This window comes from Antechinus flavipes, chromosome 6, assembly GCF_016432865.1.
Source record: "Antechinus flavipes isolate AdamAnt ecotype Samford, QLD, Australia chromosome 6, AdamAnt_v2, whole genome shotgun sequence".
In the NCBI taxonomy this organism is placed as follows: Eukaryota; Metazoa; Chordata; class Mammalia; order Dasyuromorphia; family Dasyuridae; genus Antechinus; species Antechinus flavipes.
In genome coordinates this window covers 38,769,839-38,841,927 of record NC_067403.1, presented here as the reverse complement: position 1 = coordinate 38,841,927, position 72,089 = coordinate 38,769,839, and the positions used below count along the sequence as shown (strand labels likewise).

The 72,089-nt window shown below is 39.8% G+C and overlaps 1 protein-coding gene across 1 annotated transcript; it reads right to left on the bottom strand.

Annotated features, from left to right (window-relative positions):
• Positions 1-24,535: 24,535 nt before the first annotated feature.
• Positions 24,536-69,290, bottom strand: PDGFRA (platelet derived growth factor receptor alpha). Its single transcript, XM_051964275.1, has 23 exons — positions 68,993-69,290; positions 56,811-56,871; positions 54,857-55,174; positions 50,665-50,928; positions 49,514-49,644; positions 49,156-49,327; positions 48,868-49,057; positions 46,329-46,444; positions 45,005-45,131; positions 43,415-43,602; positions 42,118-42,212; positions 41,862-41,994; positions 37,987-38,091; positions 36,896-37,006; positions 36,289-36,442; positions 35,479-35,645; positions 33,984-34,099; positions 33,314-33,436; positions 31,625-31,736; positions 29,357-29,456; positions 29,141-29,246; positions 26,030-26,265; positions 24,536-25,318 (listed from the first exon to the last, which is right to left on the bottom strand). Exons 2-23 carry the CDS (start codon positions 56,857-56,859, stop codon positions 25,171-25,173), a joined length of 3,261 nt encoding a protein of 1,086 aa, XP_051820235.1. The 5' UTR covers positions 56,860-56,871; positions 68,993-69,290; the 3' UTR covers positions 24,536-25,170.
• Between the last annotated feature and the right edge of the window lie 2,799 nt (positions 69,291-72,089).

The following is a 72,089-nucleotide window of genomic DNA, read 5'->3' as shown; positions in this document are numbered from 1 at the left end:
TAATCTATATTGGATTACTTGCCATCTAGGGGAGAAGGTAGGTGGAGAGAAAATTTTGAAACACAAGATTTTTGCAAGGGCAAATGTTTAAACTATCTTTGCATGTATTTAAAAAAAATTAAAAGCTATTATTATTTAAAAAATGGTATTGACTCAAAAAGTAAAATGTTCCTCTGACTATTTGGGCTTCCCCATCTTACTTCAGGTAGGGGAAGGGATATGGGTGACCACAACCCATGTTGGAAGCCCAAGCTTCCAAGAGGGTTTCAAAGAGAAACAAGGAAGGAAGGAAGTAAATCAGCACTTACTAAGCACCTATCCTAACTACTTTATAAAGATTTTTACAATAACTCTGGGAATTCTATGATCATTCCCATTTTACAGTTGTGGAAACTGAGGCAGACTAAGTAAATTGAGTAGGGTCACACAGTAGAGAGAGAGAGAGAAGAGGCAGTGAGATGAACAATAGGAAAAGTAGACTTTTCTTTGTTGACAGTAACCTCTGAATATAAAAAACAGAAAACTAAGAGAGAGAGGATCCTTAAGTCTCTGGTAACCATTGAGAGCTGGCATCTGCTTGCACCTCCACTCATCCCAGCATGAATCAGTTGCCAAGGAAGAAGAAGGAAGTCTCCAGAACTCTCATCTCCACGGCTGACCTGACCACAATCTGGATTGCTGGTGTCCAGACACAATCACAAGATAGTTCAAAAAGCACATACTATCCCCGAATTATTTGTAAAAAAATTAATTTTTTTCAATTCAAAATCCATTTTCTCTCACTCTCCATTCTTCCTATATTGAAAGAGAAAAAAGAAATCCTTATAACAAATAGGTATAGTCAAGCAAAACAGATTTCCTCACTGACATATCCAAAAAATACAGGGCACACTAAAAATCTTAGAGCAGTTTTTAGCTTTAGTAGCTTAAAACTTTGAGGAAGCTAGAGGGGTCAATAAATAGAGTACTGGATTAGCAGTGGCCTCCAACACTTACTTGCTACATACACCTTTAATTTAACCTTTGTCTTAATCCACTGGAGAAAGAATGGCAGAGCTTGGTCAAGAAAATCCCAGAGCCATTGTGGTTAGTCTACAGCATCTCCAAGAGTCCCACATGACTAAAGAACGGTAAGAAGAAGCCTAAAACTTCAGTAAGGCTTTTATGACACCCTATATATGTCTCATTTTGCATCCTGCATCTCTGTCAGGAGATGGGTAGCAGGTTTTATCACTGGTGCTCTGGAATCTCTGTTGATCATCACAACAGTAAGAGTTCTTCAGTCTTTCAAAGTTGTTTATCTTTACAATGGTATTTCCATGGAAAAAATTGTTTTCTTCACCCTCCCCTCTGACAAAAAGGCTTACTCAAGTAGATGCTTTTTATCACTCATTTTTGGTAACTGGCCAGTCTGAAAGGATTGGGAATGATTCCTTTGAGAGAAACCTGGGATTTTGGATGATGTTCTGAAACACTTTATCAGTGATGTTCCCTTAACTATGTGTTTCTGTCTCAATGTACATGCTTAGGAAGGTCCTTTTTACCATCTGCATTTTCTGTGGAATGAAATAAAAACTGATCTGTATCATAATAAGAATAAGAAAATTCTTGTGATGACAAGAATGTTATCCACAAGCAAGCTAGCACTAGTTCCCTCGGAGAATCTGGGTTCATTGTGTGCAATTTTCCCCAGTGAGTGAGCCCCAGAACATCTTGAGACCGCTGTGAAACTGGGAACAGATAAAATTAACTCATGGTTAAATACTCAGTGATCAGCACACTAACATTAACCCAAGCAAACAGTTTAGTCAGCAAGTACATTTAGTTGAAATTGTTTTAAAAGAATTTTTAAAAGAGAAATTTTTGAGGGGGAAAAATTGGAACAAAAGGTTTTGCAGTTGTCGATGCTGAAAAATTACCCATGCATATATCTTGTAAATAAAAAACTATAATAAAATAAGTAAAATTTTTAAAAAGAGAGAAACTTTTCCAGTAACCACACCCCAAATGACTACATTCTTATTGTCCTTGAAAAGTTTTTCATCCTTGCTTCCCCCTTCACTATTTCCCCCAACATGTATCTGAAGGGAGAGGAGCAGCCTCAAGCCCCCGTGTCTCAGAGCATGTCCTCCGCTCTAGCTGATGGTCTGATTGTTCAACCCATAACTAGCTTTGTTCCTGCTTATCCTCATGATTTGAAATCTCTTTCTGTCTCTACATCTCTTTTCCATGATAACATCCCCTGACTAGTTAACAAGTGGGGGGCAGTTAGGTGACACTGTAGTGGATAGAGCGCTCATCTTCCTGAGTTCAAATCTGACCTCAGACATTTACTGGCTATATTACTTTGGGCAAGTCACTTAAACCTGTTTGCTTCTGTTTCCTTTTCTATAAAATTAGTTGAAGAAGGAAATGGCAAACTGCTCCAGTATTTCTGCCAGGAAAACTCCAGATGGAGTCATGGAGAGTTGGACACAACTAAAAAATGACACCAAGGGATCTCTTTGGAAATATAGTTCCTATTGTGATAGAGCAAGCTTTATTTCATAGCACTCTGGAAAGTATAGATTTTTTTATCTGACTCCTGTTACATTTCATATTTGTATTTTAAAAAAGTTATTGGGTTTTTGTTTTGTCTTTTATATCGCTATTATTTATCCCTGGAAGAAAGGAAGAGAGGAAGAAAGAGGAAAATAGTCTGCTTCAGTCTGTATTCAGACAATATCAGTTCTTTCTCTGGAGACAGATAGCTTTTTGATCATTGTATTGTTGAAAATAGCTAACTCATCACAATTCTTCATCATGCAATGTTTCTATTACAGTTCACAACATTCCCTCAGTTCTGCTCACTTCACTTTGCATAAGTTTATATAAGAATTTAGAGGTTTTTCCAAAATCATCCTATTTATCATTTCTTATAGCACAATAGTATTCCATCACAATCACACACCATGATTTGTTCAGCCATTCCCTGATTGATGGGCATCCCCTCGATTTCCAATTCTTAGCCACCACTAAAAGAACTGGTATAGATGTTTTTGTTCAAGTCAATCAATTTTTAAGTCTTATCGATTCTAACTCCTCGATACCTTTCCAATAGCTTTCCTTCTCTATAATTATACCATAACTACTGGAATCCAGATGTATGTCACCTCTTGCTTGAATTATTATGATAATCTTATAATTTGTCTAAACTTTTTTTCCAAATTGATTTATGATTGTTTTAAAGAAAGGTTTGAAAATTAAGGTGGAGATTAGAGGATCATCAATGTGGCAAGAGAAAAAACCTTAACAGCTTACCCAACCTCTTCTCTTTACAGATGGAGAAACTGAAGCCCAGAGAAGGAGAGTAACTCACTTGTGATACACAGCCTAGGTTAGGGGTATCCAATCCATCCTCAACACAGCTGACAAATTCAAACTTTAATTCAAATTTATAAAAACAAGAATCATCCCCTAATAGATATAGGGTCAGATTCAGGTCCCTTGATTCCAAATTCATTGGTCTTTTTTCCTTCAGTCTAGGAAAGCTTAGGGAGAGAAAGTTGAGATAGAGGAAGCCTCTCTAGTTTCATGCTAAGATAACAGCTTTTTGCATGACAGTTGGGTAACTCCTCTTGAATTTTTTTCTTTCTTTCTAATCTATCTATTAATCATGTGTCACCTGAGAAGTACATTCTCATTCATTTGACATTAAACAACAGTACCCTCCAAAGAGAAAAAGGTGGAACTAAAAAAGGAAGAAGGAAGACTAGGTTGATCCCCAAAGAAGCCAAAGAGAGTAACAACATTTCAACGTGTCTTACTCAATCAATGAAAATGTGTCAGTAAGCCATCTTTTAACTGGCAATAATACAAGAGATAGATAATTTAAGTAGCTTCCCTTAGGGAGGTTATTAACAATTTAGTATCTCAACATCATGAGGGAATGTTAATTCTGCTTACTGGAAAGAAACACAGAAATAGCACTTGTTATGATTAAGCTCTTGTCACTATAATTGGATCCTTGTGTGAAGTTTCTACCTTTGCAGACGGGTTAGGATAAAATGCAGGTGTCAGCAGCTAGGTGGGTAGGGTAACTAAGTCTGCTCTTGAGTTCGCCCAAAGATACCACCTTGAAAAGTTAAGCACAGCAGTGGGACTTTCACAAAAGCCTCAAGCTATTCTCAGTTCAGTCTCTGCTCATTTATTCTTCTGTGAAAGGGGCAATATCACAGCAGGAACCAGCTAGCACAAGAGTCTCTCGGGGTGACTAGCTATTTGACTTCCTTTGCTTTCTCCTCAGCTGGAAATCCCTCTTGGTCCACTTGATCTATGGGTTAGGGTAAGTAAATCCCTTTCACTGCCCATCTTGCTCCCAGCAGCCAGCACCAGAGTCATGCAGATTTTCTTGAGTTTTATTTCACCGTGCAGTAGAGGTGGGAACCTTTTTCTAGATTTCCTACAGCCACACACAAATCTCTGCCCTCTTTTCCTCAAACATCCCTTTAAAAAAAAAAAAGTTCCTTACTCTCTGCTTACTGACCCAAACTAATTTTCTTATTCTGAAAATTAACAAAGGATCACTAAAATGGAGGAAATAGGGTGATCTGGGTCTTGTTTGGGGAAAACTACGGGATTAAGTGTCTGGGCAATGACTGAGGCTCTGGATTCAGGGGCCTTGACAATACATATGGAAATTTCTTGGTTGGTTTTTTCCTCCTTTCTCATGCCCCATACTGAGGCTGTTGTTTTAGCAACAAAGGTCCCTTCCCAACCCCATCAGGCTGCCATTTGTGCCTAATTTTTTCCCCTCAAATCTAGTTTAATTCAGATTTTTAACATCTGGGAAAATCTGGGGTGAGGATGGAGAAGAGAAGCATACTATGTAATATATACCTGGGGATGGTGGAAAGAAGAGATGAGACTGGTCTAGTTTATTTATATTCCTATTTTTGAAAGCCACATCTGTCTGGGAACTTAGAATAACTAGGAATATTAGAAGATCCTAAGAAATAGCAAAGAAGATTAAAAGCTCAGAGGGATTGATGCATTTGACTAAAGCCATACTGACGTCTATCTTGTAGAGGAGAAGCTGACTGATTACATAACAAGGTTTTATATGTAGAAAAGTAAACCAAAGAGATGGAGAGAGATTCATTATCCGGCTACAGAAAGGGATTATTCATGGGCATGACAGTGCAGCCAAGAGCAGAAATTTAGCAAAAGTCTTTAGCTTCTGTTGCTCTTTAGCATCCCCTTGTGGAGTAGGAAGCTCAAGGCTAGTCTTGCTCTTAAAATCTCACAAAGACAACTTGGAATTTTGGAAATTTGAACTGCATAATGAACAGGACAAAAACAACAGAGCTTCCAGCCTGGAAACCAGCTCCTAGTTTGCGTGGCTTAGGGAAAAAATATTTAGGAACCGAAAAAAAGGCATTCTAACCAAAGAACCCACAATGGACAGGGAAGGCATTTCCCATATCCTAGTAAAACCCCATTCTTTTGGAGAATAAGTTGAATCATATGAACAAACCAGGCAAATGGAAGCATTTGAGCTAAACCGATTGTTTGGAGTACCATGTAGTTTATTGGTGTGCTTCCAGAAAACGTGACCATCTCTAGCCATGTTTTCTATATAACAATTACAACATCAAGTAAATTCCTTCCCCAGCTGAGAAGTATTCTTCCCCTTCCCCCACCCCATCCTAACCCCTTGAAGCCATCCTGAGTATTGACAGGCCAGCATTATCTTGCTCATTCCAGGCCTCCACTGTATTCCTGAATATTCCCAGCCTCACCATCCATTCCTCTTCCCTCTAAGTCTACTCATGTATTGTCTTTTGCCATTAGAATGCACGCTTTTTGAGAGAGGGACTGTTTTTACTTCTTTTTACTTTTATTTATCACCCTGCTCCAGGTACATACTCAATGCTTAATGAGCGTTTAGTAAATGCTTTTTCTATTTTCTATCTGTCCATCCTAAATGGTAGCTGACAGAGCTTCACAGCAAACCCAGTATCAAACCATCTAGATTGATAAAAGCGATCAATTAGAAAGTACTTTAAGACACAAGAGCTGTAGATTACTTGAAATATCGGTGAATTTTCTGTGGTTCTGTTTATGGACAACTTAAGATAGAATGAGACTTACCTGTATGTCATACATACAAGCTGAAATGTCCAGATGATCTCCCCAAGGCTACCTAAATCACCAACCCTCCTTTTGCTCTGTGGGCCAATAGTGAAATGAGAAGAAAAAATTTTTTCTTTCCAAATCTATTATTGAGAATGGATCTGAAATAAATATTATTCCTGGACCAGGAGTCAGAATTAGACCTGGACAATCATAGACATGGAATATCTTTACCAAAGTGTTTCTGTACTGTCCATGTAAATGCTTTGTGAATGTAGTGGTTGTGTCCAGCATGCCCTAGGTGGGAACTGTCATGTCTCTTTAATAAGGTATGGATTCACCTCTCTCCAATTTTCATTTCTCCCCTTCTTCCCCTCACCCCCCAGCCCCAGGCTTTTAATTTGGCACTAATTTACATTCATAGTTACTTCTTAGTAAATGCATACTTACTCTTGGTCTTTAGTAAAAGAAAGAGTACAATCGAATATAAGAGAGAGAGAGAGAGAGAGAGAGAGAGAGAGAGAGAGAGAGAGAGAGAGAGAGAGAGAGAGTCAGAGAGAGACAAAGAGAGACAGAGAAAAAGAGACAGAGACAGAAAGAGACAGAAATAGAAAGAAATATAGAGACAGAGAGTCAGTCAGAGAAGAAGGAACTTTTCGTTTCCTTTAGAAAGAAGTCTGCACACAAACAGGGTCCTAAAGAAAATGTGTATAAAGGAAATATCAGGAGATAGAAACAGACTATTGGGAAGTTGCCCATTTTGAATGGCCAGGAGGATCATTGCAGCAAAGAACCACTAAAGGAAGGGGCAACTCTAACATTTCCCTTTGCTGGGACTGTGAGTCATGAGAATTGTAGACTATCTGACTCCTTAATAACCCCTAAGTTCTTTCTCTGTAGAGGGTGGGCCCATCTAGGGTATTACTATAAGTCTGGAGGGCTGCACAGCTTCAACAAGCTTAATTTGACAAATATTTATTGAGTATCTACCATAAAAGGTTTCTGGGAATTTTGGTCAGTTCCTGTTGTGTTCCCCTTAAAAAGAAAGCCTCACCCAGATTCATACTGTAAATCTGAAGGACTGGAAACCAGTCCCTGGGAAATGAGGCTCAATAGAAGGATAAATTTTCTTAAGTGTCTCAATTATGGCTCTTTTTTGTGTTCTTGGCTGGCCATGATAAACTTCTAGCGTGGCCCCTGCAAAAGGAACTGAGGACACCTAGAGGAGAGCTAAAAATGTGCTAATTTCAGATGCTCCCAGGGAAGACCATGAATAAGAGCATGAGCCCATCAAGTTATTACTGAGAAGCCTTTAAGACTGAAGCAGAGCCTGTATCCCAAAGAGATCATAAAGAAGGAAAGGGACCCACTTGTGCAAAATGTTTGTGGCAACCTTCTTTGTAGTGGCCAGAAACTGGAAATGAGGGATGACCATCAGCTGGGGAATGACTATGTTATGGTATGTGAATGTTATGGAGTATTATTGCTCTCTAAGAAATGATCAGCAGGATGATTTCAGAGAGGCCCGGGAAGACTTAAATGAATTGATGCTGAGTGAAGTGAATAAAACCAAGAGAAGATTGTACACAGCAACAAGATTATATGATGATCAATTCTGATGGATGTGGCTCTTTTCAACAGCAAAGTGATTCAGGCCAGTTCCAATAATCATGTGATGGAGAGAGCCATCTGCACCCAGAGAGAGGACTGTGGGAACTGAATGTGGATCACAACATAGCATCTTCACTCTTTTTGTTGTTGTTTATTTGCTTTTTGTTTTCTTTCTAATATTTTTCCCTTTTTGATCTGATTTTTCTTGTGCAGCATAATATTTGTGGAATTATGTATAGAGGAATTGTACATGTTTAACCCATATTGGATTATTTGTCATCTAAGAGAGGGGGAAAGAAGAGAATCTGGAATACAAGGTTTTGCAAGGGCAAATGTTGAAAATTACCTGTGCATATGTTTTGAAAATAAAAAAAAAATCATTAATAAAAAATGAAAAAAAAAACTGAACCAGGTTTATGTGAATTCAAGGCTCAAAATAGTCTTCTGGGCATGATACAGGCTATGCATTACATACATATTTCCAACAGGCTCTTAATTCTTGATTTTTTCCCCAAATGCAACAGTTCTGCTATAAAACTGGGATAAACTATGTTTTGAAAAGGAAAAAGAAACAGAATGGAAATAGCTTTTTTAATTGGAGAAATGTAGTCATTCTTTTAAGAGGCAGAAGACAGTTTCAGAGAAAAGTCATTTCAAGACAATAATGAAACAAACATAGTATGGGAGATGCGCAAAATCCCTCCTCCAACATTGATTACAAAGCATCTAGGATTTCGCACTTAAGGGCTAGGGAGCATATAGAGTTTAAATGGCTTGCCCAGTATTATACAGCTATTCGGTGCTGGGTACCATGTTTGAACCCAAGTTTTCCTGTTCTCAAGACCAGCATCCCAGCCATTATTCCTGACTGCCCCTAAGGATGTATGCATATAGACATAGGTATAAATACTCACCTACATTCATAATATATAACTACAAATTAAATAACAGAACAAAAATAGCTACTCTGTTTTAAAGATCTCACTTATTTTTTTTCTCTTTTTTTCTCTTTCTTTTTCCTTTCTATCCACTAAATTAATTGAGTCAAACTCAAATAGAATCAAATCCCTTCGGGCCGCATATCAACTTAGGAAATCACAAATGAACATTATTTATGTTGTGTTGTAGTTTTATTTATTTTGATAACTTTGAAATAGAGTACTACACTGGGGATTTAGTTTGGCATTCCTGTACTATTTCATACCTATAGTCTCCCCATCCAAATGGAGTAGGATGTATACAGCCTTATCTAAATTATTATTGTTATTGTTTCCAAAGGATAAATATTGGGGTTACTTACTGAAAATCAGTTGAGAATTAAATATGGCTACCTCAATTTATTAACAACTCTAGCAATATTGATTAATTTGGAGCCTCTCCCACTGGAATGGAGATCGGCATTCTACAGATGTTTCCAGCTATGAAATGTTTCTAGTTTGGTGAATATATATTATCCATCCTGGCAAAAAAAAAAATAAATTAAGTTCTAGGAAGTTCTAACACTTGTAGATGTGAGATACTCCCCAGGGAGTAAATGTTAATAAATAAATGACCCTAAATGGCCTTCCAATGAACAAACATTCATTATGAAAGGCACTAGGGGATATACTAAAGACAAACCCACCATTTAAGCTACAGCGACCCAACTGAGACACAATAAATACCTTCAGCAGCAGCTGCTAGCCCACTGCCACAGCTGCTCTCACTTGAACTGCATTATGCTTTTATTCTCTTCAGTCTCTCAAGCTACAAGTACTTGGGAGAGAGATGGAGAGGGAGGAAGATCAGCAGGAAATATTATTGGTGATTGTGAAATGACATTCTCTCCTTTGACTCAATATTGAGTCAATCCCACTTTTATTGGACATGGGAGTTGGCTACGAAGCAAAGCTACAACCTCAGAAGCCAAATGATGACAGTGCCATGATCACTTAGGGTTTCATCAGCATTACTGTGGACAGGTCTTACCTTTCATAAGGTAATGTGTTATCTAAGCATTGTAGTGATTAAAGATGTATGTACTTAGTTTGCAAGAGAAAGGGATTTGATCCTGGATCTAGACATATTCCTCCTTAGAAAATTATATCTTTTCCCCAAAGTAAAAGACTGAGGACTGTCATCCCATAAAAAGCAAATATTTATTGCAACTCTTGTTTTGTGGTGACAAAAAACTGGAAACAAAATAGGTACCATTTGAGGCATTTGGACATAATGATATGTTATGGCACCATAAGAAATTATCTATTTGAACAATTTGGCAAGATTTGTATGAATTGGCATAAAGACCAAGAGAACAATATATATAATGACTACACTAATGTAAAAGAAGACAGCATTAAAAAAATTAGAATTCAGATCATCGCAATGATTAGTCTCAATATGAGAAGATTGATGGTGAAAAATGCTTTTCTCTTAATAATAATAGAAAAGAGATGAACTAGACTTTTAAAAAAATTTTTTGCTGAAGCAATTGGGGTTAAGTGATTTGCCCAGGGTCACACAGCTAGGCAGTCTTAAGTGTCTGAGGTGACATTTGAACTCAGTCCTCCTGACTTCAAGGCTGGTACTCTATCCACTGCACCACCTAGCTTCCCCTCAGACTGGACATTCTTGCCCATCCCTACAGTTTCTCAAATATTTCCAAAATAAAAATTATGCACCAAAGATGAAGCAACTTCAGCTGTCTTCCTGGTTCAGGATACACAAAATAATAGGTTTTGTTTTTTTTTTAAGTTTTAAAAATCTCCAGGAACTGAAACTCACTGACTCTGACCTCACTCAGTCCCTCTCTTTCACTTTCCATGTTACCAGCATCAAGCTTGCACAAACAGACCCACGGACACAATACATGCTTATATAAAAACTCACCCCTCCTGAGTCACCCATCCCCCTTTCCCATGTTATACAGGCCTAAGTCCAGGCTTCAGAACTTTTCTGAACTGCTAGTACAAGGAAATCAGGCTCTGAACTGTGGGTGCCAGGCCAGAGAACAGGGAGACAGAGGGACAAAGGTGACCCAAGTCACCAGGAGGGGTATTAAAAAGTCTTTGTCATGGGATGGGTGGGTGCGTTGAGTAGCTGGAAACCCTGCAGGCAAGGGGCACCTGAAGTGGTGAGAGAATATAAACATGGTGAGATTTCCAAGCAAATATAGGGGAAAGGACAATAGGACAGAGTATAGATGAGTGTGATGGGCTGTATAATTAGGGACCTCATCTGGAAGGGGCCCACTGTACTATAGGGCAGAGTCTTCTTTGACACCTTCAATAACTAACAATGTTCTGGAAGTAAGACAAAATGGGGAATCTGTGGAACAAGTTATATAACTCTGTGGTAGAAAGCAGCTTTAGGGGAGAGCTAGAATAAATAGCTTGGAAGTTTGGATTGAAGTTTGGGAACTCTTCAGCCTGAGTTTCCATCTACTACTCAGTTGCATAGAGAATGACCTCTTTGGGTTATAGACATTAGGGATTGTTTCTATTCTATCCTTCTGGATAAGGAGGATATGAAAAGATTTGCCTTTTCAGTGCCCAGTGTTAACTTAGCTGAGCCTTATAAAAGATAGGAATGGACAGTTTTACCACAGGGAAGGAAAAACAGCCCTACTATGTGTCAAATGTATGTTGCTGCTGCTCTTACTCCAGTAAGAAAAGCATTTCCAAAAGTAATTACATTACATGGATGATATATTGGGATGTGCACCTGAGGAACAAATGTTAGAAGCATGTCTACAAATGACCATAGAAACACTAAGGAACTACAAATTCCACATAGCTCCAGAAAAAATTCAAAGACATGCTCCTTTTCAATATTTAGGATATGAAGCATACCCTAAGGTGCTTACAGTAGAAAAATTGTCCTTAAGAACAGAGAAGCTAAACACCTTAAAAGACTTTCAGAAATTGATAGTAGATATCCAATGGATGCATCCAGTGTTAGGCTTGACTACCTATCAATTGCAACCATTATATGACATTTTAAGGGGAGACAGTGCTTTAAATTCACCACGCCAGCTTATAAAAGAAACTCAAGAGGCTTTGAGAGAACTTGAACTGGCTTTATGCAATGTGGTTGAAAGAGTCACTCAAAAACCCCTGGAAATATCAGTTTGTGCTACACAAGAGGCACCCATAGCAGTCCTTCATCAAGGAGACGGTGTGATAGAGTGGATGAACCTCCTAGCATAATCAAACCAAAACTTTACTCCTTACCCAGTGCTTCGGGCTAGAATTTTATTAAAGGCCATTCAGCGAGCAGTACAATTATTTAGGATAAGACCTGACAAGATATACACCTTTTATACTAATACACAAATTAATTTATGCTGCAAGACCATCCCGGAGTGGCAAATTTTATTAGCCATGGCTCCAAATTTTACACCCGGGTCTCCATTAAAGATAACCAGACTATTCCATAATTGGCAATGGATTCTTGAAGAAAAGTTTTTAAAGTTCCTCTTAAAGGACCAACTATCTTTACAGATACATCCAAACATAATATTTTTGCTGTATACTCTCATGACTTAACTATAAAGAGAATAGTCAGAACTCCTTTTCAGTCCACTCAGCAGAATGAATTGTATGCGATCACTCTAGCTCTTACTTATTATCCAGGAGACATAAATATAATATCTGATTCAGCCTATTCAATAGGTGTGGTACAAAAAATTGCCACAACCCAAATAAAATTTGTAGCCTCTAATATATATCAGCTCTTTAAGGAACTTCAAGAGCAAGTGAGAAAGCATCCAGGTAAGATTTATATCTTGCATGTCCACTCTTATAGTGGACTTCCAGGCCCTATTTTTAATGGTAATTCAAAGGCAAATAGCCTTCTAACTATGTTGGCCAATGCTCCTTTATTTCAAGAAGCCCAAGAATCTCATTTTAAATATCATCTAGGTGCTCGAGCTTTACGTTTACAATTTGGAATAACAAACAAGAGAGAAAGCTAGGAGCATAGTAAAAGCCTGTACAGCTTGCATTCCTTTCCAAGCTCCTACCTGCCTCCAGGGAAGAACCCTCATGTTTGAGACTCAATGAAATTTGGCAAATGGATGTGACCCATTATAAATCATTTGGTCATCTGTCTTTTATCCATATTGGGGTAGACACTTTTTCAGAATTCACCTTTGCAATACCAGCAGCAAAAGAGTCTGAGTAGTCACAGAATTTCTTATACAAGCATTTGCAATTATGGGTGTGCCACAAGCAATAAAATCAGATAATGGACCTGCATATACTTCTAAACATTTTGCACACTTTTGTGCACAGCATAAGATTTTACACACCACTGGCATACCCTTTAATCCTCAAGGCCAGGCAATAGTAAAGAGAAGAAACAGAGACATTAAGATGCTCCTCCAAAAGCAAAAGAAAGGGGGAGCCACAGGTAACCCTAGAGAACTTCTAAATCTAGCCCTTTATACTATTAACTTCTTGATTTTTGACAAAGATGCACTGGTTCCGGCAGACAGGTTTTATAACCCACTGGAAGGGCATTGTCCAGTGCGAGCAGCTCCACTATCTTTAGATAATTGTCAGGTGATGTGGAGAGACCCAGAAAGTGGTGAATGGAAGGGACCAGATAGGTTAACTGCTTGGGGGAGAGGGTTTGCTTCTATCTCCACAGATGAAGAAGGAATCAGATGGGTGCCAATGAGCCATATTTGCCTTGTCCATTGGAGAGAGACAGAGCAGACCCTTGAAACAAAGGAGAAGACCCAAGAAACATTGGATGGTTCCATCACTGACTGTGCCAACCAATGAATGAGCATGGCAATTATGGCATTTCACTCATGGACATCAAAAATTGTTGGACTTCAAAACCCTCAGGAATCAATGGATTCTCTGAGACATGATAAGATTGTTGTAGGACTTCAAAACCCTCAGGAATCATTAGATTCTCTGAGACATGATGAGATTGTTGTAAGACTTCAAAACCCTCAGGAATCATTAGATTCTCTGAGACATAATGAGATTGTTGTAAGACTTCAAAATCCTCAGGAATCATTGGATTCTCTGAGACATGATAAGACTGTTGTAGAATTTGAAAGCCCTCAGGAATCATTGGATTTTCTAAGAAATGATAAGACTGTTGCAGGACTTCAAAATCTGAAGGAATCATTGGATTCCCTAACATATAAAAAGACTGTTGCAGGACGTCAAAATGTGCTGGAATCATTGGATTTCCTAACACATAAAAAGACTGTTGCAGAACTTCAAAAACTTCCAAGGATCATTGGATTCCCTGGCATGTGAAGCAATGAACAATAGATTGGTTTTGGACTATCTCTTGGCTGCTGAAGAAGGCGTATGTGTGACTGCTGTTTGCATACTCTCCTTCTAGGACTTCTGGCAATCTTTTACAACACCATGTTGATTTATATTGTTTGTTATACCATTACTTGCATGTACAATTCATGTTTGTTATACCACATTGAGCCTGCACTGGTTGTGGGGAGAGTCATCACTTATAGCCTGTGTGTTATTGCTATGTGCTTGTGTAATACCTCTCATGCTGATGGGTTTGTGCATACCTGTTTCTAATAAGACCCTTTGGCCCAGAAACCTGCTAGCAATCCCCACTTCCTTTTGGTGCTTTTTATCTCCCTTCCTGAGATGTCAGGGAAAGCAAGATCATCTCCTTTTTAGTGCTTTCAACTCCCTTCCTGAGAAGTCGGGGGGGGGGGGATGATCACCTCCTTTTCGGTGTTTTCACCTCCTTTCCTGAGAAGTCAGGGAGGGCATGATTACCTCCTTTTGGGGATTCTCACATTGAGAATTCAGGGATGGTGTGATCACCTGTATTCTAAAACAAAAGAAAGTAGGAGATATAAAGGGCTGAAACTCTTGAATTGATGCACTGAGGTCGGACAACCGAGCACTTAAAGCTGACTACCAATTGGACAATACTCTATTAGCCTATGCTTGGAAAATTGCCCTTCTCACTACTCTATGCTGGCTCAATCTTTTGGTATATACAGAGAATTGTGGGAAGGATTAGGGGGTGGAATAAGACAAGCCAGAGTCACTTGGGTGTGGAAGTAGAAAAGGAAGGTCATGGAAATCCTGTGTCCATTCCCTTCACTTCTACCCCTAAAGACCAAGAATAAAGACCAAGGACTTTTGCTTATCCTGACTCCAGCTGATTCTAAGGTATCCAGGGTGCTAACTCAGTCTTCACACCATATAATTATAGCATTCATGAATCAGAAAATGAAGGTCTAAAATAGAAATAAAAAATGAATCTAGAATAGAAGAGTATCTAGAAAGAGAAGCTGACTAATGAAAAGAAGAAGAGAAATCCTTTTTAGAAAGGGGTACAAAATGAATTTTAAAAACTATTGAATAGGACTAGCTGAGGGAAAGGAGAGGAAAGAGGAATATCAAATGAGAAGAAAGGATGGGAGGGAGGGTGAAGAGAAGAGAGCCAGTGGGAGAAAAAAACTACCTTAAAAAAAGATTAAAGTAACTGAATGAACATAATAATGTGTCTGCAGCAGAAGAGGGAACTTAAGATCAAAAAGCTTCTTTACAGACCATACTAATACAACTAGAATAAGAAGGGAAGTTGTCAAATGTGAAAAAAAGTCTTTATATTAAATTTATGTCAAATCATTGTATATATATATATGTGTGTGTGTGTGTGTGTGTGTGTGTGTGTATACATACACATATTATACACATATACATGCATACTCATACACATCCTGTGCATTTAGCCCCTATTTTCTTTTTTGTTTTTTTTTTTGGTTTAATGCATTTTACTTTATTTTAAAAATATATTTATTTAGAACTTAAATACAAAATAGAAAAAAGAAAAAAATAGGGGAAATGTCATGTGTATAATAGAACATGAGAAAATTCAAAATATGGAACAATATATTTCCATTTCAAGAATACATATATAAACTTTAACATGTTTAATATGTATGGGACTACTTGCCATCTAGGGGAGAGGGTGGGGGGAAGGAGGAGAAAAGTTGGAACAGAAGTTTTTGCAAGGGTCAGTGTTGAAAAATTATCCATGCCTATGTTTAGTCAATAAAAAGCTATGATAATAATAATAATAATATAATAATAATAGAATGCATATACAATGTATACCACGTATTATATTCAGAACTGTCCATCTTTTCTTTGCTTCCTTGTAGGTTGCCTCAGTTCTGCATTAATAATGGGAGCACATCAAAAAAGGAAATGGCAAACCATTTTAGCATCTTTGCCAAGAAATCCCGTGAGCCATGTCCATGGGGTCACATAGACGTGACAGAATAACAATGATGATGTGACCTTGAAGAGATGGCTTAACCCTTCCAGTCTCAATTTCCTCAGATACAAAAGAGATGATTATACTTGAACTAATCTTCCTAGAATTTAAGGAAAGTACTTGATAAATGTTAAAGTGCTTTGGGCAAGTGACATTGTTATTCTCCTTCTTGCTGCTAACTCTGCCATCACTTCATTCAGACAGGAGAAGTGCAGTGGGTGGTGAAATGGCATGGGATGGGGGCAGTCCTGGCAACCGCAAACCTTTTCCCACCCCTGCTACTTGGGGTAGTAAGGAACAGCTTTCTCTTTTCCACAGCAGACGGGTTGTGAAGCCCCTGTTGCCAGGGCTTCTTGTAGGACTGGGGAAAGAAAAGAAGACTGAGCTTTTTCTGACTGAGAAATAGCAAAAAGTAAGGGCATCCATGATGACAGAGAGAAAGAAAACAAAGCTTTAGTTTGTCCAGAACCAGATGTCAGAGATGTCATAGCTGTCCCAGAGTCTTATGCCATGTACAAGAACCCAAGAGAACCATTTTGAGAAATAATTTTGAATTAAGTGTAGGAGTCCAAAAGAAACAATTTGCAATTGATTGTGATCTTACTATTGGATAAAATATATCTCCAAAGAAATCAAGGATGGAACAGAAAAGATTTGAATACATATCCCGATATTTTGATGCATCAGTTTTTTGAAGAAACTGGAAACTGGAAACAAATGGAAAGCCATAATTTGGGGAATTGGCTTTAATGATGTGTTTAATGTGTTTAATGAATATCATTGTGAGGTAAGAAATGACAAATACAAGAAACTCAAAGAATAGTATATTAACTGCTGCAAACTGAAATAAAAAGAACCAGGAAACAATATACATAATGACTAATAATTCAAAAGGAAACAAGAAGAAAACAATTGAAAGTAAATCCTGAGAATTCTAATAACCAAGTTTTACCCTCAAGGAGAAATGTAAAATGTTTCCCATATCACTGCACCACACACACACACACACACACACACTACTTCCCACACCTGTTTCTTTACAGAAATTGCAGATCATGATTATGGGATACTGAATATAGTATCAAAAGTTTTAAATATATGTTGCTTAGGTTTTATTAAGTTTCTTTTTAGTCTTCCTTCATATCTTATTATTAGGGATAGTTTTCTGAGAGTGAGAGAAGGGAATTTTGTAGAAAATGCAGGTGACAAAAAAACCCAGCAACCAAGATATGAATAAAATTTATTTTAAAAAAGAACAGGTAAAAAAATTAATAACAATAAAGGTAGCTGGATGTTGACTAATAATAATGCCAGGTAATAAAACACACTTCCCTCCCCTTATCAATGTGAAATACTGCTTATATTGTCAAATATGGTCATTGTGCTGATAGGTTTTATTTAACTATATTTTCAGTCTTATAAGATAGAGATCAGTTGGGATCAGGGAGTATACTGGGAGTGGATTGTGAAGTAAAAACAAACCATCAATAAAACTTAAAAAAAAAACATAAGAAGGATTTCATCCTCCAGGTAAATATTGAAGGTAATTTTGATAGCTATGGACTGGAGCAGCAAGACCTTTACAAATCTTGCTTGATGTCCTCAGAATTTCAGATTATGTCGCTCTTGAGCAAACTATTCTGTCCTATTTAACAAGCCCATTTTTTACTACTGTTGTAACCAAGCATAGGCTGGCAATTGGATAAGGTCTTACAGGTTCTGCCACCTTTCCATAATCCAAGTTTCATCTCAAAGCACTAGACCACAGAGTACTTTGAATGTATGTGGAATCAGGAACAACTATGGTGCTTTCTGATGACCAAGGCCAAATTCTTTCTAAGCATCCTTATGCTAACTGAGGTAGAAGTGGACACTGTCCAACTTTCTCTCGATTTTCTTTTCTCTGGTTACACAAAATCCTAATTTAATCAGAAAGCTTCCCAGTTACTTCAGGGAAAGCTTACATTCTCTTTTAGTACCTTTTGCTTTTGGCTGGCTGTGAGAAGTTAGGATGGGGGGGAAAAAACAACACCGGACCACAAAATTTTATGACTTTATTCTTGACCTCAGCAATAGTGTGTAGATTTCAATACCACATGACTGGTTGACCAGAAGAATCCTTTAGCTTCTTTTTATTATTATTATTATATAAAATATAATATATATAATTATATAATAAAGAATTCCAGAGACATTTTGAAACCATAGGAAAGCCATTGAGCACTAAGTTTTTGTTAAACAATCATTTTCCTCTGACTAAATCACTACCTATTATACTTCTGTGTTTTTAACTTGGAGAATGAAGTCCTCATCCTCCCAGTATCAATCAGAATATCACAAATTAGCAAAGGAGAAAAAGAGCACAAATTAAGAATTTAAGATCCTAGAGATTATTGGTACATCAACAAAGATAACAGGCAGGTTTACCTAACCTGATAAAATTTACAAAGTACATTATTCCCTCAATATGGCACCTAAGACAAAGAGAAAAGGAAGCCCCTTCCCTCCCCCCCAAAGAATTAACTAATGCAGATGTATAACACTTGACCAACCAGCCAATTCTCAGCCTAGGCACCAGACAGAATCCTGGAACCAATTCTACTTGGAACAGTCGGCATGAAATGTAATGAAATTCAAAATAGACAGCATCCACATGCTGCAGAGGGAAGTCATTAATATCCATGAATAATGATATAGCAAAATACCATCTGCTAGGATAATGTGGAGAATTTTTTTAAAAGTCCAATTAGCCCACAAACCAGAAACATGGAGCAAATAAGCTCCCCGTGCCATGTGAGACCACATATTCTTAATATCTCTATCAACTTTATATGTAAGCGAAACTGTTGGTGACGGAAACGTTAGCAATTTAGGAATACATTTTGGATAATGTATTCATTATTCATCAGTGCATGGGTGCTATTTATGGGTGGAACAGAATGTTATAGTTCGCTAATTAAGACCACATATGTATTTTCACTTATTCTGTGTTTATGAAAAAAAATAAATGTATCCGTTATGAACACAGTATATTAATTTTGCTGTAACAATGTGGCTGGATTTTATCTTGGGTGAATGAGATGAAGCATTTCTATTACACTGATTATCCTGGGGAAAATTGTCTGGCTTGTGATGAGTTCACATATTTTAAGCCATTTCCTTGAGCTGTACTTTATGGAGCATATAGCTATTAAAGTAATAAAGCCTGTGATTGTGACTATTGTTATTATTCTGAAAAGCAAAGGTTCTCATTACAGAAATGTTGAATAGTTCCTCTTCAGGCAGACTGGCCAATTGCTTCCTACTTGGGGAATAAATCGATAAGCAAAGCAACTTCCTTTTGAGCAATGTATATCATTATAGCCCCTTAATGGATAGAAAGCTGGACATGGAATCAAGAAGATGTGGCTTCTAATTACACCTCAGATGAGCAAGTAGCTTCATGGCTCTGGAGTCACAAGTTACTGGGCAGCAAATAGACTTCATGACAGAGCAATAATTAGGGGTGATCAGTTCCTCCTTCACCTTTACCCAGAGTCACCATCATTAACTCACAAGTTGCATTGGTGGCCAACAAATCACAGGGCATCCATGATCTGGCTACTTGGTGGGGTCAAAATCACTACCCATTTCTATGACCTCCTCCTGACCTCCACCCCATGACTCTCACCTTCCAAAAGGTGAAGTTTGAGGAATTTCAAGATCTCTCTTGAGGTCAGAGGTTCTTAATTTGACATCATGATCCACAGTCACATTTTTTCTAAACTCTAATTGAAATTTATCATTTCTTTCAATCCTGAGAATGGGTCTCTGGGCTTCACCAGAGTGCCCAAAAGGTATATGACATTAAAAAGATCTAGGAATGATTTTTCTTGTGCAACAAGATAATTGTATAAATATGTATACATGTGTTGTATTTAACATATACTTTAACATATTTAACATGTATGGGACTACCTGCCATCCAGGGGAAAGGGTGGAAAGAAGGAGGGAAAAAGTTGGAAAAGAAGGTTTTGCAAGGGTCAATGCTGAAAAATTACCTATGCATATATCTTGTAAATAAAAAGCTATAATAATAAATTTTTTTAAAAGGTCTAGGAATGGGCCATCCTTTGCTCCCCCATGACTACACTTGAGTGGGTGAGACTGTCCAGCTGTTGCCCTAGGGGTCTTCTCAACATTAGTCCTAGTAAGTTCTGGGATCTCTCCCATAACAAGTTACCCAGAATTTTGTTTTCTGAGGCCCAAGGTGCAACCCTCCCGAGTGTCGCCTCCCTTCCGTTTGCCACAGGAGCCAAATTATCATTTACAGTCCTGAATCAGAGGATTTCAATTCTAATTCAGTTCTATTAGTAGCATTCCAATGGCAGCTGACTTAACATGTCTATGTCTCAGTTTCTTCACCTGTACATGACCCATCCCATCTGTCCTGAAGGATTCTTTGTTGTTCTTTATCCTTCGGTCTCTCTCTAGGAAAATGGCCATGACGTCCAAGTGAATTGGATTTATGATGCCATGACATCCAAGGGAATGGGATTTAAGTGTACAAAACCAGCCTCACTTTTTCCTCCAGAGCCATCTGGATCCAGTGGCAAGATATAGATCAGCACGACTGGAGATGATCCTCCTTGAAGGATTTAATGTGCTAATTGATGTGAAAGCTGTCTGAGGAAGTTAAATGAAGTATAAAAGCTTGAGGTATTGCGATCAATGGACTGGAAAACATGTTACCAAAGTGTCAGTCCAAGAGGAGCAGGTAGGCATCTGAATTGAGCCACAAAGATCTCACTGAAAATTCTTGGAAAACTAAGTTGGCAGGAGTTGAAGCTCATTCAGTACTTATTGAGTAGGAAGAAAGCAAGGTTTATAGTCAGGTTAGAGATCCAAATCCCTGGGGGACCTCAGGAAGACAATTTTTCTGGGTCTTACTGGCTCATCTATAAGCGGTTGTGCTAGACTATCCTCAAAGGTACCTTCCAGCCCTGGATCAACAATTTTATGAATGTAAGTGAGCTATTATTTCTGTCTATAATGGGCCAATGAGAATTCTTTACAGGGTTTCTAATCACTTCATCTTCTGTTTCTGCAAACTTCTACTGTTGGAATCTTCCTGGATGTAAAGGGCAGGATCTGACCCACAGGCTATTTATTCAATTTGTAGAACAAGGCTTGTTACAGAAATGAAGGGCTTTTGGATTTGATGAACAATGTGGTCATGTCTCATTTAGTCAAACATGTAGGAAGCTAGATGAGGCATATATAATTTAAAAAACCCATAGAATCCAAATCATTTGTTATTTGATTTTGGAATATTGTAGGACACTGAGATCCATGTCTAGATTTTCACATCATTATCTTCTTGGTCAGCTGTGGCTCTTGCAGCTGGGGAAATGCCCTAAATATAAAACAAGAAATCTACTCATAAGTAATCAAGAATTTCATATAATTCAGATTTATATAGTACTTCAAAGCTTCAGCTCTCCCTTCATAGCCCTGAAATAGGCCATCCAAGTACTGGCCCTGCTTTATAGGGGAGTGGGTTTAGTGATATTGCCCAGGGAGCTGGGATTTTAATCTGAAGCACCAAGTCTTGCCTGCTAAGTCCAACTGTCTTTTGACCGTATTAATTCTTATTGATAATCTTATGATAATAAGTTATTTCTAACATTTTGCTATCCCTAAAGAGATGCCTGAAATGGAATTTTCATCAAGATGAGAGATTCTTCTTAGGAAAGCTAAATTGTATATGATTTTTAGGTCAAACTTTTTTTGGGAAATGGCTCAATTCACCTTTGGGGGAGTCCACCCCCAAATATCAGAAACCTGAAACTCTAGGCTGAGAGAAAAATCTTTACAATCTTTAATCACTCAAACCATCTAACTTTAATCTAACTTTAAATTCATTTAGTCGAATAGTTTTCTGTTCAATTTTGGAAAAAAAACTATTTTAGAGCCTAGTTAAAATTGAGCTTTTTTTATTACTAATATTAATATATGCAAAAGATGATAGATTAACCATTTACAAGTCCTAGACATCAAGTGATTTGGTCAGTGATCATAGCTAATAAATGTTAGAGATGGGATTTGAACACAGGTCTCCTTGTCAGGGTCTTTCACATAGAAACTATTTCATTCATTATACCTAGCACAGTGCCTGGTACACAGCGGACACTTAATAAGTGTTTGTTGATTATTTCTTAACTCCAAGTCCAGCACCCAATCTGAACAATCCCATTCCCTCTAAAGTTTAATGCTTTATTTTATAATTTATGTGGTTTGCTTTAGAAAAATGAAGCTAGATTTTCAGCATAGCTTTAAATTATATATCATTTATTGAAATATAAAGATCTGAATTTGTACATTTTAAAACAATAAAAATGGGGCATTTGTATTTCATCTTATACCGGTAGTTTCTCCTAATCAAGTTTGACCTCCTCACATAATACACCACGCCATTCTTTTGGAAAGAACTTTTTTTATTATTCTAAAATATAATTTTTGGACATTCAAAAGTGCAACAGTTAACGTGCCTGTGGGGTATATCACAGTCAAAAAATATAAACAAAGGCAGTGATACAGCTTGTCATAAATGTTTTGGCAGTATTCTCCGTCTATATAGAAATACATATATACATATGGATGTATAACATCACCTTATCTTACGTCCCTCTTCACAAAACAGGACCATTTTGTACAAGTTGTCAGACCACATTTTAAGGAAATCATTGACCTTTAAAAACTCACAAGTCGCATTTCTTAGGCTAGCTTTTGATTGTCATCATACAAACGGAGAGCTGATAGGATTGGCGATTTTCTTTCTGGTGGCTTCTCACAAGGAAGCCATAACAAAACAAACATACAAACTTGCAATACTTTGAAAACACACGCAACAGAATATTGTTCCAAGCCACAAATCGGAAATCGTAGCTAAGCTTTTGACAAATGGGACCAGGGGCCACTGGTCTAAGAGCTCAATATATTTTGCCAGAAGACATGATTGTAGGTGCAGAGCAAAAACAGAAAAGCATCATTGGAAGAAGGCTACATGAGAATGAGTGACTGGTTGCTAAAGAGAGAAGGCTTGAACTGTGATTCTGGAAACACAAATGCATTTCAAGTCAGACTGGTTTCTAGAAACTCCAATTATTTTGTCCTTTTTAGCAGGCCTTCATGGGCTCAGGATTCAAACTAGGAAAAGTATCCAGGAAGGGAAAGGCTGATGGTGACAGTAGACATCAATCAGGTACCTAGCTGCTGCTAACATAACTTGTCACCAAATCACCACATGCTATGTTTCCTTCATATGGTCTCAGCCAATACACACAACTGGTTCAAATAGTTTAAAGATTAATTTTTTGTAACAAAAAAATGAACCTACCTATTCCAAAATGACTTTGAAAAAAATAGAACCGACCATCATATTTAAAATGTTGAATTGGTTTATCCATGTCAAGAGACTATAAATGGCTCTTTTTATCATGTCTTTGTTAACCTGAGGCCTAATCACAGTAACTGCTATAGAGGGAAGAAGTAAATAGATCACTGGAAACTCTGGGAAAAACCCTAAAGTTAATTTTCTTGACATCAGTTAATACAGAAGAACTATACAATTTGTCAGATACTCGGTATGATAATCTGAAATCAAAACTTCCAAAGTCAGCCCTTTTATTTGGCTAATAGTCAAATTTCAAATTTTTGTTTTTTTCTCCCATTCCTCAATTCAGTTCAATTTAACATTTATTAGGCACCTACTATGTGCAATGCATTGTGCTAGACCGCCGAGGATACACACACACACACACACACACACACACACACACACACACACACACACACACACACACATTTCTGCTCTAAAAAAAAGCTCACATTCACCCTTAAATCAACTTTCTATAATCTGATGCATAACACAGTCCCTCAACCAGCAATGCTATAGAAGGCTGAGGGGTTTTAGATCGTTTCCAGTTCTATTCAGGGCTTTAAGACTTCATCTGATTAACATTTTGATTCTGACGATGTCAGAATGACAGCAGTCAGAATCTTTGTTACTGATGATTGTATATTCCATTAAAAGGCTGGCCAAGCATAGATTTACATAAGGGGAACATTTACTGCTTTACAAGTTTCATTACTTCAAGGGGTTATTTTTTTTAGTAAAATTGATTAGATAATCTCTTCAGTACATGATTTTACAAAGAACAAAAACCCAGAGCTTGAAACTGCCTGGGTGATGCTACATAGTTTTTTCTTCTATGTTTAACTAACTTTAATCTGCTACTGCTATTATTTTATATAGCCAGAGGTTATTCAATATAAATGCCCCAAACTCAATAAATTCATTACCTATTTAATACAGCTGATGATTCTCATTGTTGGATTTCTCTTGATGTTTCCGAATTGTGCTTTCTCTGAAGGGAAATGTGTTCTAAATTACACGTTTAGAATTACTGATGACAGTAGTCGTATTATTATTAACATAGTTAGCAATATGTAAAAGACTTGTTAGGCTTCTAAACAGCCCAGTTCTATCAAAAGAAGGTTTGTTAATGATTATCTTTCTTCTTTATTATTCAACATTAAAAAACAAAGGTAACATGCTATAGTACCGGTTTCCTTTAAGTTTCAAAAGTGGTTTTGCACGTACTTCCACGGTAGCCCAACAGCAACTGACACAGGATGTTGTCAAGGAGGAAGTACATAAATGTTTTTAAGTGGTCTCTTCTGAAGTCCAGAGAATATATTCAATACAAATCTAAACACATCCTCAGATATTTATTTACATAATTACAAGGATGGCATCGTGATGCGATGAAAATTCTGTTCATCAGAGTCATCAAATGCCCTTGAACCACAAAGTTGGTGTTGCATGGCCTTTTCTTTTTGTCCATCCATCTGGTAAAAAGAAAAAACTCGGCAATCAATACTGAGATGCTATCAGAGTATTGCAAGGAGCAACACTAAAAAGGTCCATTCCAATATAGCTCACGCATTCGTATTCACGATGGTCCCTGGGCTCTTTACTGGGAGGTTCTCCTTTTTTTAAAAAAAAATTGAATCTCCTTGCATCATTTGCATTGCAATAAAGTGGTTTTCTGAAGGGTGTTCAAGTTTTTAGACCGAATGGTGAGTACCTCTCTTTCCAGAAATGGAATACATCCATTAGATCCTTGACCATTACAGGAAGCTGTCTTCAACCAAGTCTGAGGAGTCTATCCCAATGTCATCCATCATATCGATGTCCTCAATGGTTTCATCCTCTCTCTTGATGAAGGTGGAGCTGCTGGAACCTGTCTCAATGGCACTTTCCTCAGATGTCTGGGAACTGGGGAAGACCAAGAATAAGGAAAACTGAGGCTTACATTCAAACCTGCTGGGTTATGGTTATATAGGGTATGCCCTTCCGAAATTTGTTATTATTACACTGGCTGCCCAATTGGATTAGCATTTATCAAAAAGCATAACAAACTGCTAATTACCTGTCATGATGTAATGATTGAGAATAGGGATTATACAAATAAATGAAATGACAGGCAATCTCCAAAGTCATTTTATACTTTCTATTTACTTCTTCTTTCTAAACTTTTCTTCATGGCTTCTAAACAAGTTGCCATAGTGATCGATCCATTTCAGTAAATTCTCCAACTACCCTACTTAGTTAGCTCTAGTAGAAATGAAAATGAGAATTGGCCCATCCCAAAGGAAGACAAAAAGAAGGAAGAGCATTGGGACCCAACAGTTGGTGATCAGGAGCCTCTGCTCCAGTCACTGGAACTCCCCAATGACTCGCTATACATGTGTTGCACATCCCTGATTTACCAATACCTTCCTCCCCTGAAATAATAATAATGAAGCTAGAAACAAAAATCATCAATCTCTAGGTGGTTAGGTATGTAGAATATGACTGGATAAGCCATTTCATTCCTCTGGGCTCTGTAAAATGAATGGAAGAAATGGCCTCTGTCTCTTATCTTTTTCCATCCTCCTCAAGTCAAAATCCAATCATATATAATATTATCCATGAAGGGACACCTACCTGTGTCTGTTTCTCTTGCCTAGGTCATCTTCAGGGATAGGGTCAATGTCAGGCAGAGGGATGATATAGCCACTGTCAGCACTCAACCGTTGTTCATCATAGCTGCCTTCCCAGTCCTTCATCTTGTCCTCATTTTTGTAGGTGACGCCAATGTAAGTATTATCACACTCCACTCTCATGCGAGCAACAGCAGGATGGTCACTCTTCAGAAAGTCCAGGTGGATTTTCTCATAACTCTGCAAACAACAATTGCATATCATTACTCAGGTGCTGCTGACCTAACTGCAAAAAGGGGAAATAGAGAGGGGAGGAAATGTTCATTTATGAAGCACCTACTATGTGCTAACATCTCAACAAGTATTATCTCCTCTAATTCTCAGAACAACCTTGTGAGTGATTCCGATTTTATAGTTGAGATAACAGGCAGACAGAGGTTAAGTGATTTGCCTGAATCAGCCAGCAAGAAAGTGTCTTTGGTCATATTTGGATTTAGGTCTTCCTAACTCCAAGTCCAGTGCTCTACCCATGGCATGTATTTCTGGGTATTTCTACCCAGGTAGAAATAAAATAGAATCAAAAATAAATATACTTAAAAAAACAATCTTTCAAATTCATTTGTCACTGATGATTCATAAGGTAGAATCAAAGGTTAATGATACAGAGTATAGATCAGAAAGAAATAAAGTACCCCTAAAATGCAGAGTTAAAAAAAAAAAAGACTTCTACCTACTGGATCATGATACCTTCATTGATAGATCTTGATAACTTGCTGCCACTCACCCTCACTTTTCTTCACTGAGGGTCCCTAATGTTATAGAGAGAATGCCTTCTACCAAGACAATGACTCCTCTCCATGACTTGGGAATTCCCAATAGAAATGAAAAGTGATGGTACTTCTTTATCTCTTAGCTCCTCCAAAATCTTCCTTCTGGCAATCACTCCTAAATTTTCAGGGATGTCAAAAGCAGAATTCTATCAGGAAATGGTCCCAGATTCCCTGGCTAAGTAGAGGTTCCTTCTGCACAACAGTTTCAACTTCTGACCTTACCATAGTTCTAGTTGAACTAGCAGCCAATAGTAGTACAGACCTAGCCTAGGTTCTTCCCTTTCTTAATCCCCTAATCATCCTCCAATGGAAATGCTGATCAGCACAGACAAGGCAAAAGGGCTTGTTTAAAGGTGACTGTAACTTTGAGTACATGAATGGCTAGGAAACTGGGTCAAAGGACAAAGAGTATGAAGAATCCCAAAATTGGATAATGAAATTAAAAGAGTGACTGAATAAGTATTTATGAATTCTGCCTCAGCACTCATGAAGAGAGTGTTTCTTTCATGTATATAGCATCTCTTCCATGCAATTCGCATTTACTACTTTGCACAAAGCTGCCCATAATACAAAGAATCGGGTGTGGTAACAGCAAGCCATGGATAGTATCCTCCAAGACATTTGGTAAAAACCAGTTTTACATGGATTTAAGTGGATTCAGCTTAGCCATTTAATGAAGTGTGGCTGCTCTGAGATGGCTAACAACATTGTCATTTCAAATACTCACAAAACATCTGGGGAATAAAGCACTTACAGGTGTTGCTAACAGAAGGAGAAAAGATGAAAGAGAAATCCTACAGGAAATGGGAAATTCTGCTTTCCACCTGAGACCTGAGAAGTATCCTCTGAATCCAGACACTTCTTCCCTTGTCACCATTTATTCTAATATCACACCACTAGGAACCATATCATTGGACTCTCCCCTACTTTTCTGCCCTTCAAACTTTATACATAATAATCACTTTAAAATGTAAGGCCACACAGTGTAGTGATTATAAAATTATATTTTGGAAGTCAGGAAGAACTGGAGTTCAATATACCTCAGGACTTGCTGGCTGTATGATCATGGACAAACCATTGAGCCTTAGATGTCCTCTTGAATTAAATGGGGAAAATAGCACCTATGGTATTTACTTCCAAGAATTGTGGGTCTACAGCTGGAAGGGGCTTTCTAAGAAATTATCTATATCTTAAACTTGGATTATGACCTCATGGAGTCATGTGACAGAATGTGGGATCATGAAATTATGATGTTATCAGTAAATGTTTGATTTGTTTACCTGTTTTATATATATTTTATATATACCCAGAGTCATGTAAAAATTTCTCAGTTGAAAAAAGGATCATCTCAATTCTGATAGTCTCTTTCCAACAATGAGATGATTGAGGCCAGTTTCAATAATCTTGTGATGAAGAGAGCCATCTGCACCCAGAGAGAATAGTGGGAACTGAATGTGGACCACAACATAACATTCTCACTCTTTTTGTTGGTGTTCACTTGCATTTTATTTTCTTTCTGGTTTTTTTTCTTTTTGATCTGATTTTTCTTGTGCAGCAAGATAATTGTATAAATATGTATACACATATTGGATTTAACATATATTTTAACAAGTTTAACATGTATTGGATTACTTGCCATCTAGGGGAAGAAGTGAGGGGAAGGAGGGAAAAATTTGGAACACAAGGCTATGCAAGGATCAATGTTGAAAAATTATCGATGCATATGTTTTGAAAATAAAAAGCTTTAATAAAAAAAGGATCATAGTATTTATGGAAATATGTATAGAAGAATTGCACATGTTTAACATATACTGGATTACTTGCCATTTGAGAAAGAGGTGAGAGGAAGGGAGGGAAAAATTTAGAACACAAAAATTTGTAAGGGTGAATGTTGTAAACCATCCATGTATATATTTTGAAAATAAAAAGTTTTAATTAAAAAAAAAGGGAGAAAAAAGGGCCACAAGTGGAAAAAATTTAAGAAATCCTGATCCTATTGAAACTCCCTTATTTTCAGATGAGGAACCAAAAGCTTAGATATGGGTTAAAAGTTTTTCCCAAGGTCACCAAGGTTATAAGTGATTTAAAGCCAGGTTCTGTGACCCTGTATCTTGTTCTTTCCCATTGTGGTTAGGAAAGCCAAATGAGACAATATAGCCTAGGGGCTTTATAAACTTTAAAACATCATAAAATGTCAGTTATCATTGTGCTTGCTTGAATTTCTCTCCTTCCCTGATCCCCAAGGAGACCCACTCATAGCCTTCCCAGATTGCTGAGAGACAAACCTTCTTATACTGGCCAGGAAGCAGGTTTTCCACAATCTCACTCAGGTGGTAGAAGGAAGGTCTCTTCTCGGGCTCACTGTTCCAACACTTCACCATGATCTCGTAACTAAAGAAGGAATGGAAACCAGTGTGAAAAGAAGGAACAGAGCCAGTCCCCACCCTAGTTGCAGCCCCACAGGCAAGAGACGCCCAACCACAGATTCAGAGAAAGCTTACACTTCACTGGTGGCGTGGTCGGGTTTGGCCATGCGGTATCCACTTTTGATTTTATTATAGAAAGTAGAATCCACCATCATTCCAGGATAGGGTGTGCCTCCTAAACACAAAAACATCCCCAAAATAACATTACCAAACAAGGACGAAGGGTATTCATTTAAGCACTGTAGGAAACAGTGGTACTTACACAATTTATCACACTGGTGGTGCTAGGTCTATATTGGGAATATAACTGATCAAATTCTAAACTATTTGGAATTAATTCAAATCCCCACTCTTAAAAAAAAATCCTAATTGAAGTAATGTGTTCCTCTACCATAAGTTGAACACCATTCATATTTCTAAATAAAAAGCTCACTTGTGAACAGAAACAACAGAAAGAAAATGGCTTTAGTGACCTGGCCAATAAGAACGGTCCTAAAGGTTTTCTAAGTTGCTGCTGACCGATTGGACAGCAAATCAAATGATGTCCCCGTTTGGGTTTGGGTTTGGCAATCCCTCAGGATTGCCAATGAGGCCTGGATTTGATCCCACAAGACCTGGTAATTGCTCCCTCTACTGACCAGGAAAGTATGTAAGGAAAGGGAGAAAAATAACATTTGACTTTTCATATAGGAAAGAATGAGTAAGAAAGAAACCAAGAGGGCTCCAGTCCTCTCCATCTTGTGTGCACTAGCCTGGACTGAGTTCTGATAATATCAAGCTATCAGTCCATATGGTTACTGATGCCCACTTTGTAACTCAGTAATGACTATGGCCGCTCTGACTTGAAACCTGAAAGTTTAAGAGTTAAACTTGAAACCTGAAAAACCTGAAAAACCTGAAACCTGAAAAAGCGAAGGCAAAAAGGAAATCATGTCTGCAGGCAGTGTTCTAATGGTAACCATTTTGAAAGAAACCCCAACATTGTTGAATTGTGTGGTTTACATTTATAGAATCAAAAGAGAACTAAGAAAATAATTTGAATAAATGAAAAGGGAAAAAATATTTCATCTAAAATTAAAGTACTTGAAGAAAACTGGGATTTAAGCTTTGAAAGGTTTCAATACTGCCTCAGTTGTCCATTTTTGTGTGTAGACACAGCTGTGCTTCCCAGATTATCCAAGATAAACTGGCGTTGTGAGATGCTACCATGTATTATATAAGAGAAGAAAGGAAATTTGGGCAACTAAGGGAAAAGAAAACTTTTTTTCACCATTCTATTAGAACACCAAAGGAATCTATAAGAAATTCTACCTTTTTACACCACTTGCCTTTCAAGGGGCCAGTTTAAATGGTCTATGACTGATTATTTCAATCTACATTTCTTCCTTCCTTTCTGAAATCCTTTTAAATCACTGACAGAAAGCAAGCTCTTGAGAACAGAGACTATTTATTTCTGCCTTAGTAACTCAAGCATTGAACACAGAGTCTAACACACAGTAAGTACTTAATGTTTATTGTATCATTGAGTGTAACATTAGCCTCTTAAATATTTCTTTCATGCGGCTTAGTCTTATCTAAATTGTATCTCTTTGTGGTCAAGGAACATGATACACGGCACCGTGCAGTTCTGGGCTCATGACAAAAATTCTGTATTTACTGACTGAGAAGCATTTACTGCAAAATATTGAAGAGGAAAGTGAATCAGAACCTTCATTCTCCATTTCCCTGCTATTCCAGAATTGGCTAGGGATCAAAAGACTTAAGTTCTAATCGCTCATTGGGTGATCATGGGGGAACTGTTTCCTCATCTATAAAATAAGAAGACTGAACTATGTGACCTCTGGGGTTCCGTTTCAGCTCTAGAACTGTTTCAGTGTCCTACAAAGAGAGTAAGAAATCATTATCCCCATGAGATCCCCACTTAACTCAAAAATCAAGAGCCGAAAGGTAAGCTGTGAATAGATATGGTCAGTGTATACCACAAAAGGGGGAAAATTAGAGGGGAAATGGGGGCATCTTTCCACACAGTATTGCTAAAAACAGTCTCCTACAAATCTGATTAGGAGCCACTATCTCAGAAACACAGCATATAGAAATGAGAATCTATCTGGGATCTTTAATGATCTGGGGGCATGCGGAGGAATAAGTCACTTCTTTTTCTGATGGATGAACCTGTGGACCCATTCCTTGTGAAATGGCCTCAGAAGACAACCTTCGTTCTGATTTATCATGATCTGCCATCTTGTATTTGTAACACCCTGACATTTCCCCGCTGAACTGCCTCAAGGACAGAAGGAATACTTGCAAGTACAAGTTCATTAATGAGTTGTTTCAGGCACATACCAAGGGAAAAAATCTCCCACAGCAGGATGCCATAAGACCAGACGTCGCTCAGCGTGGTGTACAGATTGTCAAAGATACTTTCAGGAGCCATCCACTTCACTGGCAGAAAAGTCTGTATCAAAGAAAGACAAAGGGAAGAGATGTATGCATATTTTTAAAAAATCAAATCACAAGACAATACAATGTTTTTACTACCACAGATGAGATAAAGGGCAATAATAGAAACAAGATTTCTTTTGTGTTGGGTATTTTGAGAATTTTTAAAATAATCTTCCTCTATAACCAGTTAGGACTCTGAGAAATGTACTTTCTGCTACAAAGAATTCATTTTGAAGAATACTTAATTCCCCCAACTTTCATTCTCTTTTTTTTAAGTTGCTAGGGTCTGGTTTTTTTTTTTTGGGGGGGGGTGGGATTTTTGTTTTTTGCTTTTATACCTATATACTCCGCTCCTTTCATCCTCCCAGAAATTCATCTCTTCTAATAAATTTTTTATATTAAAAAAATTTCTGCAAAAATGATCAAACATCAAAAACAGGTCTGGATCTTGGGGTATACTATATCTACTCTTCACCCCTAACCCCTTTCTCCAAAGAAAAAAAATCCCCAATGGAAGATTTGAGCTTAAAATGAGAAAACTGAGCAACTGGCAATATGCCCAAGGTATTCTTCTGGGTAAATATCAGCCAACTGATTTAGCCCATTGTAGTACAACTCTTAAGCTCAAGAAATCCACCAGTCTCAGCCTCAAATAGCAGAGATTGTAGGCGCATTCATATACCAGGCATACTTTTAGAGAAGGGTCAGAGGGAGCATTGAGGACTCTTGATAACTTGAGAATCTAATTGTAGAGGAATGATCTGATCTCCTGAATAGATCCCACTAAAGATATCAAAGTTTCTATGTTATCTTACTAATTCTCATTAATGTTACTGGGAAGGGGGGAGGGTGGAAGGTTTAATGACATAGATCATTATTTTTATTAGATCACAAGGAAAATATAAACTCTACAAAAGTCAAGTGACTTATCCAAAATCAAAGTTGGAATTGTAGTTTCCAGACTAGAAACCAGAAAACCAAATCACATTGAGTCACTGTGCCAAATGTTATGTGCTCTCTTCAGACATATACCCTAACCCTAAAATAATCACAAATTGGAGGGGACCTCAGAAATCATCTAGTACAATTTATCCTTTCAAAGATGAGAAAACCAAGACGCAAACAGGGCTTGCCCAAAGTAATATGGGTACTATTAAAAGTTATGATGAAAACTCAGAACTTCTGCCATTCAGCTGAGAACTTTTCCCCATGTAACATGTTAATTCCTCTTCAAAAAGAATTGATTTGCAAGACATCTGTTTAGCCAAGGACTTTCTCTATTCTACTTGAATAGATAATATATGGTGGCAGAAACAAAATGACATCCTCTATCCATGGTTTTTGGCATAGCACCACCCACGTCAATTGCCAGAGAGCCTACTTAGCTATAAGAATGAAGTCATTTGTGAACATGACAGAAATGAACAGATCGTGGCATAAAGTCATGTCTTAGTCCATTCTGCTGAGCCCAAGGGAACTCTATTTCCAACATGAAATCACTATTTTTAGTTGTCCTGAAGAACTGGGATCTGCATTCTGGCAATTTCTAAAGAGAAAGGGAGAGACCAGTTTAATGGACCAGATACTTACACTGCCCTTGGACACATAGTTGGAATCATGCATGATGTCTCTGGCCAGGCCAAAGTCACAGATCTTCACGATTTTTCCTTGAGCCAGAAGCACATTGCGAGCAGCCAGGTCACGGTGAACACACTGTAAAAACAGGTTCACCATGAAAGGGTTGGCTCATGAAATGAGCTAAAAATATTACTACTTTCTTCTCAATCCTAACCATGTCCCTAACTTTGAAAAATGCTAGGGCAGCTAGGTGGTGGAATGGATAGAGCACCAGCCCTGAAGTCAGGGGGACCTGAGTTCAAATTTGGATTCAGACACTTAACACTTCCTAGATGTGTGACCATGGGAAGTCACTTAACCCCAATTGCCTCAGCAAGAAAAAAAAAAGACTATCTACTATGTCAAAGAAAGCCAGAAGAGCCTCAACTTACTGTGGTTTTTATCATAGAGACTGAGATCAATGGGAATGAGTGAGATAGCGATAAAAATTAATGGGAGATGCACACATCAAGAATTCCCTTTCTACCGGCACCTTGATCTGTATAGTAGCTTTCTCTCTATAGGAAAAATATTAACTTCTTTTATCTGGATTCTTTTTGCCCTACCCCCAAAGGCTCACCTCTATCCCTACCTCAGGACTGGATACTCATTGTACGTACCCTGTTCTCTTGAAAATACTTACATTTTTTGAAGCCAAAAACTCCATTCCTCGGGCAACTTGGTAAGTGAAGCTCAACAGATCCAAGAGACTGAGACCTTCGGAGCCATCATCTGAAAGGAGGTTTTTTACTTCTGGATCTGTCATGATATAAATGAAATTATTAGGAACAATTTCAATGACTAAATAGGCTAAGTAATAGAGATGAAGGAAGACATTCTTCCTACAGAAAGATTACTTAGATTCCCTCTCCAGAGAAAGTCATTACAAACATGTCTCCTAGTTACTAGGGTCAATCTAAAGTTCCTCTTCAGAAAGGATAAGTTACAGGGCAACTAGGTGATGCAGTGGATAGAGCACCAGTCCTGAAGTCAGGAGGACCTGAATTCAAATCTAATCTCAGACACTTGACACTTCCTAGCTGTGTGACTCTGGACAAGTTACTTAACCCCAATTGCCTCAGGAAAAAAAAAAACAAAGCTAAGTTAATATTCTACAAAGATTTAATATCCAATTCTCAAATTTCTTTTTCAGTCTTGGTTATGAAATACTTCCCAATTACTCTTACCCTCCAAAAAAGACAGAAAGAAATATACAATTACCCCCTATGAAGACAAGTTTCCAGGCAGAAAAACACTACAAACTAAAAGTGCTATTTTCATGGTATTTGGTTCATATCTTCCTCTTTCCATATTTTTTTTAAAAAAATCAAATACCAATTTAGAAATGATAGCAATCTTCAGATCTATGTTAAGTTTTGATGTGGTTGAAATTTATCCCTTTTTTTCCAGCTAGTATGACTTGGAATATTCTCAGAATTTTCAAGGAAGGAGGAGAAAGAACTGTGTCAACAGTTCCTAATCCTCCATTGAAATTTTTCAGGAATGAGAAAAGAAAACTCCAGCCATGTACTGATTTCTGCTGGCGAAGTGAACTCTGTAAAAGTGGCCTCTCTCTGCCAACTTAGTCTAGGATTTAGTGACTCAGGTTCTCCTAACACTTAGAGCCAGGACTACCAGCTCTATCTTGGAAGCATAGTGAAGGAAGTGCTGGCCTTCATCATTATCCTAGACATTTGGCATCCGGCAGTCAAGTTTGTGAAAGTAGAGAAATAGAAAATATTATGTGGGTATTTTGTCTTGCAAATTTTACAAATATAGATATCTACATGAGGCTCAAATGAAGAGATGCATGTAAAGCATTTTGTAAACTTTTAAATGTTATGTAAATATATAAAAATAAGTAATATTTATTATTATACCATACATCTAAAAATCCTGAGTGTTTTTTATTATCATGTTTAAAATTCTCTAGGGCATGTCAGTATTGTTATTATCCTTTTTTTTTGTATTATCCATTTTAATGGATGGGAAAACTAAGGTCCAATTCAGTTAAGATCAAATAATGAAAGCTAATCATTACTACTAACCAGGGTGATCATTTAGCCAGAAAGCGGCTATTTATATATGGGAAAATTACTATATTCAAAGTAACTGCAGAAGGGCCTTTTCCCATTTACCTGATACAGATTTCTTCTTGTATGATGCTGGTCGGTCATACATCGATCTTTGAATATCTGAATATTTCGAGCCCTGTTTCCTTTCCAGCATGGGAACATACTGTGTGGTATCGGCTTGCTTCATGTCCATATAATCCCCATTGTTTTCGAAGGATAAAATGACATAGCTGTAAAAACATAAAAGTAAATGTGACCCAATCATCCCCTTCCACCAGATCAGTGACAGAAACTGTCTATGATGTTGTTGATGAAAACAACATTTAGCATCCTACACACAGCTGTCCACTAAGAGGATATTCTTAAGTACAGAGAGGACTCAATGAACCCTCACTTGGCATTTCAGGGCACTTCACATCTGGTCATGGATCTATGCTTCTACAAAGAGCATCACTTCTCTTGGCCCCACGATAGACTTGAAGGCACAAAGAGACTAAATGTCCCTGGCAAGGAAATCCAGTAACAGCTGGCCGTGGAACTCAACACCCCAAGTTATAACTAGCTTCTGTTGTGCTTCCTTAGCCACACTACATTTGACAGAACTTGTCGTCTTTAAGTGGCAATAGTCAAGTGGCTCCAAGAAGCCTTCTAGCTATAAAATCTATTCAGACCAGTCAAGGTTTTCCATATGATGCCGTGATCGACACATGACTTGGAAGGATCGGTCCATTCCAATTGGGCAGACTGGCTTGGAACAGTCATGGGTCCATGATCCAAATTTTGTTGACAGATAAGCTAATAACAGTATCTATACTCTCAATCTGAAAAGATTTATAAATCGGTGAGCATTTAATACTCTTTGTCCTCCCTCACCTCCTTGTGCTTTCATCAGCTGAATTCATCCCAAAGATGTCTAGCTCTTTCTTTGCCTTCTCTGGATGGTGGCTCAGGAAATTGTCTCTGTTCTTATGCAGGTAGTTGACCAAATCCCCATAGAAGCAATATTCAGTGATGATATAAATAGGACCTAGAAAAACAAGAGAGAAGTTGAGAATGATTAATAACGAAGAACAATTTTTAGACCCCCCCAAAAAAAGTACCAAATAATGATCTCTTGAAGCAATACTCTGGTTTTTGCTCTGAGACAGTAGAACTTTAACATGTCTTATAAGACTTCTTTCAACCCATAAAGAAACACTCATTTAATGGGGTGTATATATATGTATGTGTACATGCATTGTGTGCATGCTGCGTATGTGTGCCCATGCATGTATATGTATGTGTGTATGGTATGTGTGTGTGAGAGAGAAAGAGAGAGAGAGAGAGAGAGAGAGAGAGAGAGAGAGAGAGAGAGTGAGAGTCTGTGTGTGTATACGTTGGGTGGGGGGGAGAAAGAGAAGGAAGGTGGGGAGGGGATTGCCACATTTGATCACTTTCAAAATCACAGACAAAATATTTGCTCCCAGATCCTCAAGCCTACCTGACTTGGTACAGGCTCCTAGAAGATTTACAATATTTAAATGAGGTCCCAGGTGAGTCATAATCTTGAGTTCTGACATGAGGGCCTGTTTTTCACTGGATCTGGCTGTGGCTGTTGAGAAGTAAAGCACATCATTTAGGTTGAACTGTATATCATCTCTACTTGGAAAAGACCCATATTATATCATTAAAGTCAAAAAATGCATTAATCCTGTCACCTTGCACTGTTTTATTTATACATTGTCTAAAGAGGGCCTGGACAAAAGTTCAATTTAAGGATGTCTTTGGAGGAAGAGGGAAGCTAGGTATCCGCTCCCTAACTTTTGTGGTAAAGAAAAACCATTTAAATCAACTCCTGATTTTTCATGATATTGATGGAGATGAAGGAGAGGAGGAAAAAGACAACCAAAATAAATGAAGTACATTAAAAATAATAAATATGATGTGATCTTTTGGTCCCACATTCCCAGCATGTCCTAGGATGGTTCCCCTGAGGCAAATGTATAGGAGGACACAGAGGAAGGTCAAACAAGGATGTATTACAGTCTGCTTCATTAGAGGGAATAAGGAAATTGGTGAACTCATAGAACCATTGGGGTACTAGAAGACATTAAAACTTTTTATCTTCCTTCCTCAACTTTTAACAAGTATAGTAATAAAAAAATAAAAAAATTAATATATTCAAATTTCATTTCATTGATTTTCTCTGATCACTTTGGTGAATATAAGATATGAAATGTCCAGAAAAAAAAGAATGGTTAAAAAAGAGAGAAAATTAATACTTTTCCAACTAAGATATGGTAAGTCAAACAATGATCAGTACTACAATACGCTTATCTAAATAAAATGATAAGTTTCCTTAAAATATACAATGTACGCAATGTTTTCTTTTATTTTTATGAAACACTGGCTTCAAAATGTTGATAAATTTGCCAAAGAAGGAATGCTCTGAGGGAAAAAAAGACTCCTGAGATTTGGAAGGAACTACTATAATGTTCAGACTGATTTAATGATTAAATTTTCCTATATTATTTTCATGATTTTGGAAGCGAGCTAAAAAGTATAATTTTTTAAAAATGCTGCCATATTTACGTTTTAGCATTTTCACGGCCACCTTCATCACAGGCTGGGAACGGCTTAATCCGTATGCAGTCCCTTCGACCACTTTTCCAAACGCACCTGAGCCCAGGATTCGGCCTAAAGGAAACATAAATAATTGGTTCAGTCAAGTGTTACAGACGCATCACCTTAGCTTTATTTACTACCCTTCAGCGTTCCCAAATGTGTAAGTGATGTGAGTGAACATAATTATTCCTCCAACATCTTGTGTCAAAAAGAGAACCGAGGCCTTAGAGAAAAGCATTAGAATAATTACTTTAATCATATGGCATTAGCAAGGAAAAGACAACAGAGAGAAATGAGACTACAGTCATTACCGACGGCGTTACAGCACAAGAGCTGTGACTAGCTGGGACAAATGGGGCTTTTCCTCAGAATGCTGAAACTAAGCTCCCTGTGGTGACTGTCACCTCCCATTTCAACATGAAGTACTCATCACCAGTCTGAAACCCCATTCAAGGAAACTATTCCAAGATCCTATTGACATGGTATTCCTCTTAGATGGCAAGTTCTCTCCCAAAGACAAGGGGACAAGTATCAGAATGTCCCTTTTCTCATCCGCTGCCTCCCTGATGAACAGTTTTTGTCCCAAGTGAAAATATCCAGTTATAGCTCTATTACAAGTTATCTCATTGAGTCAAGCTTCCATAGTAGCTACTTCTCATTCATCAAGCACCTTCATGTACATTTTTCAAAAAGTTCTCTGGTTCTCCCTATACCTGTTTTTCTTCACAAAAAGATAGTAGTGATATTACTTATGCTCTTACTGTCAGGAGAATCTATGTTTTCTGTTTCTCTAAATTTCTCCACCTTTTTCTTTACTAACAACCCTCCTCAAAAAATCTTATTCATTTTTAATAAATATTCATGCACAATTTCAAAAAGACACTGACTTTCTCCAATATATGTATCCACTCCCCACCCACTTCACAGGATGTATATAGGATTATTAATCACCATGGAGAAAAGTGAAAAGGGTGATTTCCACACCCTGGGAAGAGTTTACAGGCTTAAAAGGAAGTTTCCAATGGTGAAAAGATCAATAGGCAGTAGAGGGCTTCTGGTCAAGTGTACTTTGCTTTACATAAAGAGGTATTTGTACTAAGATAGAAGATAGATATATAGATAGAGAAATGGATGACTATATCATCCATCTTTCTCTCTCTCTCCATCCATAATCAATTACATTTTAAATGCCTGCAGAACTTGTTATTTAAACAAATCCAATAAAAAAGAATCTGTTTATAAATGTGAATAATCTTATCTACTTAGCACTTTATCACATGCTGTCTTGTTCTCTGAGTGTTTGTGATATGGTTAGCTGCTTGAGGACAGGAGTTGTCATATACTTTTGCCTTTAAGAAACAAGCACCTTCACAATACTTGACATCTCTTATTTACCTAGTTTACAAATTGACATTTTAAAATATACTGGACCTAAAACTATTTGCATCTATGATTCTCTAGTGGCTATTTAAATTCTTATAGATTTAATAAAGTAACATCTTATTATTCCAGACAGGAATTAAGCAAACTACAACCTATATTGATATTGTATTTTAAAATGTAAAAATCATTACTAGCTCAAAAGACCACGGAAACATATGGATATGACCATCAGGCAATAATCTATCCACCCCTTCCCCTCCCCCATCTAAATTAATGCCAAGAATTTAAATTCACAAAAATAAAATGTAGATTAATAGAGTGTAAAAAATGGTCTTCTTTGTAAAATTTGAAGGAATTGTTGACAAATATTCATAGTATTCTCCTCACAATTAGAAATACATGAGTAATGATCTAACTTCTGATACTAGGTCAGTACAGGGGCAAAGTTTCCTAAAAGAAGTAAATTCTTTAGAGATTTAGGAGATGTGGGTTCCTGCAATGTCAAAGATCATGGAATTACAAAGATTCGGTGTATGAAAAACACTGGACTCACTTAAAATTTCGATGTTGGCCAACTTTGATTAATCAGTTAATATATGAGCTTTCAGTAACTCTATATCTGCTTTTTCTTGTTAACTCTTTTTCCTTTGTAAATAAAATCCCTACTGAGGTCCATTGGAAGTTGAAATTTAAAAGGAGGAGCCAGATAAATATTCTACATAGGAGAATTAGGCTAGCAGAGAAAATATGGGGGGAATGGGGGAAAAAGAAATTAGAATGCAATAAGATATCCATCCATCTATCAAGCCCCAGAGTTAGTCTCATTGAAAGAATCAAAGAAGAATGAACAAGGGACCCCCAATCCCAGAATGATTAAGGTGATCCATTGGCCCCTCACCTGTCTTAGAATAATGGGATCTAAGTGATTCCTTTACTGGAACACAGTACTATCTTTAGCCGTTACCTTCAATAGTATGCTCAGTTCTAACAGTTGCAATTCCAGCACTGTTATGAATAATTAGCTCCAATTCAACTTAGATTTTATATAGAAAAGATTTTGAACCCAGATTTCTGTAGAGGGAAGTTTTAAATTGGAAAATTATCTGAATAAGGCTACATATCAATGCTTAATTGAACTGGCATCAGTATAATTACCCATGTTATTGGGGTTGCTACAAACTCAATCAGCATTTTACTTCTGTGAATTTAAATTAATTTTTTCTCATATTTTCATTAATTTTCAACTTCTTCAATCAGAGATAGAACAAAGGTGAAGAAAGTGATATATTTTCCTTTGATGCATAAAGATGAGGGCAACAGAAAATGCAACTCTACTCTCTCAATCAGAACATACCTGATGTGGATAAATATACATAAAGGTGATGTAATAAATATTCAAATAAGAATAAGGAGGTACAGTTTTTATCTTCTTTGCCATGGGCACAAAATTACCTAATTATTGTGCTGTGCTTATCTGTCATTCTATTTATCTATCATCCATCCATTCATCCAAGCATCCATCTGTCCATCCATCCATCTATAGAGAGAATTTGTTTCCCGAGAGCTTTGTTTGAAGATGGGATCAATTAGAATGCAGCTATGGAGGGTCAAAATTAAATTCAGCATGTGATTCATAAAAGTTGCAAACAAGACCAATGTGAGAGATTCATTTAGTATCTTCACATTAAGTACTAGCCAAATACTGATGGTAGCACCAATAGCTTTCACAGTGAGACTTTCTGACGTTCTACATTCTTTCATTCACAATTTGATAAAAACATATTCTCCCTGGATTAAAGTGTTTTTTTCTTCATCTAATCACAAGTTCGAAATGGAAAGTTGGTAATGAGTTTTAGCTTTCATATCAGCTGTTTTAATTTTTCTTGCTTAGAAAAATCCCATAATTTTTTTTTGACAGAAGGAACATAAAAATGTTCAGAATGTATTGGATCAAAATATCTTTAGTGGTTGCCTTCATTTGTATATCATCTGTTCCTTTTTAGTTACAGAAATATATTTTGCTTCAATTTCTGTTATTCCCAATGAAAAGCCATCGGATAGATGTTTTGCCAGGCCTCCACATAGTCTTTTTCCTTTGTCTGAATTTCTTTAACTATAATTTGCTTGGCAACATGATGAAAAAAAAATTATTGCTGTGATTCAATAACATGGATCTTTCTGAAAGCAAATTTCCACAGCAGTATCCAGCCAGGCTTTTTCCCATATCTTGCCTAAGAGGACTTACTTCCCCTCATAGCTTCAAGGAACATAGTGGAAAATCCTATGAAGCCTAAAATCAAAACATACCTCCTCTTCTGATTACTACCTGTGAGACATTGGTCAACTTATTTATCTCTTGGGTCATTATCCTTTCCGTGTCTTGATCTATGACCCATGAAATATCAAAGCTTTTTCTCAATCCCAGGAATGTTAAGATGTCAGACAAAGAAAACACATACCAAGGACGAGCCCATCTCTAGGAAACTCCCATCTTGAGTCATAAGGCAGTTGCATTGGATCCACATAAATGTACTCGTGGCCATCAGGGCTAATGGACTCAATGACTCTCCATCGAATTTCATATCTAGGTTTCTGCAATTGAAATGGTGAACCACTTTAGAAGTTGGTAGGTTAGTAGAAAAGGAATATATTTATATGTATATTTATATTTATATGTAGCATCATTAGCCAGGCTGTTCTGTTACTGGTACTCACCTGTTTCCATATGACAATCAGGATAATGAGGGAAAAGATGACAATCACTAGTAACACAAGGACTGAGGCAGCCACTGTCAATTCTGAACGAATAGCTAAAAAATAAGGAGAAATTTACTTAGAATTTCCTCATGCACCTTTGTCAAATTCACTTCTTTTTGGAAGATCCCTTGACTTCCTGCTTATGTAAATTTTTTAATCAACCCTTTTTTTCATTTCCCATCCATAAGGAATAAACTAGAACCTACATTCTTCAACCTTCAGCCTCTTTATGAAGTTCCTCCTATTGTCATACTCCCCACCATCCCATCCTCCCCTCCAATCCTCTATCCTAATAAGATAAGGACATCATGGATTAACAATAAGATACCGAAGTTGGAGGGAGTCAGATTTTATTCACTAGGCTCCCATAAGATTCTTCTTTCAGGGCTCTTCCATCAGAGACACTTCAACGGACAAGTCCCTCAAGTTCCCACAACACAAACTCAGAAAGTATATGACTTTACTGGTGTCTCTTGTCCTTTCCCCCAACCCTTAAAGAGAGGGAGGAAAGAGAGGAGAAAGAGAAAGAGAGAGGATAAGGAGAGGAAAAGAGAGGAGAGAAAGTGAGAGAAAAAGAAAGGAAGGAGGAGGAGAAAAAAGAAAAAGAGGAGAAAAAAAGGAAAAGACAAAGAAAAGGAGAACCCTTTGGCGTACTCCTCAGCTCATATTTTAAGTTAGCCTGAGTTCCTGCTCTGTACCATGTATCTATTAAAACTGCCACTTGATCATGCTATTAGTTTTTTTTTTCCTACTAATAATCTTGACCCTGGTTACATTTAATCTCTGTCTTGTTGCAAAGCTATGTGTGTATGTGGTAGAGACCTGTGTTAAGTCCTGAGCATTTTTTAAATAAGAATTCCAAAAATTTTAATTCTGCCAGTGGCAAAGAAATCATCAGAAATGAAAGAAATGACTAAAATATTTCACAAAATTTTCAAGCTGCACTCAGGTGGAAACAATAGGTACAAAACTGGCCTTGCAAAGCAAGCTCTGACACCAATTGACTTTACAAATCATACAAGTCATTTGGTTCCCTTGGATCTCCATTTTCTCAGATGGAATTATTACCCATAAACCCTACTACACGGCCAGGAAAAAAGTTTGTCAACTTGGGGAATGCTTGGGAATGGGAGATGAAAGCTGAGACTCCAGCCAATGACCCTTCTTCCCCCAATTCCATAAGATTCATTAGAGAGGAAGAGTGGGCTACTCTAGGCTACTCTTGTTTCCACTACCCAAGTGCTACCTAACTCACCAGGAGCCACGAGCTTCAGTTCCCGGCTCACCGCCCCAAGCGAGTTCTTCGCTAGGCATCTTACGGCCATGGTGTCTTCAATTTTGTCGAAGGTCACTTGGCTCTTCACCACGCTAGTATCATGTCTCTGTGTAATTATATCGGACATGTTGCTGGCCAAGAGTGTCCATGAAGTTTCATTATTACACCTGTACAAGAGAAGAAGAATTTGAGTCATCAAGGCCAATGGAGCAGATAATCTAGAAAAATTGTTCCTTTGCCCACAGAAAAACTTTCTGGGAGTCACATGATTATCTTAGTTTATGCTAAGTATAATGAGGGGCAGTTAGGTGGGGCAGTGGATTAGAGCACTAGCCTTGAGTCAGGAGGATGTGATTTAAAATCTGACCTCAGGTACTTACTAGATGTGTAACCCTAAGCAAGTCACTTAACGGGAATTGGCCACATACACACATACACAAAATATAATGGAAGCAGTTGTATTTGAGTCTGACATTAGCCATATATTCTCCACCTGTTTGAACCTGGACATGTCAACCTCTCTGGGTCTTGGATTTCTCATCTGTAAAAGGAAGTGAAAGAGATGGCATCCAATGTGCCTTCTAACTCTTAAGTTTAAGCTCCTATAAGCATTGAGAAGAAGTTGTCCTGAATCGAGTTCTGCTAGTAATTACTGGCTGGAAATTTACTTCTTCCTTAGCACAAATCAGTTGCTCCTCTCTAAAGTGGGGTTTACAAGCTGTCCAATCTATCTCCCAAGATGGAAATAAGTTTAAGATGATATGAAATTGCTGTACAATTATTAGTAGTGCTGTTAACATTTCTAAATGCTGACACCGTTAACATTATTATTAAAACTCTGTATTTAGCAATGGGAAGTTTAAGAAGCAAAATGTTAAAGTGATTGACATGCTAGCATCATAAACTGTACCCATCCTTTGACTAAGAGATACCACTACTCAGAAATTTATAGATTAGAAAGCCATATAAACAAAATGAGAGTTAATAATACTGAGAGCAAAAAAAAATTTTTTAATACTACTCATTCAACATCTTGTAATTCAAATATTTCCCACCCCTTTGAAGAAAGCCTCTTGGTTACTTTCCTCTCCAACCATACAATGGCCACTCTGTTCCTAGACACCCATTTTCCAGATGCAAAGACTGAATTTGTGGCCAGAGAAGAACTGGAGTATATTAATGAATACAAAATAGACCATTTTAATTATATTAAGTTTAAAAGGTTTTGTACAAAGAAAACCAATGCAGACAAGATTAGGAGGGAAGCAATAAACCAGATGCAAAGACTGATCCCCTAAGGTCACATCATATGGCTGGTGTTCTCTCTTCTGACTGCAGAGATGCTCTTTTTTATCTCTTCTTACCCACAAGATAAACCAATCATAATTTCCAATAATAACTTCCTCTTTAAACAAGAATTCAAATAAAGATGAATTGGGTCAATAAGACCTTTTTCAATCACAGACAGTGTGGTTCTGAGACTTCCCAGAAGTCACACGCGAGAGAAAAACTCATAAATAAACATGGTGGATACAGGATGAAAAGAGAAAGGAGTAAGTGGCTTCTTACTTTGTAATATCCTTGCAAATCATCCATTCCACATTTGGAATTGGAGTCCCTTCTGCTACACATTTGACCAGCTGCCCACCTGCAGAGCCATGGTTGTCATCCTCCAGGTCCAGGATAGAAGCAGGAACTAAAAGACAAGGTTGAAAGACATCAACCCATTGCTTCTCATGGCACAGGTAGTTGATGAGAACAAGAGAAAATAAATGTTCAGAGCTCATAGTGTCACATAGTATCAAATGTGATACCTTCATAGGAGAAAAGATGGGAGTGCTAACTACTCATCAGTGAAATGGGAGTACTAACTTAACTACTTATCAGTGCAAACAAACCCAGCTCCAGAGAAAGTTTCAGAATATGGCCCATAATTCTCTTCTAGAAAGGGCAAAAACTTAGAGGACCTGGGATTATTAAACATGAAGTGGGAATGGGAAAAACAAATCTTTTTTCAGTTTAATTTGTATCCTGGTGCTCAATTAAACTATTCTCCAAGATGATTCTTTATGTCCACTGAAGTCCCTCCCAACTGTGCCATTCTATGGTTCCATGACTTTCAATGCAGCTATAGGAGCTGGATAATTCTGAGAAGTAATTTTCAAAGAGCCTTTAAGTGTAGCATTAATCTTCAGTTACCAAAATAACTCATTCTTTGTCCAGATAAAAATTCCCAAGATTGAAAAATGTTAGTTCATCGGAGGAAAATGGACCACCTGGGCTCTATACTATGCCCAGTTTGGTAGATCACCTTGTGTAATTCTGAAAGAGCTGATGGTCCCCATACATGACCCACACACTGGCATCTCAGGAGAGTTCCAATGTCCTTTTATGAGATTTGTGAGGGTCAGATTTGGTTTGGGAATAGGATCATTCTGGTCAATAACCACTGTAGAATGTCCATTTGTGTTTCAGCCACAGATCGTAGGAGACACAGGAAAGGCTAGTGTTAGGGCTCTTTTCTGAATTCGAAACCATTCCCCAGAGAGCTATACATATCCATTGGAGGATGAGGGACTCTGCTGCCCATTCCTCTAGTTAGTAGGCTCTAGAGGCAGAGACTGGCAGCTATTTTGGGATTGCATCGGTACTGAAACCCTGTCTCAGAGTGGCTCTGGACTCCTAAAGCCACCCGGGTCAAGAAGACCTGGCAGACATCTCCTAGCCCAATGGTATCACTAGTCCCTGGTGCCACTTTTGGAGGTTGGCCATCAGTGGCTCTGATCTTCTCTACCTGGGAGAAAAAAGGCAAGAAGCCAAACATTCCTTGAGATTAAATGTCATTATTCTTATGCCATATCAACCCCAAGTCATATTCATTTTCTTGACTTACCCTGAATTGTAAGTTCAAAAGTATAGTTCTTAATATCATCCTCATTTTGAGCCATAATCGTATAATATCCACTATCTTCTTCTTTAGCACGAATCAGTTTTAATTTGCTTTGATATCTGGAAAGAAAGGAATTTTTTAAAGATTCATTTCTACTTCAAACCTTAGAAAAATAAATCCCCATCATCTTTTTTTAATTTCTTTTTTTAAGCTCAATCATCTTTATGAAAGTAATAACAATTACAGATTTCAATGAATAAATGATTTGAAATATATATTGTGTAGAGACCAGATCATGTTTTTGTGTTCACAACATCTCTTTTCCAAAATTCCCAGTTTGCTGATATTCAAAAGACCAGAAACGAATGCTATATATGGAACTCTGGGAAATGACCACAGACAGAACATCAGGGGAGAGCAGACACATTCACATTCTACTTCAGCAACATGTAAGATATGGGGCAATGGAGTGAGCCTTCTGAGGCTTGTTCTCCTCTGAGCTACCATGGGGCAATGGTAAGAGTGCTGGCTTTATAGTCAGAGAATTTTAGTTTGCACTGCAGCTCTGCTACTTACTAGCTGACACTGAACAAGTTATTTAAGCTCTTTGGGTCTATGAATCTATGAAATGAGAGGGCTGCCAGTTATTTTTACCTTCTTTCTAAATATGACTTTCTTGTGCAACAAGATAACTGTATAAATATGTAGACATATATTGTATTTAATATATACTTTAACATATTTAACATATATGGGATTACCTACAATCTGGGGAAGGGGTGGGGGAAAGGAGGGGAAAAGTTGGAACAGGAGGTTTTGCAAGAGTCAGTGTTGAAAAAGTACCCATGCATATATTTTGTAAATAAAAAGCTGTTAAAAAAAAAAAAAAAAAAGGAAAGAAACGAGAGGGCTGAATTGAGATCCCTCTGAGGTCCCTTTCAGTCCTGAATCTATGCCATCTTCCATACAGAAAGGAGCATAATTCTACAATCCCATGATTTTCTACTTAAAACAGATCATGCAATATAGTATAACAAGCTGATCTAAACCTAAGAGATCCTACTATCATTTGCTCCCCAAACACGCCTAGCCCTCAAGCTTACTATCCTTTCCATACTGGAAGATTCTTGCACTTGGGTTTGGTGAGTTAGTTTTACATTCAGTGTTAATTTTGGTTCTCACATCATATTTATTTTTCAGATGTGGTATCAAGAAAATTTCCAAAGCCTCTCACCTAGGAATAAAACTGGACATTTTTCAGCCCTCCTTAGTTAGAGTTTTGATACGGAGCTGATAAATTTAGAATACAAGAATTCTATCCTCTGTTCTTCAATCTCCTAAAAGACATCCTGATATTCGTCAATCACTATACTGCCTGGGCAAAAGAATTCAGATATTTTCTATGAATCCTGGGAGCTCACTGCCAAAAGTGTTTCTCCTCATAAACTGCAGAAGGAATTTTGTTCAGGCAGAGAAAAATATATCACATCTGAGCATGAAATTTGTTAGATATCAAAAAGGGCTCTTTTGCCAGAGATTGGGATTTATTTCTATCACTCTCTAGAATGGATTATGATCTTGAGTAGATACAAGGATCTAGACTAGCTGGCCTTTAAAAAATACCTTTTATCCTAGCATTTATTATTCTAATTTTAGAGATCCTAGAAAGGCCCTCAAAAAAGACCATGTAGTATTTTATCAGACAGATAAGGGTACAGTAGAAAGAATGCTGGCCTTGGGAGTCAAACTGAAATCTAAACTCAGACATTTACTAGCTATGGAACCCGAGCAAGTCACTTAACCTGTTTGCCTCAGTTTCCTCATCTGTAAAATGTGGATAATAACATTTATACCTCAGGGTTGTTGTGAGAGTCAAATGAAATAACATTTGTAAAGTATTTTATAAACTCAGTGCTGGCTATTATTATTATTGCTATTCTTATTACTTTTAGGCAAATAACTTATTGTTATTCCCTAGTTTACAGATAGCACACAGAAAGTAAGGAGGTAAGAAGTTAAGGGCCCACAACTACTTGTGTAGCAGAGAGGGAAACAGAATCTAGACGTCCTGCCTCTTTTGCTATTCTACCATACCATGCTGCCTCATATTAACTGAGCCAGTGAAGTCTTCTTAATTATTCATTAGCAATGCAGAGGTGCCATATACCATGCAAGGCTGTGGGCTCTTCGACAATATGTTAAATCCAAGTGGCTCCAATCCTGCTGCCCTTCTCCGGGCCAAAATTCCACCAGACAGCTGGATCTGGCCATCTGTTTTCAACTGGAGGAGAGGTTTTTACAACTTATGGCTCTTTCTAATGTAATCATTAAATACTTACCAGGGTGCCATTAACTTATTAAAAGGTTTGAGGCAAAGGAATTCTGTCTTTTATGCTTCATAACCCAGCTTATGGCTCTTTGAATTGATTTCATTTATAGTCTGGGTCATAAGACACGTACAATTCCCTTACTAGGAACACACATATAAAAACAGAGGCAACGGGCACGAGGAAAGACTTACTTGGGAAAGGTCTCTCTTTACCTTATTTCCTGGATCTTATCTAAGCCAGTGATGATTTCGGTCAGATTCTCAATTACGGTCATATTGTCCTTAAGCCAGAATATCTTTGGTGGTGGATACGCTTGCACATCCACTACAAAATGGCGGACTTCATGCAAGTTAATGGTTTCCATCTGACTGAAGTTGGGTTTGAGCTCAATAAATCCCTTCTCTATAAATGGAAAGGTTCCCATTAATTAAGAATTGCCACAAAGTACAGGGGGTGTCATTGCTGGGTGAGACTTACAGACAGAAAGGGTCAAATCGTACCATGAACAGAAATGGTGACTTTCTTAATTTCCTTAGTTTCCTTGGTAGCATGACGGGCAGCACATTCATAGTCTCCACTATCTTTCACTGTCACCTTAGGGACCGTCAGCGTGTATACCAACTTGAGAGATGGAACTTTGATCTCATCAACTTTCAAAATGCCTTTGTTTTTCTATATCATAAAGAAAGGGAAATTGCCTTAAAATTGTCTCCTTCTAAGAAATGGAAAGAGTACTTTTGAACTATCAGACTCAAAAAAGTTAATTGGTAATCAAAGAACAGATAGCTCCACAGGATCCGTTTCACCCACATGGAATTATGTACATGGTTGTTGAATGACTACATGAATGATACATACCACTTTTCCTGGATAATTCCACTGAAGATCAACCACCTCATTGTGCAAGACAGCACAAGTTACAACAAGAGTCTCTCCTGTTTTGTAAACTGTTTTCACCGCCTCTATCTCAACTTCAAGCTCTGGAGTAGCTAAAGGGAAAAAACATCACAGAAAGATGGATACGATGTAATATATAGATATTGTGTGTAGACAGATACAATAGAATAAGCAAAGGGGATCTTGAATGAGTAACTAACAAGTTACTATCATTATCTAAAGTTTAAGGATTCCTTTAGTTTTAAAGATTTTTCAATCCAAATTTAATTGCTTTTATTATTATTTAAAATAGTTAAGTAATATTCAATTCATTACCATTTGGGAAAATACATAAATAATTATATGTGTGGACACAAATGTATATACATATATAATATACACATACACACATATAAATACATATATCTCTGCGAATGATTTTGTCATGGCAAAAAACTCTTGAAATTGACTTTTCTGGCTTGATACACATATGAAATTTATAGCTGGCCCCATAAGAATATTCTGACTTTATTTTGTACATGGCACACTTGGCACAGTCATCCAAAGAGATTGTAAGCTTCAAACAAGAGCAAGAAATAAGTTTAGAAAGGAGGCGTAAGGCTCTTTCTTTTCTTGCATGGAATAATTCGCTGAGCATGAAGGGGAAAAAGCAAATTTATTATTCAACTGTAATTGTTTTTTTAATGAATGGGATTCTGCTATATCAAGACCTGACCAGTCTAGGTGAAAGTGACACAAGGCTTAACCCTTTACTATGATTAACGTATGACACGATCTACTAAAATGACAGCTTTGACCACTAGTATCAGGGAAGTCATATCTCAACTTATCAAAAACCAGCAAAAGAGATGATTCAATTAATTACATTTATATACCCCAGGTTAATTATATTTTTGTATCACAGATTTAAGATATGGAGATATATACCCTTCCAAATTTTCCATAGAAAAGATTTAGTTTAAGAATAAAAGCTACTTGTAGGGTTTTTTGGGGGGAGAGATAAGGGAGGAAGAGGGAGGAAAAAGGAGAAAGGGGATGAGGAATATGAGAGACATATATGGGAGGGGGAAAAGAAAAAAGGACAGAGGAGAAGGAAGAAGGCGAAAACCTACCTGTTATCGTATAAATGTTGAAAGGAATTGTTTGGAATTGTTTCCCTTTGATAACTGTTTCACATTTGAATTGTCCCATGGCAAAGTTTCCAATAAAACCTTGTCTGCTATCATAGAAAGCATGGACCACTTTGTCTTCACTGTTGAGTAGAATCACTTGAGCTTGAGGATCAGTTGTGCGACATGGAATAGTGACAGAATCATGTTCTTCCGCAAAAATTAAATGATCAACCATGGCTGAAGGTACAAAAGGTACATCTGGATCTGTTGTAAACAACAACGCAAAATATTAGTCTTAATTGCTGCACAAGCATCCAGAAGATGTGGTTTAAAGGCACCGGCCCTCACAAATAAGAGGAATTGCAGTCAACTGTCAATTATAAAGTATAACAGTCTCTTTATAATCTAAAAATACTGATGATACATGCATATATTAGCCATAAATTCACTGCTCAACTTCAAAATAAGTATTACATGTTTTGTCTTCATCTTAGGAAATACAGGGGTCTCCAAAAGAGGTACAGAAGAATTTAACAGACTAAAAAGACGAGTCAAGGTTGAATCTGAGGCTTTGAAAAGCAGTACAAGGCAAAGAGATAGGAAATAAAGATAGAAGGAACAGCATCAATCTGGATGGCCAGAATAGAAGAAGGAAAATAAAAAGCCTGGGAAGGGGGAATGCTCTGAGAGGGAAAGACAATAAATTCTATTTTAGATAGGTTAAGTTTGAGGACAGTGTATTTGATTTGAGGAGTCCCAAAGGCAGGTGGTATTGTGGAGCAGTAGTTCAGTAGAGAGACTAAAGTTAAATATATAGAACTGGACCTGCTCCCAGGAGAGATAATAATTAAACTTACAGGAAATGATGAGATGACCAAGAGAGATAGAGGAAGAAGAGAAGAGAACTTAGGATGGAGCTTTCAGAAAAACCACATTAAGTGAGCACATCATGGATGAAAAATTAGTCAAAGAGATTAAGAAGGAATGGTCAAGCAGACTGGAAAAGGGCTAAGGGAGACCCACAGAACAGATCATCCAGGAGGAAAGAGAAGGTGAACAAAGACTAAAGAAGTCTTTGAAAAATGAAAGGCTCTGAATTCAGAGTTGGAATCTTGACGCAATCACTTTCTAGCTGCAGGATCATGGGCCAATTACTGTTCTTTGCCACTATTTCCAGATCTTCAAAACAGGGCAATAAACACGTATTATATACTTCGCAAGATTGTTCTAAGATGGGTGCTTTTTAATTCTAGAGAAAATTGCAAGATGTGAACTATTCAAAAAGTGGTAATTAGAGAATAAAAGTCAGGGTATTTGATTTCTTGTCTTAGTTCTGTCACCATACAGCTATGTGACTTTGAACAGGTCATTTAATCTGGTTTTCTAATGTGTGAGATGAGAGGTTGAAGTAGCTGATTTGAGATTCCTTTCAGCTCCCAGTTATGATTAGAATTAAAGTATGAACCAACCTAAAAAACTCCCTAGGAAAAAAATCCAGCTAAACTGCCTTTGAACCCTGCAAAATCCTAACCGAAAAAAAAAAGCATAATAAAAATCTGTTTTGTCTTGAAGCCTCAGTTGCCTGTGGCCAGATCTATTGAAAGAAGTACAAATATTTTTATTTTTTTAATAAAATCTCAAGTGGTAAATAGGATTTATAACACTCAGACCAATATTAAATAAGGTCTTGGCTAGCATACCACTAAGTGGCTAACACTGTACAGTCAGTGGGTATTTTCTTTTCAAAAGAAAACCATTTACTTAATTTAATCTACCATGGTCACAGCTAGAAATTTTGGACCTTTGAGCAAAAAGGCCAGAAAAGAGCTTGCCTGCCCTTTATTAATGACAAAACAAAACAAATCTCTAGCTCTCTGTGTTGAGAAAAGTCTTCTTGGGTGGTGCTTTTGCCCCTAAGGAGAGAAAAGGAGGATTTTGATCTTTTCCCCATGCAGACAAAATCCCAATGAGTAATTAACCATTATCATTCTGATCTGCAGCAAGGGGAGCCTCCTTAAACACTTAGAGGGCTTAGCTAAAGTGAGCAATGGATAGAAATACAGCATATAGATAATAAAAGTCAAAGTATCCCTGGCTGAATGACAACTATGAAATTAGTAGAAACCTTTTTCTAGGGAAGTTCTCCCTATCCTGTGCCAACCAGGTTGGTCTCTAGGAGCTCTTCAGCCTCTGGGCACTAAATTATATGGACATTGCCTACATTGACACTCTTTACTTGAGCTGGAATGTTCAAGATTTTGGGGTAGAGGTTTATAGCATTTTGTTCTTTAAGCAAAATATTCTGAGTGATACAGACATTACTTTTCCACAAAGATGTCATACTTCATAATAATAGTTTGTGTCCTAAGAAATGTACAAAGCATTTTCATTCCTATTGTTTGATGCTAACCTGTGAGATAGATGAGGCAAGTATCTGATTTTACAGATGAGGCAGCCAAGGCTCAGCTATTCAATGACTTTTTTCTTTTTTCTTTTTCCTGAGGCAATTGGGGTTAAGTGACTTACCCAGAGTCACACAGTTAGGAGGTGTTAAGCATCTGAGACCAAATTTCAGGGCTGGTGCTCTATCCAATGTGCTACCTAGCTGCCCTTCCAATGCTTTCTTGGGAAAGCTCCTAAGTGCTCTTTCCACCACATCACCCAGCCTAGTCTTTTTTCAAGTTGTGCAAGTTAAAGATAATAATATATTTTAGTACCCATGATGTACCTACTGGAAAGATGTGTTCAATTCTATTGTACTCCATATGGACTTGGTGACAATTAATTGAGATGATGGTCTACCTCTGTCAGTATTGTTATCTCTTGGTTCTAAAACAGTTTATGGGAAAAGGACTCACATATTTTAAAATATTTATAGCAGCTTTTTTTATTGTGGCAATGAATTGGAAATTGAGGGGATGCCCATCAATTGGGGAAGGGCTGAACAAGTTGTGGTATATGAATCTAATGGAATACTGTTGTTCTATAAGAAATAATGAACAGGAGGGCAGCGAGGTGGCACAGCAGATAGAGCACCAGCCCTGAAGTCAAGGAGACCGGAGTTCAAATCTGGTCTCAGACACTTAACACTTCCTAGATGTGTGACCTGGGCAAGTCAATTAACCCCAATTGACTCAGCAAAAAAAAAAAAAAAGCAAAAAAAAGCAAAGCAAAGAAAAGAAAAGAAAAGGAAGAAAGAAGGAAAAGAAAAGGAAAGGGGAAGAAAAGAGAAAACGAGCAGGTGCTTTTCAGAAAAACCTGGAAAGACTTATATGAACTGATGCAGAGTGAAGTGAACAGAACCAGAAGAACACTGTACACTGTAATAGCAACATTGGGCAATGATGAACTATGATAGACTTAGCTCTTCTCAGCAATACAGTGACAAAAGACAATTCCAAAAGACCCATGATGGAAAATGCTTTCCACATTCAGAGAAAAAGAACAATGGAGTCTGAATTCAGATTAAAGCATGCCATTTTCACTTTTGTTATTGTTGTTTTTTTCCTTTCTGGTGTTTTTTTCCTTTTTGCTCTGATTCTTTTTTTCACACATGACTAATATAGAAATGTTTGATATGATTCATATGTGTACAACCTATATCAGACTGGTTACTATCTTGGGGAGGAGGGAAAAAAAGGAGGAAAAATATGAAACTCAAAATCTTATAAAAGTTAACTTTTATCTTTACTTGTAATTAGAAAAAAAAAAAACAAACTACTATTCTAAAAACAAAGAAACCAGGTTGTGGGATGGGTAAAACAAAATACTATTCTTAAGAAAAAAAAACCAGGTCATGGGGTGGGTATGGTAAGTATAGGGAAGGAAGTAGTCTAAATGTACTCAAACTCCTTTCCAAAACTGAGTCAGCAGGTAGGAGTTTTTCCCCTCCTAATCCCTGATTTCATAAGTATAAAACAACCACAATGGTAATAATAATAATAATAATAACAAAGCTTTGTCTTTGGCTCCAACTGTAAAGTCTAATAGAATGATTAGCTATGCTCTTTGTGTTGATTAAGTCTGGAAAATACTATAGAGACAAAGATGTTGGAATGGTTGTATTCTAAGCCCCCATTTTTATCTTCAAGTGCTGACGGGTTGCCCCATGTCGATGTGCTTCCTGTAATTCAACTTGAGTCAACCTATGAGACAGGGAAATGCTAAAAGTGGTCGGATCCCGAGCACTCACCTGGCACATAGATGTAGATGTCTCTGCCTTCGATCTCCGTCTCCTCTGTCTGAGTGTGGTTGTAATAACAAGTGTACAGTCCTGTGTGTACAGCTGAGGCATTGACCACTTCCAGGACCGTCACAAAAAGGCCACTGTTGTTCTCCTCGTTTCTGACTTCTATTTTTTGGTCCTCTTCATCCTTCATGGGGTACTGCCAGCTCACTTCACTGTCCCCAGAGCATCTTAGGGTAAAAGATGAATGCAGCTGCACAACCTTTTCATCCTCATTCGGAAAGACAGTGGGTAATGGAAGCTGGCAAAATGTGAGCCACGGCCCTGTGAAAGGAAACCCTTTCTGAATGGGATGCTTCAAGAAAGGACGGTCTCACTGAGGGAGACTGTGGGAAGCAAAAGGAGCAGCTTATCCCGACAGGGACCCCTTCTATGTAAAGTTCGTTAACATGGAACCCTACACAGAATCGAACTATAACAGTCACAGCATCTGCAAGAAGGGCTCATTAAAATGTCGCAGAGATTCCCCTCCTTCCAATTCCCACGAAACTTCCCAGATTCAGGCCCCCTCCAAATTTTCTGTGCGCGTTTGTATAAATTAAATGTTAACATTTGATTTTTAATAGCGTGTTATGCTATTGAGGAATGGCCGATAAAATAATAGGATCAAGAATTCATGGGCTCATTATGATGGAATGCTGTTAAAGAGAATCCCAGGGTCACATGGGAAGAGAATTGGACCTGATGGACACCAACTGAACAAGCTTCATTTGTGTTCGCAGATTACACACATTATACTCGTTACAACTAACTTTGGCAAGCCTGCCCCGCTCCAATTAATTCAAGAAAATAGTGCCGGGTGATAGGTCCTCTAATTGTGTGGTCCTACTATTAGTCCGAAGGGGAGCCTAAAACACCTGGGTTCTATTCTCAAATCCAATTTTCTGTCTCCGCTTCTAGTCTCTCTTGTCCGAACTACAGAACTGATATGAAGAAGCGTTTTTAAAACCCGAATTGGTTTTGTCCGTCTCCCTGAAGTCTGCAGATGGAATTACACCCCAATGAAGGATTTGGTGATTGCTGTAAGTGGCTGTAAGAGTATGTTTACAAGCAGCCCCAAACTCACACAAGCACAGCTGATGAGGTGCAATAAACCACAGCTACTCAATCTTTCTCCTACTCAATTCTACCTTATGGACGAGGCCCAAGGCATCGTCCACCAGAGAGAAGCTAGGGACTCTAATTCTTTCAGGCTCTGGGGAAAATGGAACGTTCAGTGCTGTGGCCGATACATTCACAAAGAGCAAACATCTGGGTGGGGGAAAAATGTCAATTATCCAGACGTTCAGTCGAAATGGCATTCCTCTGCAAGTCCCTCATTTTCCTTTACCAATTTATCATAAAGGTATTGGTGAGAATCAGTGATTCTGAAGCAGTTTTAAGAATCTGCCTTTTACAAAAAAGTTAAGATATATTTGCCAGAGATGATGATGATGATGATGATTTCTGAACTAGATTTTTTTCATCATCTCTCTCCCCTGGATATCCTAGCAAGCCTCATGAGCTGCCTTTAACAGTTCTGATCTAAAGAGAGGAGGGGAACAATTAGAAGTTGAACTATTAAATCTCATTTGAACTTAAAATGTTCTGAATTTTGATGGCCTTCTTTGAAATAGAAACTAGAAGATACATCTCTATCATAACAAGCAAAATGAATTAAACATCAAAATAATTACCTAGAAAATTCAGGAAGGGGAAAAAGTTCATATGGAAGGAGAAAAAGAAGCTAAAAGACTGAGTTTTAGACTATCCTGTTCATATTTCCCTGCAATCCCTGGATTAGCATTTAAATCCTCATTTTATTTTTGCCTATATGAAAAAATGAAAATATCTGAAAAGCACCAATCTCAGCCAAGCCTCACAATAAAACACTTAGACAAGATAAAATTGGCATCCTTACCTGTGAGGAGACATCCCAAGCCCAGGAACGCCCATGGGGAGGCACCCATAGTTATGGAAAACTGAAATAGCAAAAGACCAAGCAAAAATACAGTTAATTTTTAGAACCCAGAGTGATGTCCATAAGCTTTTTGTTCAGTGGTTTTCCCCTAGTTCTGGTATCTAGAAGGCATGCTAGAACTCTGATAAAGACCTCTAAAAGAGGTGAACCCAGGAAAAATTCAAGAGATTCTTTCCCATCCCACCATTTCTTTTGTCCAGGGAAATTAGCTTTCTTGATATTTAATCAAGCTGGAAGGAAGAACAAAACTGAATATGTCTAAAGCTGAATCTTACATTCTATGAATAAAAGTACTGCACTGAAGTCTTTTATATTTTTAATTGTAATAAATATCTATATCCAGGTATCATCATTCCCATTTTACACACCAAAAAAATACTGAGTCTCAAGATCGAATGGCTTGTTTGAGATCACACAACTATTGAGCATCAGGAAATTCAATCCCATGTTCCCCCCTGACTACATTACATGTCCTGGGTTCGTCCCACAGCACCACACTGACTCCCAACAAACTTATTAGAATCTTGATGTGCTGATGACTAATGACTTGGTCTCCTCGAAAACTAAAACTACATAGTGTTCTGGTTTCCAAGTTTTAATCTTCAGCAACTAAGTAAGATGTTTAATTTGCCCATTGAATGTAGTGTATTCTATTAAACACTAAGTTCCTTGATCATTCCAAATTCTTTCTAAAAGTGCAATATGAAGTAAGCGGAGCGAGAAAAGCAATATATACAACAAGCCAATGACAACAATGGAATGGAAAAAATCAGTATGAAGTAACTGAGACTAAGTTTTGTGAAATTATCAGCACCCCAAAGAAGAGCTAAGAGGCCATTTTCTCCCCTCCACTCCTCTGCAGAGTTTAGGGTCCATAAGTACAGAATACTGCATGTAATGTCAAGCTTTTCCAATTTATTAGTGGATTTTAATGATCTTTTTTCTCTTCCCTTTTCTTTTTAAAAATTATTTTGTTATAAAGAATTATTTTCTGGGAGGGGATAAAAAGACTATGAGAAAAATCTAGGTGATGTCAAAACACTAGTTATTCATCAAGATCTATTTTTAAAAACCTGAATTCCCTGGCACCATAATAGGAAAACAGATGGAAATGATTTGTTTCTACACTTTACACTTTTAGATTTTAATCCAAATAAATGTGAATACTTTTTTAGCCCATAGGTGCCTATAGAAACATTAAGATGTACAGGTTCATAAAAAATGAACATAAACAACCAAGTTAATTTAAAAAATCATTTATTAAGTACCTCTAGAGCACACACTAGTAGGAATACAAATTGTAATAAAAACAAGTTCCTTCACTGTCCCTGCTTTCCTGGTGTCTACAATCCAGGAGAAAGATACAGCACATGATAATAGAAATCAATACAAAATCAATATACAAATGAGGTCTGAACTGGGGATGAGGAATCACAAGAGACCTGGTCAAAGACCTCGAGACATCTAAGCTAAATCTAAAAGATCAACCATAATCTCAACTAGTAGGAATTATGGGGAAGGTCTTCTAATCCTAGGAAACAGCACCATGAAAGACATTGAAACAAAAGCAGATACTATGTAAAATGGCGTAGACTCCAGTTTAACTGGAGGGTAGATAGAATATAGGGTGTTCCAAACATCTTTAAACTATTAAAGCACAAAACTGCACTAACACTTTTTGGGACACTCTGTATTCAAAAGATGGGTGCAATAATACTAGGTGGGTGCAGATTTTAGGAAGCTAGCGAAAGATTCTCAGTAGAAGGAACATGATCAGAATTAGGTATAAATTTAATCTGGCAGCCATCTGATATGTGATAGGGGAGGGGTGAAAACACTACAACTGAATTTTGTTTTAAGTTTTCTTAACAATCTCAGTTTTTATTGCTCATAGCTTTCTAAATCTCCAAATTTTGGGACTAAAATTTTCCATGTTTGTTGTCATAGATTACATCCAAATGTGCAATGTGGGATTTTTTGACATGCTTTAATGAAGCCTTTTTTTTCAATATTCTAAATTTGCTTTGGGAGTGTCACTTAAAAAGGGGATCTATTCCTTAGTAACACTGGGAAAGTTTTCTTGGAATTAAGCAAAAGTTTTGCTGCCAGTGTCCAGATTTGTTGAAAATTTCACAAACACATAAATCAGGAAAGCCCGAGGCAAGTAAGTGCTCCTTAAAGACTACTGGGACACAGAATGTTCTTATATATTCCAGGTACATTTAGGGCCTCAGAGGAGAACTTCTAGTACATTCTGTCAACATTTTAGCCAGGAACTCTATATCCTGAGTCCTAAACAATAAATGAATACGACTTTTGCCACAGGAAGCCAAGAAGGCAGTTTGGATTATACCCCAAGGCAGAAGACAGAAAAGCAGCAGAGGAAGCCGGTAGAACAGATGAGGGAGAGAGAGAAAGAAAAAAGAAATTAATTGAGTGACCAAATGGTAATGAGAGAGAGTCACTGTAGCTTTCCTACCCCTACTCTTAAGAACTCTATAAAATCTCTGATCCCTTCATTTTTCCCTTTAATTTTGTGATCTTTCTCTTTCCATTTCACTAACTTCCATACCCTTCCTTGTGTGTTGAATTCTTAATTTAACACATAAAAGCAATAAAGAGCAAAATAAGGAGATCTTTGAGTTTTAAAGTTCTGACAAAAAGTCAACCATTGGTCCTGATGTTAAGATATGTTGGTACTCTAGCCTACATGGAGCCCAATGTGTACCTGACTTTAGAGAAATTAACTCTATGAAGACTTTTCTGAATTCTAGAATCATAGATTTAGAAGGAACCTTAGGGGCCAACTAGTCCATCACCTATTACAGATGAGGAAACTGTACTCCAAAGAGATAAAATTATTTGTCCAAAGTCACACAGAGAGTATTTAAACCCAGGCCATCTGGCTCCAATAGTACCCAGTATCCCTGTGGTGTCCATGGTTTATTTTTCATACAAAAATGGGAAATTCATCTTAATCCAATTCAACATTTATTTAAATGGCTGTAAATTACTGGGCATAGTCCAAAGTGCTGGGGTAATGGAAGAATTTAACAAGTGAGGATTAACTGTATCCCTTCACAGATTTATAGCATCTTCAAATGCAGTATCTTACGACTAGCTAAGAAGACACAGAAAATTAGCGACAATAATGGTTATGTTGTTTTTGTTCTTGAGTCATTTCAGTCCTGCCTGACTCTTCATGACCCATTTGGGGTTTTCTTGGAAAGATACTGGAGTGATTTGCCATTTCCTTCTCCAGCTCATTTTATAGATGAGGAAACTGAGGTAAACGGGGTTAAGTGACCTGCCCAAAGTCACATAACTACTAAATAAGTATCTGAGCGCAAACTGGAAGTCAGGAAGATGAGTTTTCCTGACTCTAAGCTTATTATTCTATCTACTCTGTCACCCAACTGCCTCAAACATGGCTAAACTATGATATGATTGAATTATTTTAGATAATTCATAAATACTCCATAGACCCCATAGTGCTCAATAGATTATAAACTGGTTTTTCCTATTGAGTTAGCCATTTGATATATCAAGCAGATAATAGCTTTAATAGATCCCTGCAGAAGCCTGATCACCTTCCTCCCCCATCCATTATAGCCATATAGTTGTTGAAGCCAGATTTCTAATTGGCTGATTTCCATTAGCAAAAAAAAAAAAAAAAAAAAAAAAAAAAAAAAAAAGTCTTTCTGTTCACATTGGGAGCTAGGGGGTGGATTAGGGGAGAGTGGTTCCTGAGTATAAAATAGGAGGGTCCTCTTGTTTATTTCGAGCAGAAAATGTGTGAATGATCATCTAAATATTTCAGCAATAGCCCACACTATTTCCTAATGTAAATTGTGATCCTCTCTCTCTCTTCCCTTCACAACAGGGGGACAAAACACAATGCAGTCACACAGTGTTGGCTGGCTGGCAATGCACTGGGATGCTGACAATCCTCTGAGCAATGGGGCTTCCACACCGTGGCCAGCACAGCATGCCAGCCAAGCTGAGCCTGGCTAGTCTTATTTACTACAATTAGCAGTAATGGCCTATGTGTTTATGTATCAACCTCCCACTGATAATAGACTTAGGGAACTTCAAAGAGCTCCTCCAGAGCCAGCCTCCTTTCTTGGTTTTATCACATTTGGATCCCGTATTTCTTTAGATAGACTTAGCCACTATACATCTTTAAAGCATTCCCAGATTTAAAGCAGGGACTGATTGCTCACGGGGCCCTGTTCTGAAGATAGATTTACTCTTCCAGACTCTGCCAGAGTTCCTACTGCTTTTTTCAGATTGAGAAATTCTGATGCCCTGAGTATGTTATGCAAAAACACTGAAAATGAAGCAAAGAAACAGACCCCATTGAAGGGAGAAAAAAAAAAAAAGATAATGTTCTGAATGCTTAACAACAACATATGTTTAGTTAAAACTTGTCTCCCATAGAACTGATAGCTGCCATAGAATTCTAAGCACATTATAAATACCTCGCATTCCCAGATGTGTGCCTCAGAGGTAAACATTACTAGAACACACTCCTGGTTTTCCCCAAAGCCAATGAAAATCAAAAGCTGAGACATTAAATTAAACCACGGATCAGTTGATAATAGAAATCTCTGGGGAATTATATACTTTCTGAGATGAGGATCAGCCAATGTATTTCAATTGTTCTATAGAGCTGCCCTGAATCTTCCTTTATAAATGCTTCTATTACATTGCCCAATCAAAAGGAAGATGCAAAAAATCCAAGCAATCATAAAGGCAGAAAAGTAAATTCTACTGATTTGTCTGGAATGTAAAAATCCTGTCTCGGAAAGCAGAATCACCATGGGGATTTCGTTTTAAAAAGTTGGATAATTTCTCTAGTGTTGGCCACATGCTGAACTCCCTGCAAGATATGCTATAGAAAAGTCAGAAGATTCCTTCTTGAGGTGTCAGTGACCAAGAGGTAACAACATCTGGGAAGAGAGTTAGATTTCTGTCATCATTTAAGCTCCTTGGTCTTTGTCCTCCCCCATCCCCCATCCCCATTTCTCTCTTCCTTCTCACTTTCTTCCTCAGAGAAAAGAGCTTGGACTAGACATCAGAAGAGCTCTCACCCAGCCCTCCCAGTTGTTTGCTGAGGGGCTCTTGGCAGGGTACTAAAACTCCTCTTAATGATATTTGTAAAAACCAAATCATGAAACCAGCTCTGACTGGGTTGAGGTGAGGATCAACTGTGATGCTTATAGTTTTCAGCACTATACAAATGTATACAGTCATAAACATTGTCATGTACAGGGTCCTGTATTTTTTATGCTGAAGCAGTTTGGGGGAAATCTCAAAGCTCTGAAATGAGCAATAAAAGAATACAACTAATGAAATGGATAGATGCACTGGGATTCAAATGAGAAAAACTCATCTTCATGGGTTCCAGTCTGACTTCAGACATTTGATCGCTATGTAATCTTGGGCAAGTTACTTCACCTTGTTTCCCTCGATTTCCTCACCTGTAAAATGAGCTGGAGAAAGAAATAGCAAACCAGGCCAGTATTTTTGCCAAGGAAACCCCAAAATGGAACCACATAGAGTTAGACATGACTTAAAACGACTCAACAACAAGAACAAAAAAGGTGAGCCTTTCACAGACCCTCAATGGAAAACAGACATGGAAACAAATGTGCTTGACACTTCTCTGCCATTAAGCTCTCTAACTTGTCAAGGAAGTCAATCACCTTCTCCCAAAACAAATAAACAAACTCCAGAAAAAATCCAGCTAAAAGCACAACCCAAATCTCAAACCACCAAAAAAAGCAATTAAGAGACATCGCTTATAAGAATCGTATTGTCAAGAAAGATAGAGACGTGCTTTGTATAATTCCAAATCAATAACTAACTAAATAGTAAGAATACAGGGACTAAGGAATATTGACTTTCAGCACCCCCACCCCCAACCTCATCACTCCTGACAAGAACCATTAAATTCCAAGGGAAACTATGATTTCTTTAAACAATGACTTCATCGAGATCCAGATTCCCAAAGGTTCCTCTAATTTCAGCTCTCCTGAGCTAATTCTAAATGTGAAAATTATAGGGGGGTTGTTTTGTTCTGTTTTGTTGGGTTTTTCGATCCAAGTGGTCTGCGCAATCTGAGGCAATTTGAGAAAACGCACACCAGGCAGCAGCCTAGATTAGCTCTCTTTCTCTGATCTTTCTTTTTTTCCTAGCCAAGCTTTTCGCTTTACTTAGGTCAGCCGTCCACATTCATCTCCTGGCATGTTTTTTGGTTTTTGTTTTGTTTTGCTCTCACCGAGCTCGTTAGACATTCCAGTGATGGGCAGGAGTGGGGTGGGTCCTGTATTTTTTGTGCTGAAGCAGTTTGGGGGAAATCTCAAAGCCTGAATCCTCTGTGCTGTCACTCCAAGCATTTCGGACTAAGAAACTTTGGACTGAATCGACTCTGTACCCCCAAACAGAAAAGTTGGTTATTAACAACTTAGGGGAATAATTAACCCCTCGGGGTCAGTCTATATAACGGAGAAGACGTAACGTTTTTTTTCCCTCTAGGATCAAGTAAAATGAAACTCCCATCACCATTCAAGGTCAAATTGTTTTTCTGAGCTGGTCATTTCTCCCCTGAAACGGTTCGCCTGCCGTTCGCGCACACGACCACCTGATGGCAGTGTTGAATCACGAATCAGGCCGCGGCTGGCGGGGCGCAGGAAGGCGTTGTCGCAACTTCAGGTAGAGGCGAAAGGAATGTTAATTGCGTGGTTTTCGCCAATTCGCCTTTTTGTCGACAATGCGCGGGGTTTTAAAGGGAATGAGTCGGAGCCCAAGGGAGAGGCCGGAGTGTGGGGCGAGAGGGCCGTTCCGAAGCTGTGCAGACGGTCCCGTGTTCTCCATGAACGCAGCGAGGGGACTCCCTGGGGATTCTGGGATCCCGGTGACTCGGGAGAACTTCTCTGGGGCCGTCATCAGTGGAGGGACAGGGAAGGGAAACCCCCCCAGACTGAGAGCTAGTCGCTGCGAAGTGTTCTTCCTTCATCGGAAACCACTGACTGCGATCCCCGTCCCTCCCACTCCCACAGCATCCTCGTCTGAGCCACAAAACAGAAGGGGTTCCCTCCGCCCATCCGCGCGCCCCATCTTCCCCCCAGGAAAAACCACCTGATGTTAGGCTGGGGGGGTCTAGCTCCGTTTTAACCCTCACCTACACACCTTGGTTCCGTCTCAGCAGCTTGAAAGAGCAAAGGAAGGGGAACGCTTGCCTCTTCCCACTCAGCAGGGGGTCGCAAGGGCCCCCGATTGGGAAAGTCTGGGGGCTCGGGATGTGTTGTTGTTGTTGTTGTTGTTGCAACAACTGGAGCCGCCGCTTCCCCGGAGCCCGGGAGTTTCCCAATCTGGTTTACACACCATTGTAAACCGTAATAAAACTGCGCGGCGGGAGCCGGGACAGGCCGCTCTGGCCGACTCCAAAAACCGCTGGCTGATTGGAAACGACTGTTCCCGTTGCACAATAATGTAGGCTCGTTAAAAAGGAACAGGCGGACGGAAAGGGGAAGAATTGGAAGGCATTTGAAAACAATAGTGGAAAAGAAAAAGATGGTGGTCGCCGGCGTCCAACACCCAGGACCTCCTTTACCCCTTCCCCTCCCAGCATTTCCAGCACCCCCCGACAGTCCCCCACCCCCGCCTTTTCCTCTGCGCCCCCCACCCCTTGCCTTCGTTCCATCCCGGCTCAAACCAGCGGACCTGGCTCCAGGAACTGGATTCTGGGTCTCGCAGACGAGGGGAAGCAGGGAAACCCCAGTTCTTACTTTTTATTCAGTCCAGTCCACTTCAGCAAGAGCGGAAAACGAGCGTCTCAGACCCAAATCTGGGACCAGGGGCTGCCTTTTCCCGAAAGAAACGAGGTAACGGCCCTCGCCGGGCCGCCCGCTAGGGGGCGCCGCGAGACCGCGGACCCCAATCCAGACTAGCTCGGGAGCTCGCCAGTCCTCGACAGCGAAGGGCCGGCCACCGACCCCGCAGACTGCCCTTTCCAAGGGAAATAACACGCTGGCACCGTCCGGCCGCGCCGCCGCGCCACATCAGCCGGGCACCAGCCGCGGCCCTGCCCCCCGCCCCCAGCTCCACCGCATTTCTCCAAGTGCCCCCTCCCAGGCCTGCCCTCTCCCCTCCCCCCGCACCGCCCTCTTGCCTCCTGCGGTGGGGCTCAATGAGGCTGGCTCCACGGTCACCCCCGCACAGCCCCCGGGCCAGCTCCTGCACAGCCAGGCCCCCGGCTCGGAGCAGCCGTCTCAGCGCTTCTGCCGCCGCGCCTTAGGCAGGATGTGTGCAGTTTGCATTGTCTTATGCTGGGACCTCGGAGAAAGGAGATTGGACGGTGGAGGGGGGCGGTCGAGTTTAGGGTTACACCTCGGTACACAAGCGCCTCCTGTAGACCTTACAGCAATAGGGATGGGGGTGAGGGGGCCTGCGAGAGAAATCCCGTTGGAGACATCGGGGGAGCGCCGAGTTAAGCCAAGAAGAAAGACAAGACGGATCTCTCCGTGAGAAATCCGTTTTCTCTTCCAAGTACCCTACATCCATCCAACAAGCCTTCATTAGGCTCCTGCTCTATGTCCTCCCCCTGGACCCCTCCCATCCCAAACGGAGAGCGGGGATTGTTTAGTGTTGATCGCCCTTCTTTGAATCCCCAATATTTAGCACAGGGCCTGGCACACAGTAGGCTCTTAACGTTAGTTAAGACCATCCATCCCCCACAGCGCACATTTTCGGGTTTCAAGCCTTCTCCAAAGGGCGAAAGGCTAGTCTGGCATATTTTGGCCAAAGGGAACCGTTTAGCATTCACACTTTCAAACCTCCAGCCCACCTTCCTTGGAGACCCAGCAGGGTCATTGATTAACTTGAGACAAAGGGGGGAGATTCAATTAAATTTAATCACCATCCGGTTCTAAGGTAGTCTCTAGGAATAGGGCAGACCCAGAGCTCCAAGACTTTAAAGAGTAAGAGTCAAGAAAGTTTAAGAAGAAACGGGGCGCCCCTCCCCCTTCTCTTCCCCCCCCCCCACCGCGTTCGAGGAGAGGGGCGGCGAAGAAAGCCTGTGGGACCCTGACGTTGCCTGTTCAGATGCTACGCTGGCCCAGTGCACAGGACCAAAGCCGCCTCCAGCCGCTGCCTCCTGTGCTCCGGCCGGGCCAGAGCCAATCTCACCCCGGGGTGTTAAATTTTCTTTCCTCAAAGCTCGTGATTTCCCCATCACGAACAAATAAAGAGGACAGAAAGGAGGCTTCTTTATGCTGGGTCTGGACAGAAAGGCGGCCAGAAAAAGGACCCCGCTCTGGCCACGGCCCTACTAGCCGATGAGCCCCAGGGGGCGCCCTTCTCCACCCCATTCGGCGCCAGTGGCGTTCCCAAACTAGAAACTCAATTCCTTACTCCTCCCTTCCCCTCCCTACCTCGGGTCCCACAGCTGGACGTGTCTCAGAGATGCAGTGGTTTGGGCGTTCGGCGGGGGGAGCCCGGGGTTTGGATCCACTCAGCAAAGAAACTGAGTCTAATCCTTCCAAGGCCAGAAGGGTCCTGACCTGGGGAGCGAGGGGAGGGAGATCAGGCGTTCAAATTGTCCCTTTTTTCCCCTTCACTATTCTCAGAGTCCAAATTAAACAGCGTTTTAGAAGCAAGAGCCAGCAGGAAGCTGGGTCTGGACACAGAGGCAAAGTGGAGGTTAGGCTCCCTCTACTTTTGAAAGCGCTGAAGGAGGAGAAGGAATATTGTGGTAATCTGGAAGGAGGCTGTATTTGAATGTGGGACAGCGGGTGGGGTGGAGGGAAGCCTGGGGAAATCTAGCATTTCAGATGTCTGAATATAAGTTAGCCAGTTACTAGGGCGGGGGGAGGGGGAAATAAGACCGCTGATGTTTGTGATCACCAGAACCTCCCCCCTTCTTCAAGACTCCCCGTTACTCCTTCCCTGAGGCACAGGGAGGGACTTGGGTAGCTAAAAACTGGGGACTGAAACCTCTCTGTTATTCCTCGTATCCCTTTCCACTCGGTCCAAATTGCTGCTCAGTTCTAGTCTGGAGTCATCACGGACCCGAGGCTATTCGGTCCAAAAAAATTGAGCAATCCACTGGCGAAGGGCTCAAAGTCCCATTTCCCAGGCCGCCACCTCAATAGTGGGGGTTCCGTTTTGCCCCACCCGGAGATGCTTTAGTCCCAAAGAGGGGGGTCGGAATCCTGATTCACACCCCCTTCTGTCCTCCTCCTTTCCCCCATAACCCCAGAATCCGAGGCTGCCAAGCTCTCCTTATGGAGGTTTCGGGGAATTTTCCTAGTTTTCCCAAACAGAGGGAATGAGAGGGTTTCGAGTGATCACGTAGACAAGGCTCCCGGAGACCAGAGCCTGATCAGCCCAGAAACTTGGCCCCCTCAGTGGAGGGCGCCCACAGATCCACAGGGTCTATTCCTGTCGCGTCCCTACCCGGGCGCTGCCTCCGAGGCTCTCCAAAGGAAAAGCTGAAGCCAATCTTTTCCGAAAGCCCGCCCGCGCCCCGGCGCTCCGCAAGAAGTTAATCTCACGTGTAAAAGCCGATTTACATGGGGATAAACTACGAAGAAAAAGGAAGCGCGCTGGCGGAGTGGCCCAAAGCGGGACTCTAGGGAGCCGGGGGATGGACGCCGGCGGGAGGGGAAAGGAAAGGAGCAGGGTAGGCCGGGGACGCTCGGGCAGAGCTGCCACGAGTCCGAAGAGAGCAGAGGCGCGCGCGGGGGCCCGAGCCAGGGGCCCGGGGCCCCGTTAGGTTGGGCTTTTGAAGGGGCTGTGGAGAGCGCAGGCAGAGGCCCACCGCCCATCGCTTACCTTGCGCAAAAAGTTTCTCAGCTCTCAGTCCTCCCCTCAATTCCCCACATGTGTTGCTTGGAGAAACGATCCGGCACTTTTCTGGCGTTTTTCCTACTTTCCTTCCTGTTGCCGCCGTTTGCCAGAGGATCCGAGAGAGCGGCAATATTCCAGGAGCAAATGTTTTTCCAAATCCACTCACAATGATAATAATAATAACGCTGACTCCTGGACGGGAGCCGGGACGCGGCTCGAAATTCCTCCAGTCCTAGGTCTGTGGAATGCCGTGCGCCGACGGCTTCTGCTCGCCCTTCCAAATGTGTTTGTCATTAATGCCAGAACTCCTTCCCCCCGCCAGTCGGCCGGCCGGCCAATGCCGCCTCTTCCACACCAGATCCATCGGCCATCCCACCAGTCCTCGGAGCCGAGAGCCTCGTAGCACCGCCGAGCTGTGACCTTTTGCTTTGACGCCTCGGAGAGTCCCCCGCTACCAAGCGGCGAAGCAACCCCCCCCCCAATCTCCACACGCCCCCACCCGGCCCTCCGCAGACGGCCCCGAAGCGCCTGGCGGCCGCCGCTTTTCCCCCGGGTTTCAATCCTTGTAGCCTTGTTGAGCGCCGTCCAGTAATTACGAACGCATCCCTGGCGTCCCCCGTCCTCCGAATATCCGAGGTCCCAGGATCTCTCCAGCAAAGCCTTTCTCACCCAGTCACGCCACTGCCTTTATCGCCCTTCTCCCCAAATCACCCCCTTCTCCCACTCTCCCACAACTACTCTGGACCTCCTCGACAGAGCGGGCAGCCTGGGTCCACCAACCCCCCGAAAAGACTTAAAAGCCCCATTATAACCTTACTATTTCCCCGGTAATGGTCACTAGGAGCCAGGCAAAAGCGCTATATTCCTTCCCAATCCACCCACACACACACCCACACCCACTCACATACACAAAAGCGCAAAATAGCAGATTAAAGCGCTTCAGTGCTTTCAGCTTTCTTAAATGATGTCCTCGCCCCCTTTCAAAATGTAGTTTTAATAACTTCAGATTTTTAAGGGGGAGAGAGTGCAAAAAAAGAAGCCCAGAAAAAAAAAACACTAATTAAAAAAAATTCTCCGTCTTTCTCTTACTCCCAAGTTATTTTGCTTCCCGACTTGTTCAGGTTTACTTAGGATAAATTCCTCTCTGAATGCAGCATTTTCCCCCGTCGCCAAGATTTGCAAAATTAGCGCATTTCTTCCAGCCTCCAGACCTGACTTCCCCAGAAAGGAAAACAAAGTGGAAATTCACAAATGTGTCCTCCCCTTACCTTATCTCTACGTTACTCCGCAATGAAAGTCATATACAGTCAGATATATGTATACATCTATGTCCCTAACTCGAGGAACTTTCCCCCTCCCGTCTCCTCCTCTCGTTTCTTTCTCTCTTAGCTGAAACCGTCAGGCGCTCAAAACCCGCTTTTTGTAATCGAGTCAATGTTAAAGTCTATCCTAAAACTAATCATCTGCTTTAAGTAAATAGCTGACAGGAATGAAGCCCCCCTCCAACCCTCTTCAAAATAAGAGTCTCCCTCGCACATTAGGACTTTGGAGACGCTCTGCCTCCCAGCTTTGGGTGTTCCCTGTCGCTTTTACTCAGACAGGGGGTCCACCTCCAGCCTCCAGTCTTTATCAACAACTGGGGGTCGGGGGGAGGGACGAGTTGGCCATATGGGGTGCAGGGTGTGGGGAATGTATTTTGATAGTCTTGCTCTGCGGGGAGAAAAGTTTCATTAAAATACAAAGTGCTCCCAATTTCATGAATGAGCTCGGCACACTTTTGGAACTTTTCTCAAATGTATTTTTTAGGGGAGGGAGAATTTTTTTTAAATGTTCCTTTGTGGCTCCAGCCTCCAGAGAAAAGAAAACACGTTTGGGAGGAACTTTTAGCGGGGTGGGGGTGGTAAAGATGGGGTGCGCATAGTGGCTGGGAGATTGTGACCCCGAGTCTTCGGGAGAACGGATGTACAAAGTGTTTTTGGTGCTCTCTGCAGCCCATGGCTGTTTACAGGTCCGGGCTGATAGATGTGCGGGGAACAGAAAGACTAGGGAGGAAATGTAGGAGTCTTTAAACCAGGCATCTTTGTCTTTGAGGGTAATCTGGGAGAGAGACTGATGCGGGCTTCTGGCTCCTGCAAGACGGCTGAGATTTGGATGGAAGTGGGAGAGCATTTTGAAAAGGGCCATGGGGGAAGGAGTCCTTTCCCCCCTCCTCCCGCGTTCCCTTCTGCAAGAACAGATTGGGGGGAGGGCATCTTTCCTATTTCCCCACCTCGGGCTCCAGGGAGGAAAGCTGAGGGCCATCTGCAGCCTTCTCTTGAGAAGCGAGCTCCGCACGAGGGTTCCTGCAGAGGTGTCATCCTGTTTCTGGGAGCCAGGGGGCACTGCCGCTCTAAAAAACAGGCCTCCCTCTCTCGGGACCTGGAGTGTGGAGTGAGTGTGCGAGTGAGTGAGTGAGTGAGTGTGTGTGTGTGTGTGTGTGTGTGTGTGTGTGTGTACACCCTGCGCTGGGGGAGGGGAAGGTGTCACGAATGTATTTCGAACAACGTTGCACTCCGGCTTTCCAGAGAGTGTTTTTCGAGGGGCGTCTCATATAGGCTCTTTTCTCCCCCAGCCCAAAGCAAAAGATTGGCAACTTTCCCTTCCCCCATCTCCCTGCTGAAGCGTAGGGAGAAGGGGGATAGATTCATGGCAGCTTGCTTTTTTTTAATGGGGGGAGGGAGGGAGGGAGAGCTGCCGTTCGAAGTTCAGCTTGGCGTGCGAAGCTTAGGGGGGTTGCGTGAATTCTACCCTCCCCCCTCCAGAGATGAGAGGAGGGGGACCCTTGGGCTGAGCCTCGAGTCCTTTCTGCATATTCCCTTCTACCGCATCTTCAGCTTGGGGGACTGCACAAGCCCACTATTGCTTCCACATGTTCCTTCAGGAAATCATTGGAGGCAAATAGATGAACAGTCCCTTGTTCGAAATGCTAACAGGATACCGTAATGCTTGTAGATGAAGAACCAGAGAGACTCTGACCTTCTCCACTCCATCTCCCCAAACAGGGGACCATTAAAAAGGAAAAAATAACCCAATCCACGATGCTAGGTGGTGCCATTTGGACTTTTTGCATAAAAACAAGGTTGAAAATCAGGGAAAAGAGCGAGAGCCCAATCAACCAGGAGTCGGGGCTCTGCTCTGCCTCAGCCAAACAGTCTCTCTTTCCTCTCGAGTTGAGGGCCCCAACGCCGCCCGCCCACAAATGGTAACTTCACAGTTCATTTCAGAGTCGCTTTATTGAGCCCTGGTTTTATTCCAGTAAATGGAGACCCAGGCGGCAGTGTCCGGCGGGAGCCTCCCTTTAAAGAAAAAGGAAAATGGATGAGCGAGCCAGCACCCAGTTGTCCTTCTGTTTGTAATTACCTGCCTAATTTGAATGATGTCTTTGTTATGATCATTAACAAACGTTTGCTAAAGGTTTCCATGTGTGACATTCTCAGAAGGTTGGCTGGCGATAACGCTAAGGTAGGGGGTCGAGAGGAAGGGGACAGAGCAAATGGAAGGGCGCTCGTTTCCAGGCCACTTGCAGATGGAGGCTGGGAGAAGACGGGAAGAGGTCCGCGATGCACTTCCCTTCGCTCCCGGAGTAAAATAAAACGAACGCGCCAAGACCTCGAGGCCGGGGCCCTCTGATCGAGTCTGGAAGGAGGCCTGCCAGAGAGACGGCCATTTTCCACAGCTTGGGATCCCAAGCTTCGGCTTCTCTCGCCCCCCTACGGTCCCCAGATTAGATTTCAGGGACGACCTCGGGCTACGCCTGTCAATCAGCTTGGGTGGCTCGCTGCGGGCTGGAGAGGGCCAGGCTGGCCCTTTCCCCCAATGTTGTTCTAAGATTCTCCGAGATTGCTCCCTCGACGTGGCCCGGTGGCCTGTGTGGTCCGCTGCGGCCCGGGAGCGGGGCGACGAGCCTCCTCCTGGACGAGGCTGGCTGCTGTTTATTTGTTTCTCAAATGGGGACCTGGCTGGTCGAAACCCCCGACGTGCCACGCACTCGCCATATGTGCCCCGAGGGGGAGTGACCTGCCCTGGCCCGGTCCGTCCCTACTGCCCTTTTTAGGCCGGGGTGCCTGTGAAGGTCCCAACCCCCGCCCGTCTTAGCTTGTTTTTTTTTTTTTCCCCCTTGCTTTTTTGAGAGGGGAGGATATAGGGTAAGGGGTTAAGAATGAGGTTTTTCGACTGAGAGACTTGGGGGAATCTGATAAAGTCTGTGCTAAATCTCTCAGATGCTCCAGGAGAGTGCAAGAGTGCTGAACTCTGCGGGCCAGACATTCAGAGCTTCTGCGGCTAGTGAAGTGAGGAAGCAAATTAGATAAATAAATGGAAAGCGGG

Bases quoted from the DNA above. Each gene is read 5' to 3' on its own strand.
- PDGFRA (XM_051964275.1), bottom strand. From the start codon at position 56,859: ATGGGTGCCTCCCCATGGGCGTTCCTGGGCTTGGGATGTCTCCTCACA. The intron at 49,058-49,155 runs GTACGATTTGAC...TTCCATTTATAG, and splicing joins AGTCACCATTTCTGTTCATG to AGAAGGGATTTATTGAGCTC. The intron at 25,319-26,029 runs GTAGGTGTCCCT...GGTCTTCCCCAG, and splicing joins GGCAAGAGAAACAGACACAG to TTCCCAGACATCTGAGGAAA.